General features: G+C 55.0%; 1 protein-coding gene across 1 annotated transcript; it reads right to left on the reverse strand.

Moving 5' to 3' along the window:
• Nucleotides 1-2,019: 2,019 nt before the first annotated feature.
• B4GALT5 (beta-1,4-galactosyltransferase 5) lies at nt 2,020-36,011 on the reverse strand. Its single transcript, XM_063404145.1, has 9 exons — nt 35,764-36,011; nt 12,491-12,625; nt 9,873-9,986; nt 9,002-9,126; nt 8,438-8,554; nt 7,537-7,724; nt 7,198-7,320; nt 6,698-6,799; nt 2,020-4,927 (listed from the first exon to the last, which is right to left on the reverse strand). The coding sequence occupies exons 1-9, from the start codon at nt 35,888-35,890 to the stop codon at nt 4,780-4,782; spliced, it is 1,179 nt and encodes a 392-aa protein (XP_063260215.1). The 5' UTR covers nt 35,891-36,011; the 3' UTR covers nt 2,020-4,779.
• Between the last annotated feature and the right edge of the window lie 18,676 nt (nt 36,012-54,687).

The raw sequence follows: 54,687 nt of genomic DNA on the forward strand, positions 1-54,687 counted from the left end.
AGGGCCCCCGCGGCGAGACGGGCAGAGCCGGGCAGGGGCTCCCCGAGCCGGGGCTGAGCTGTGCTCCCGCAGCTGCCCCCTGTGCCCAGGCACAGCCCCGAGCTCTCTCCCTGCCCACTGCCGGACCGTCCCCGCCCGTTGTGTTACCGTAAGTCCCGACCGTGGCTCGTTTTCCACCCCGACACAGGCTCCAAACCCCAGGGGGAGCGAGCTGTGCCCAGCACGGCAGCCCCGCACCCCTCCGTGCCCGGGCACTGCCCGGCCTCCTCCGGGCTGCCCAGCTCAGTCACCTGTGAGGCGCTCCCAGCTGCAGCAGTGGCTCTGAATTATGAATGACCGCGCTTTATCGAGCTCGGGCTGTGCTGGGGCCCGGGGATGCGCTCCGAGCCCTGTGCCGGAGGCAGCTGCTGCCAACAAAGGCCCTGCCACACACGGGCAAGGGTCCGGGGCCATCACCGCAGGGATGCCCTCGGCGGCTCTAATGCCCTCGCAGGGAAGCCGGGGTGAGGGTGGGGAGGGGAGGCCTGGACCCCCGGGAGGGATTTCCTGAGCAGCACCAGCAGCACCCGTCCGTGCCGGGGCTGCGGCCCTTCCCGCGGGAAATGCGGCTGCGGAGAGGCCGAGGGGCGGCTGCAGGGGCTGCGCCGGGGCCACCGGCTCCGCTGCCGCCCCGCCCGACACCTCCGGGACAGAGCACGGGAGGGAGGGAGGGTTTGCCGGTGCCGCAGGGAGCGTGGCACTGCCTCGGCTCGCACCGGCCCCGGAGCAGGGCACTGTCACAAAGTGACTCGGGGGCTGTGGCCGCCAGGAAGCCGCCGTGCAGGTGAGCAGGTGGCTCCAGCCGTGCGGGTGGTTGTGCAAGAGAGTCCCGGGCGTGCCACCGCCCCCGTGGCCTTCAGACGGTCCCAGTGGCTCGAGGCCGCGCCGATGGAGGTGATGTCCGTGTGTCCAGGCGCCCTGTGGCGCAGCAGCAGGGAAGAGGGAGAGCCCCCTGCTCCGGTGGTTGGGTTTTTGTTGGGCTGGGGTTTTTTACAGGCTGCAGAGAGGCGCTGCAGCGCAGAAGGCTGAGCTGCTGTCAGCAGGGAATGCTGTCCCCCGCGGCGGGGGCTGCTCCCGGGGCAGCCGGGCCGGGCCGGGCCGGGCCGGGCTCCTCTCCTCGGCACTGCCCCCACAACACGGGCTCTGCTCCCAGCTTGGTGCTTGTTGCTGGCCCCAGCAAGGGGGTCCCATGCACTCAGCCGGGACACGGGCTGAGGTTTCCCTGCCCCTGAGCAATCCCAGCCTTCCCCCTCCAGCCCCTGCGCGGCCGCCGAGGGGCACACGGGCAGTGAAACCCCCCCGGCCGGGCACCCCTGCAGCACCATGGGGACCCCCGAACAGGCCAGGGACCCCCAGCACGGCGTGCCCGGGAGCCCCTGGGGCTGCCACCCTCCCTGTGCCAGCGCCGGGGAGCGAGGCGGCCTCGGCAGGGGCTGCGAGGAGCCCGCACCCCGCAGGATCCGGCCCAGCGCCGCGGGTGGGAGGAAGCTTCCCAGAAGAGGGAGAGCTAAAAAAAGGCAAGGCTTGGAGCAACCCAGGACTGCCAGCTATTTATTCTAGCATGCCTGTATGCTGCAGAGCTGGATAGATATTTTAAAGCTGCTGCAAGGAAGCTTGTCTGTCTGCCCGGGTTTGTTTTTCAAAAATTCAATTACCAGCAGTCCCCAGCATCAGTCCCGAGCCCTGCACCTTCAGCCAAGGGTCTTCCTAACGCCCTAAGGCAGCCAACCCCTCCATCAGAACTACACTGAAGCAGATGCTTGGAAAAAAGGCTCAGGCACCAACACACCAGGAAGAGTTTGGGGAGCATCCACATCTCAGACTCAGTTGTTTCTGGCCAGACCTAATGACCCTTAATGGCTCAAATTCTCATAGGCACTTACCCCTCTGGGCTTACAAATCTCACCTTCTACTAAAACAGCACACCCCAGGCTCCTGTAAAACAAGCAAACAAACAAACAAACCCAAAGCACTGCAATCTGTTCTTGGATATGTATTTTTTACTGAAAAAATCATTCATAAATTAACAAATACAAAAATGTACAAACACATGGGTAAATAAATGTAATGACACAAAGGATTGCTTTGCTGAGAAGTGTGTGTGTGTTGTAAAACACTAATCTTCAGTGCAAAAACGTCCCCCTGGTACCTCTTAAAAACATAACAGTAAGCTCAAAAGCCATGATGATGGAAAGCTGCTTGAGAGTTTAAAGCCACTTCTGATGGTGAGGGGCCTGAAGTGCACGGCCGTTGCTCAGACAGTACCTCCCTCAGAGAAGCAGAGCTTTACGGAGAATCGACTGTCAATAAATAGTTTTGCAAATAAAACCCACATGGCTCATTTAAAAAAAACAAATCAGCATCGCCCAGGACCTGCCCTCCAGCAGGGCTGACTGGCGGCGCTGACGTGGAAGGGGCAAACGAGTGGCCTTGTCGAACTTCAGCTGCCAGAATATGTACAAGTTCTCCTTAATACAAGAATTTTTACACCATAACAGCACATGCGCTTGACAGTATGTTTTTAACAGTTACATTTACTATACAGTATTTGACATAGCTGATAAGATTAACAGTGCACATTTTCAGATAATCCACATTTTAAAAAGGGAAAATAAATTCGACATGGTTAGAAGGAAGGATGGGATGCTGCTGGGGATGGACCCTTCTGTGCAGAGTGCAGTTCTGAGCAGAGGTAACGGCGTTTGTTCCACACCAGGTGCGACGCGTGTCAGGGACATGGAGGGCCGAGGATCCCAACTAAGGTAGTCCAACACCTACTCACACACACATGCATGATTCCGGGGAAGTGAACTTGGACTGGTTGAAATACATTCCTTGTTTGAAGCACCATTAAACAAAGACAGGTTCCTAGCAAGGTCTCAAGATGAAAGAAAAGAGGGGCAGGGCAACGCGGGTTCAGCACCCGGAAAGGGTCCACGTGAATTACAGATCAAGACTCCGAAGCAAAAATCTTTATTGCTGTATGCGCCAGAAAAAGCAAATCCTCACCTCTGCCTATAAATAACCAGGCTGAATCCCCTCGGGAAGCGAGTTTAAAGCACATGTAAGTTCAGAGACTTTAAAACTTAGTTACAAACTCATCAGCACCTTTCAAGGGCAGGCTCGCTGTCCTCTCATGCCGGCCGATAAGATCTACACAAAACCTGTGTTTTCTAAACTAACGTTTTCTGGATACAGGTTAGGAATGCCCTGGGCAGTCACACCCACCACAGATGCGTATGGGGATCATACGTCCACGGAACTGAGAGAACAATGTAAACCATGAGAAGTTAAGGAAACCGAAGGCAAACAATGCAATGAAAAGAGTTAAAGTCCTTCGGAGGTCAAGTACCCGCCCTTGTTGTGTGGAAATACAAACTGAAACCAACACCCAATGTATTTACTTTTAAGTCAGAGAGGTCGAGTGAAAGTGGTGGTGCCAGTGCTGTGTAAGGGCTGGACTGTGTCCGTGGGGACAGGGCCCAAAGTCCAGCCTGCCCACGGTGGCTGTGAAGAAAAGAGAGATGACACTGGATGGCTGGATGGGCTGTCAGACCAAGCTCTGGCTCCCAGTCCTCATATTTTCGTGTGTCCTTCATGTCTCTGGCTGAGCTGTGACCCCCGTCCCACCGCTGTGCCCATGCCAGTGCTGCCAGCCAGGGCACTGCCTGGGGCTCTGATATCACTGGCATGATAAATGCCAACTAAACCAACCTCCCACACCGTTCCAGCCCGTTCCAGACGAGGGCAAGCGCTGCTGTGCGGGCAGGGCTCACGGGGAGCAGCGGCTCCATCCCGGCCGGGCCGCGCTCCCCGAGCGCCCGCCGGGCTCAGCCCGCCCTCCTGGGACACAGGCAGCAGCCACGGGACCGTGCTCCGTATGGCTTTTGGATTCCTTTGCTCATCGTGTGCAAAAGTGACAGAAAAGGGAGGTTTTTTAATAAACACTCCCATTTCCTCACCCTCCCTGGAACGAGCCAGCCCTGCGGTTTCTGGGACGAGCGATGACCCGGAGTATTTCTTACCCACTGTGCTGGAAGGTTCTGGGCCCTGGCCCACAAACATTTCTGCACAGGCCCAGCTGGAATCATGCGAGCATCTCACTGGCTTAAAAGGGAACACCTTGCACAAGTACAGTGATGCTCACACAAGTGTTTACAGAACTCAGGACTAAAATGAGTGACCGTATGTAAACCTCTCGCTTGGACTTGAGCCACAGGAGGAAAAGAAAAAGGGGCAATTTACACAGCATATTTACACTTACACTTCTTTAAGAAGCGATTCTGTTGTATATACTTCAAGCAGGTCATTTAAAAAACCGCACAGACATAGAAGAACGGCATCAGAAGTCGTTTGATCTCCCACCAGGGCAGTTGCCAAGCAAATTGCTCCCGACGTTCGCCGCCAAGAAGCCAGAGTCCCTCAGTGCATCCGAGGAGAGTCCCAGTGCCAGAGATTGCGGGAGGAGGAATGTGGAGACGACAGCAGCAGGTCCAACTGTTGTCCTGAAACCCAGAAAGCAAGTGGCAGAAAAAGTAAAGAGACTGCTGAGCTCGCTGCCCGGGAATCGGGCTGGATTGGTACAGCTAGGGCAATTTGTGCGTGCACTTTCAGCCTCATTCTCCAAAATACTGTGATCCTTCATTAGACAAAGTGTTGCTTGTCCTCAATAACCCTTGGAAAAGAAAGTCTAGCGTGGTGCTTTCTTGGTGAAGGGCAGAGCAAAGTTATTTTCTCCTCTTAATATTCGGTCACCAGAGCCAGCTCCGGTGTCAGGTTAACAGTGATGTTCTTATACAAGGCGTCATATGTGACGTTTGGAAAGTAGTTCAAGTTATTGAGGCCGTCCAGGGCTTGCCTTTCTTTTGACTTCCTCAGCAAGGCGTACCTGTGCAACGAGAACCAGAGGCCAGAGTCAGCTCCACGCATCCCACAGCACCTGCAAACTCCTCCCAAGGCTACTACAGCACCTTCCAAAGAGCCAGGCACAGCAGCAGCTACAAAACAGCGAACTTCTGAGTCCTTCATAAAGGCAACCACCACATTTAAATACTCCGTGTTAGTAAATATCAGAAAAGTCCATCACTTGATAAAGGGAAAATGCTCACTGTGCCACCAGCACACATTCAGCTGCCAAAACAACCTGTGGCACCTGCCCAAAGCCTGCAGGTCCCATTCCCGGGGGGCTGATTTGGGATCCTGCCAAGCCCACCCTCCACACCATCCTAGAGAGACACAGCTGAGGGGTGACGTGGCCCTTGCCACTTTCATGAAACCAGACAGGAACAAGAACAGAACTAAATGGCTTTAGACTGAGGGATGGAGCGAGGAAGTAAAACTAGCAGAATGGTGTATGGGGAAGGAAACTGCAGCTGGTGCACAAAAAGAGCCTCAAGCACATTCAGAGGCAGCGTGAGGAGATAGGAGGAGGAGGGTTGGGAGGGGGAAATAGGCAGAAACATCTCCACAGGACAGTGACTCCCTTCAGCACAGTGCTGAGGGCCTGGAGGCACCAGGGCAAGCGGGAGCTGGGCTTAAGACCTGGGGACAGAGAAGGGACCAGGGAAGAGTTGTGCCATGAGGCAGGGGAAGGTGCTGGGTGAGAACAAAGAGGGAAGCAGAGCTCAGTCCCATGCCTTTATCAGCCTGCCATGCTTCGAGGGTTTTTAATATCCTTTTTTAAACCAAAAGCAACTTCTCTTTTTCAAGAGTGAAGAGAAGCGTCTCTGGCTGGCTGCATTCTGTCCCACAGAGAAATGAAAAGTAGGGCTAAAGATGGAAATTCAAATAGAGACACCCCCGAAAATGAGTCTTCTGCAAAAAAAGACCAGCAGAGAGCTCAAATCTCTGCAGCAGCCTAAAGCCCCTCTGCAGAACAGAGCTTGCACTGCTTGTCCAGCAGCTGCTCAGCTGCAAGTGTTAATTCCTGAAGCTTTTGTGAAAGATGTATTTCTTTAGTTTTCTGCTGCACAGTTTTCAGAAGACTCAAATTCCTCTGTGGTCTTCAGGCAAAAGCAATCAGTCAACCCTTGTGCTCTATGAAACAACCCTGGCTCTGGGACAAAGGGGTTGGAGCCCTCCTGGAGAGCTCCAGGGAGAATTTATCTTGAGAAAAATGCTCTCACAGTTCTTGTCCTCCTCTGGTCCAGGGCAGTTACCTCTCCTGATGGAGATCTGCAGCCTCACAAGAGAGCAAACCCTGCGTCCAGGGGTTCTGTACACCCCCCCAGTCTGGGGCCAAGAAGCAGAAACAAGAATGAAAGGGTGCTGCAGCTGAGTTTGTGAGTGCTGCCAGGGACACCTGATGCTTTAGCAGCCACGCTGCAGGTCAGCCTCTCCTAGAAGCACTGAAGCTCCTCTGGCAGCTGCCATTAGCCACCCTGTACACTCTGGAGACACAGGCCAGGCCCTCGGCCTGCCAGGCTGACAATCCCTCCTTTGGATGGCAGCCAAGCAGCCACAACGCAAGGAGCCCCTGCTGCAGGGATGTGGGGTGCAAAATGCAGGAGGGATCCTGGCAAAGCTCTGCCTCATCCCCCTGCAGTTAGTTCCCTTCAAGAGCTCAGGCTGTCACTGCCCTCAAACAGCTGCAGGAAACCTCCTACATGCTACAGACTCTTTGTGAAAGGCTTTGGGAGTCTTAAAAAAAATTACTTGCCTTCCTAGGAACTGCACTTCTCCCCGATGATGGTGGGGAATTGATTTGTATTTCCCTGTGTCTCCCTCTGGTCGAGTCACTGAGTAGCCTGCATACTGTACTCTGCGTTAGAAAGGGGAGAAATGAAATAAAATAAACAACAAATAATCACCCGTTGTGTTTGCAGTGCTGGCAGTGCCTGCAGGCTGCAGCCAGAGCTCCCGGGGCTCTGGCCGTGGCTCGGCCTTCCCACCCACAGAGGAGCCACAGGAACTCCTGCTGCAGCTCGGGGCAGGGCACTGGGAGCCCTGCTCAGCCCTGCGGGACGCTGAGCACAGAGCCAGCAGCTCCAGCAGCTCCCCAGGCCGCTCCTCTCTGCCTCCCACCACAGCCAGGGCGGGCTGCAGCAGCCCCTGCCCCGGGGCCAGCCTCGTCCCCAGCCCGGGCACAGCCAGCCCAGCTGCCCAAGGGGACAACTGTCCCCCAGGCTCAGTGACAGAGCCACCGCCAGGGAGCCGTACCTGTTCCAGAGGTCGTCATCCTCGCCTCCCCAGCCCCAGAAGGCGTTGGGGAACCCGTTGATCTTCTGGAACTGCTCGACGGTCAGGCCACTCACCCCCCCGAAGAACTCGTTGTACGGGAGCCTGGGCAGGAGAGAGGGGTCAGGGCAGAGCCCACGGCCTCCCCGCCCGCCGTGGGAAAGCCCAGGCCCTGAGGATGCTCTCTGCCATTCCCTCGCATGCTCCCTTTGCACACAGCTTGAGAAAAAACCCAGATTCATTCCCTGCCTTAAAAATAAACAAATTAAACCTAACACTGGCCCCTTGGCAGTAATGGAAGCAGGGAGGAGCAGTGCTTACAGGTACATGTACTTATCCAGCTTGGCTGCAAAGTGCCTGGGCATCTGTCCACACCCGTAGTAGTTGCGGTCGTTCTCTGGTATGTGGTCCACGTCGTGGAAGATGAGGCAGTCCCAGTCCAAGTCCTTCATTGCTTCCCGAAAGCCAACGTTGAAGAGCATGGCACGGTTGAAGGGTTGGTTTCCAGCCTGGCAGGGAGAAAGTTCCTTCTCAAGAGGGGTCCCTGCAGCTCTTGCTCTGTGTGTGTGTTCTCAGCCCTGCCCACAAAACTGCAGAGGGCAAGCAGCTCCCACACTGGCACCATGAAAGAAGTGATGTGTTGGAGCAAACTAGTGAGATCAACCAACACTGAAATATTCAATTCACAGTACAGGAGCAGAAATAAAGACACCAAATACTCAGACTTGGAAAAAAAAAACCAATTTTGATCAATCTTTTTAAGCTAGAGCCAAATATGGAGGCACATTTCCTGGGCGGATGAAGTCAAACAGCTTGAGTGAGAGGTCCAAATACACATCAAATGACAGTCATGTTCTATGTGAGATGTCTAACTCTGGTCAGGCCACTCTGTGCCTGGGGGATGCTGCCTGGAACTACTGCAGGGATATACATACAACCCGTGGCATTATCTGAACTGCAAATACCTGGTCCAAAGCTTTTTTTAAAAAAATAACTCCTCCAAAACAGAATTAAAAAGATAAAACAAAAAAATAAACAAACCACAGATTCCTGAATTTCTATTTTTCATATAAAACCAGTAATTCCTGGGCACATCTCTTAGCTGTGCCACCTGCAGACAGAACGGGACAACTTCCACGTTGCAACGTGACCCGTGGCACGTCAGAGGTGTGACCTGGCAGGGGCAGTGCCCGGGCAGGGCAGGGCTGCAGCGCTCACTCACCTGCTCCACCACGTAGAAGGCGAACTGTAAACGTTGTCGCTGCAGCATGGGAATGAGGTGTCTGAAGAGGACGGGGAGGTGCTCGTATCGATTCCGGAATGGGATCAGGATGGCCACCTGAGGACACAGGGCACGGCTCAGCACACCACAGTGCTGCCGGCCCGGCAGCAGGGCTGCCTGTGCGGGGCTATAGCACCGGGAGCAGCACTAAAGAAGGGGTCTGAGCTCTCCCATGCAGAGCAGCCTGAAACCCTTCCCACTCCCAAAGCATGGATTTCCCATTCACTTTTTGAGGAATTGTTGCTTTGGAAAAATTCAATGTCACCTCGAGTGGAAGGGGGAGTTGTAGTGTCCCCTCGTCCTCCCTGCCCAGCACTGGGGACCCTTAAGCAGCTCCTGAGTTCACGATTTCTTCCCTGGGCACTGCATTCCCACACTTCAGAGCTCCTCACATCCTGAAGATGCAGCACACCAGGGGTGCTCCCGTTCCCACCTCCCTGCTGCCCTCCCGGGACTCCCACGCCCTGTGCTGAGCAGGACGTGGGGCTGCCCAGCTCCCGGTACCTTCCAGCGAGGCAGGCAGTCACTCGGCTTCCAGTGCCCTCCCAGCTTGATGGAAGGGTCTTTGGAGAAGAACTGGTGGATATCCTCCATGGTGATCTCGCTCATATTTACATCAATGGGGCCCTCTGCAGAGTGGGAGAAGCACAGGGGTGAGGAACTGCTGCGGCCCTGGGGCAGCACTTTGCTGTATCCCTGTCCTCCAGCCCCAGCACTCAAATTCTTTTCTCCAGCACCAGCAAAAACAATTAGGAAATGCTGCAACACTTCAGTCTCCTCAGCCTCTGTGGCTGCTGCTGGATGCAGAGCCCCACGCCAGCCAGGGTACCCCTCCAGTCCTCCCTGCGTGTTTCCAGCAGAATAAACCCCCCACCTCAGCAGAGATCATTCCCTCTTTTTGGAAACCTTTGCCCTCAAAAGCCCAATTTTCCACCTGAGAGCAGCTTTGGTGAAGCTGCTGCTCCCCTGGGGGGTCCAGCCCATCTCCCACAGCAGCCCTGACACAGCTCGGGGCTGGGCCTGGCAGCACTGCCCCGGCACAAGGGAGCCACCCCGCCGTCCCTGCCCCTGGAAAAGGCCTGGCAGAGCCTTTTCACCGGCTCCCAGCACACAATCCCTCTTTTGTTCGTGTTTGCCAAGCGATGGGCTCCTGCTTCAGCAGGGAGACATGCCTCCGACACAGCAGGGATTAATTCCTGAGGGTGGGTAAACAATGATTTCCCAGGAGGGAGCTGGGCTCTAAACAGCGCTCCCATTCATCCCGAGGTGCCTGGCAGGGAAAGGTGCAGTGGTGGTGAGCCTGGGAGTGCCACGGTGTGCCCTGCAAAGCCCTGGGCAGCAGGAGAGGGGCACAGGATGGCAGGATGCTACTCACTCATAGAAGGGAGCCTCTCAGGACAGGTATTGTTGGGGAAGTAGGTAAAGTCTTCAGGAAGAAACGTTGTGGCTTGCAGAAAGGTGTCGTTGTGGCTCAGATCAAGAGGATAATCTGAGGGATTAAAAAAAAAAAAAGAGAGAGAGAGAAGTTTTCACCTGAGCTATAGGTCTGTTGTTTCCAGCCACCTCCCCATGCCACTGTGAGCAGACTCCAAAGTCAGCCAGAGCTGTGCTGTCCCCAGCAGCACAGCTGTGCCCCAGTGGAACGTGCTTTAGCCTTGCAACCCAGCTGGGGACAGGCGGCTGCAGAAGCCCCAGCAGCCTTCACACCATATTAAAGAAACCTTTGCATTTCCTGGCCAAAGGAAGAACTTTGAAAATCGCCTTTAGGTTTCACAAAGGAGCACGTGGATCTTGAAAGGAAAAGCCACCAGTGCCTTGTCCCTGAGGGACCCTGGCACAGCAAGAGGGGATGTGCTCCTCCAGCAGGTCCTTTCCCAACAGGAGAGAGAGAAATCCCCAGGCAGGTCTCAATGCCAGCTAGGACTGCCAGTGCTGTATCCTACACTGGGCAATCCTGCCTGGAATCCTCGCCATAGGATCAATAAAAATGATCACATTACACACAGGCTTCCCTCTGCTTTGCGTGGTGCAAGAGCAGAGGAGCCCCTGTGCTGCAGCAGGGCCCAGCACGGCTCTGCAGCCTCCCCATTCCCACACCTGGAACCTCCTGGGCACCACCCCCAGCCTGTTACACCTGGAGGGGCTTTAGGGAGGTGTTCCACTGGAACAGGTAATCTGCTGTGTTGTGCTGGTGGTCATGTCAGTAACATTGTTATTTGTTATAGCAGACAGTACCCAAACTATCTCAAAACTCGAGGGGGGCTGTACACAGAACCTACGGGCTTTTCAAGCAGGATCACTGTTATTTGGGATGCTTGATACTGTCCCAAATTTCCATAAGTAATTTTCCCTGTAAACTCCCACTACCAGAGCACACCTGCCGTTCCCAGCCCAGGTCACAGCCCACAGTGAAGCTCACCTGCTCTGTTTTGTACCAAGGGCTGCCTTTCTGCTGGGTTTCCTCTCACAGCTGTCACAGCCTGACTGCCCACAGCAGTGGGGACAGTGCACGATGCCCCAGGCAGTGACACCCGCCCAGCTCCCAAATTCAGCCAGGGAGGGAAGGTTCTGAGCCCTGTGTTAATGCAGTCCTGGTGGCCACAGCACCAAGAGCCTTCCAGACATCACCACCACCCATCCTGGGTCTGCTCTGACCTGCCTGCCAGGGGATGGTGCACAGTGCTTGTATGTGCTAAAAGTGTCCCCATGGCTGGAGCCGTGGGGAGGGACGGGTGTCCTCCTGTGCCTGCACAGCTGGGACTGGTACGAGGTCCAAGCAAAGCCCAGTACTGCAGCAGCAGTGCTGGCATCACTGCTGCTGTGCTCACCAGTTCCCTGCCTGCTGCAGGACACAGGTTTTTGGATCACTTGAAGTTCCCCAGGCAGAGCCTCAGCAGGATGAAGGCTCTCATCTCTGCAAGCAGCAGCAATGGAGTATCTAACCCTCCTCCCCCAGGGGATCAGCCACTTCCTCACCCTGGCTCTGCTTTACTTGATGTTTCCAGTCTTAAAAATAGCCCAGGGTGGCTGCCCTGGCTGACTTGGTGCAGCACAGGAGGTGACCCGGGGCGTTCATCTCCTGCCTAAGTTGACAATTCCCCCCGTGCCCATCCCCAGGCAGGCACAGCTGAACTGGTGGCTGCACCTCAGCAGCCTGGGCAGCAAGGACACGGCTCGTACCTCTGCTAAGGGGGAAATGATCTTGCCTTGTAAAACTCTGTCAGCCCCTGCTGCTGAGCCCTGGCAGGCGAGGAGCCGAGCTCCCCACAGCCCACACCAGCCTGATGCCAACAGCACGGGCGGGAGGCTGCGGGGACATGCCAGCAGGGAAGGGACAGGCCGGTGTCACCAGCCCGGCAGCAACGCCTCGCACACAGCCAGGGGCAGCTCTGCCCCTGCACCACGCTGGCACCACAGCAGTCACCCCACAGGCTCACACGCGTGTGCACAAAGAGGGCTGGGAGGGAGTTCAGAGTATCACTCGTGGCAGATCTGCAGCCAGGCCACCTCGGCTCCTACGTGCATGGCAGGAGCGACGCTGACAGCACAGGCTCCTCCACGTGCCCAGAGCCAGGGCCCTGTGCAGGCACACGCCGGGGAAGGGATTTCTTAAATATGAAACCCGACCCTTGCACTGAATTTGAAAGTGTTTGTCCTCAGAGTGGTTGAAGCTACAAGTTGGATTCCTGGAAAGCAAAGAGCTTTTCAGCTCAAATCCCATCATTTCAGACCTTTCAAGATTTTCACCCCTTATACAAGTTAGAAGCATTTGAACTTTTCACATATATAAATAAATAAATATCATTTTTATATTTTGACAGTATTTCTATACATAGGGTATTTTTCTGTTATGTGTATATTTTTACACATAAAAATAAAAGAGCCAAACAATTAATCAAAGCTTCCACCCTGCATTTACCAGCATAATTCCTTCAACTTAATTTTCAATGAAAATGGAACCTCTAGTCAAAATTACAGTCATCCAAGAAATACCTGAGTCATTCACACTGCTGTTCCTCTTGGCATAGGCACTGCGGACCACCTGCTCGTACACCTGAGCTCCTATCGTGCGCATGTTCTCACGGATCATGATGCCCTGGGCTTGCATCATGAAGAGGTAGGTGTTCACTGCAAGGGAGGAAGAAAAAGGAGTATTTCCATGAGCATCAGCTTTGATAGAGAAAAGAAATCAGGGTCTTTTGGAAGTATTCCCAGCCTCCTGCTTGACTTCAGCGCCCTCACGGCAGAAGGAGCCCGAGCCTGCCGTGGGAAGGGCAGGGAATGGGGCAGTGGAGGCGTGGGGCACCTTTGGAAACCCGGCTGGTTGACAAGGGGGAGGTACCCAGCCAAACCTGACTACCAGGCTGTCAGACAGCACTGCAGCTTAACCAACAGCACGTTCTGCTGCTTAATTAGGGAAGTTCAATTAGGAAATATCATTATAACAGGAAACCCAGCTGTGTGCCTGGAGAAGGGCAGCTGTTCCAGACTGAGCACCGAGGGCTGGCTCTTGTCTGGCAGAGGCACCACAGAAAGCACCCCCACACCAGGCTCCGAGCCCCCGGCATGTCACACCCCGGGGCAGGCAGCAGCACAGGCCCTGGGTCCCCGGGGCAGCCCCCCAGCCACATTTCCTCCCCTCTCGTCTGCTGCTGACCCTGTGCCCTGGCACAGCTCAGCCTGAGCCTGATTAGGTTTCAGTTTAAGCTGACACCCAGCTGGCAGGACCAGGCCCCAAAGCAAACAGCAGCAAGCACAGCCCTGTGTCACCAGCAGCTCCCACGGGGCAGCAGGACAGCCCCCGGGCACAGCACAGCACCCCTGCCAACATCACTGTGCCAGCCACAGCCCTCTCGGTGTCGTTTTAGACTTAAAAATGAAGTGGAAAATAAATAAAGTCTTGACATGAAGCTACTAAGAAGGGGCAATCTAGAACCTATTCTGCACTAGTAATTAAAAAAAAAAACAGGTAAAAAGACACTCCAGGAGGGATGAAGAGGACACCGGGCCAAGGGAACAACAGGGACCCTGCTCAGAGGAGGGCAGAAGCTGATGCAATGACACCAGGAAACATCCACACCAGACAGGTCCTTTCTGCAGCAGGCATATCACAGCCTGGAGCCAGCAGCTACCAGTGCCAGGAAGGCACAGCCACGGCTGGAGCCAGCGGGAGCACAGGCTGGACACGGCACTGCCCGGGGAGAGCAGGGGTCCCCACCCTGGGGTACACACACCCTGCACCCCCACGGACTGCTGCCCGCCCCCCTTCTGCACCCACACACCGAGGCAGCTCCAAAAGGCTGCCCAGACACATTTCCCCATCCAGCCATATTTTTGTTTTCACACAGTAAGGTAAATATTTGAAAGGGGGTCGGAGCCTCACGTCATGCCCGGCTGCTGCCCAGCTCGTCTCTGAGCCATGGGGAATCACTGGATTTTCAGACAGAAGGAGGTCAATGACACTAAGGGCTTGGCAACTAAATGTCTTGAACTGCAATTTTAGATGTCCATTTCCAGCCCCTCCTTTCCCATACACGTACCCCTTGCAGTCAGGCCAGCAATGGCACCTTAAGCCAGTGGTTACAGCAGCAATGAGCAGGAGCTGGCTCAGACAAAGCTGCACCCAGCCCCTCTGGGCTCACCCCCTGTTCTGGGGCCAGCTCTGGAACCAGAGGGACCGCCAGGCCAGCTGGTGACAGCCAAAGCTCAAACGTGAGCTCTGCTGCAGCTTCTCGGCAAGGCAGCCCTGCTGCAAGGACAGCCAGAGGCATCAGGTGCTGCTCCTCCTCACAGAGACAGGGAATTTGCTCCAGCAGATGCCCGGGGAGAAGGCTCAGGGAAAAGCTGGCATTTTGATACAGCTCCACAGGCCAGAAACAGAAGTAGCTGAAATTCCCCATGCAAAGCCTTACACCCAAGCCCCAAAAGCTTCCTAAGTTTCCAGCTGTCAGCTCAGAGTTCAGCACCAAACAGCATCGCCTCCTAGCACCAGCAGCCCAGCCCCAGCACCTTCCCCAGCACAGCCCCAGCCTTGCCAGGCAGCTGCCAGCAGGGTTTATGGAAATGGGAGTTCCTGCGGGGGTTGTCAGAATGAGCAGTGAACAGTGAGCGAGGCAGTGGGGCTGTCAGAGCCTCGGGAAGGATGCAGAGGGCAGCCCCAGCCCCACCTGCCCGCGCTGATCTCCCCGATGACCACAAGGCTCTCCTTGGCTTATCAGCCCCGTCACAGCCCTGCCCCGGGCACGGGTTTAGGGTTGGTGCTGGGGGCACCCGGCCCCGAGGCCGTGTCCTGCCCCACCACAGCGCCCACCCTGCTGGCACAGGCTCTGCCGGCCGGCAGCACCCGGAGCGGGGTGTCCCAGAGCCAGGCGAGCACGGCAGGGCTGGGCTGGGGCACCACGGCCTCAGCACGGCCTCCAGCAACACGGACAGCCCAGCAGCCCTCCCGAAAACACAGAGCCTGCCCAAGAGCTCCTCTCCTCTCCCAAAAACACAAAACCTGCCCGAGAGCCAGCACAGCTCCTTTGCTCTACCAAAACACAAAACCTGCCCGAGAGCCAGCACAGCTCCTCTGCTCTGCCCAAAACACAAAACCTGCCCAAGAGCCAGCACAGCTCCTCTGCTCTCCCAAAAACACAAAACCTGCCCGAGAGCCAGCACAGCTCCTCTCCTCTGCCCAAAACACAAAACCTGCCCAAGAGCCAGCACAGCTCCTCTGCTTTCCCAAAAACACAGAGCCTGCCCAGGAGCTAGCACAGCTCCTCTGCTCTGCCCAGCCATGCGGGGCTGAAGCCTCTCAGCCCAGCTGGTTACGGGCCCGGGCTGCTGCCAGGGAAGGGCAGCGAGCTGCACCCTCCAGCCCACACGGAGCTGGGCCAGCGGTGGAAAACAACGCGCGGATGCTGATCGAGTAATTTCACTTTCTACTTCATTATGCTTTGACTTGCTGGGTAAAGCAGATCCAGGTTTGGTGAAGCATGAAAGAACAGGAGAGACAAATCAGCGCCCAGTCCCCGGTTAATCCGAGGAAGAGGGAGGTTTGCCGGGCGCGCTGAAAGCGCCGTTTGTTCCCGGCAGACGGAGCCGGGCCCCGCCGCAGCCACATGACCGGGCCGGGCTGCCCGGGGATCCTGAGCATCCCTCCATCCCAGGGGAGCGCGGGCAGCAACAACACCAGCTTTGTGCCGGGCTGCGGTTGCCTGTTCACATATTAACCCCTTAAAGCAGACGATTAAGGAGGTACCTAGCCAAGGATGATGTCCCATCAACACGCCAAACACCCAACAACAACAGCCCCCACGATCAGAGCCCCTTCTCCCACCCTCACAACAAACCGCCTGCATGAGATAAGCTTCACAAACACTGTGTTTATCCAGAACACGCAATTCATTCAGGTCAGAAAATCGGATTTCAAACGCTATTGCAAACATTCCATTCCCTGTGTGCACACGGTGCTAGATCAGCTCCAGGGGCTGCCGTGGCCAGGGCTGGGGCTGCACCAACATTTGGGAATCGCTATACCGATATAAATCTCACTCCTCCTCCATTCACTGCCCTTTTGATGAGCAAATTAGCCACGTTTTAAATTTATTAAGCCTGGCCTGGCTGACCCTCCAGGGCCCAGGGCTGCTGTACCCAGAGGCGTTTCCCAGAGGTGCCCATCACCCCGGAGCATTCACTGCTGCACACACAGGCTCTGCTGGGCTTGGCCTGAACCCTGGTTCAGCCCGAAAGCAATTCTCCCTGTTGTGATATATTGCTAATCTCATCACACAGGATGATCTCGAAAATTACATCGAGCCTTCTGCCTTCCTTCCCTTTGAGCATGCGGCACTTCAGAGCACAAGCACGGTGACAACAGCCCGGCTCCTGCCACAGGGCAGCTGGACAAGCAGTGATGGCACAGGGAGCTGTCCCTTCTGTTCATTTCCAGCAAACCCTCACTCCCCACCCAGAAAACAAGCAAAATTTAAGAATCCATTTGCCCATGTAACTGCCTGATTATTCTTGTTGGTTCATTAAAGAGCAAGTCAACCCTGCTGTGATTTAAACACATGGAAAACATGACAGCTTGTCACCAGCTGGAACAGAGGCACGAGGCTGCACCCCGGGGCACGGCACCCCTCGGGATGTTGCACCCTAACCTCTCTGCTCACGAGAAAACTGGGAGGGCAAGTGCTCACTCAAGCTGGGAGTGGGTGCAACAACTTCAGCCAGGGAAATAAAGTCCAATTACATAAATGAGCACTGAAGTCTTCCTGTAATAATTTCTCTGTTAGTATTTTTGGAGCACTTCTAATCAAGAAACAGCTGACTCTCTCATGGAAAATTAGTTTCATTGTGATGATACATACTAGAAGAGGCAAGAGGGTGATTTGCAGCCTGGGAGCTGATTCAGGAGAGGAGTGACTGTGCTCTGTGCCAGGCAGTGACACAGGGCAGGGACAGCCCTGACACGTCTCACTCCTGACCCTGACACGCTTCCACTGCCTGGGAAAGGCTTCCTGCAGCACCCCGCAGTGGGGGGACAGGGACCCGGGCTGGGACAGACAGACTGCTCTGGGGGCAGGAAGAGGGGCCCGGGGGCTCACGGCAGCCCTGCATGCCTGCAGCAGTATCAGGCAGCCAGGCTTTCCTGAGGAAGGAGCCGGTCTTCCTCTGCTTTGAGATTTAGGGCTTTCTGTCACCTTCTGCATTTTTCCCATTCATCAGTCCACTCGTGCTGCACAAGCACAGAGGGGCTGCGTGAGTTCATCGTGGTCTCAGTGCTACACACAGCCAACCCCCACAGCCCCCACTTCAGCCAGCACAGCCACGAACCCAGGCACTGCCAGAGAAACTCCTGCTGAGCACCCACCAGATGCTCTGAGTGGGCACAAGGTGCCCAGCAGAGCTTGTGGGACACCTCACACGGGAGATGCAGCAGCGACCTGGAAGGGGTGAGGGTCCTGCAGGGTGGGTGCCCAGGTCCCCCTGCCTGGGCTGGGAGGTCCTGCCTGCTGCACACACCTCCCGCAGGGCCCAAGACAGCGAAACCAGCAGTCGTGTCTACGCTAAGCCTTTTGCTAAGCTCTCCCCGAAGATCCCCAGCGTCAATCCAGCTCCATTAGCATTAGCAATATAAAGGGGTTTAATCAAACTAAGCCTCTAAGGCACTGATAGACAGCTACGATAGTCTTAACTCATAAATAACCCAACCAGGAAAAGTAGCAGCATCCCAGCGTTAATACACCATGAGACCTCTGTCTCTATTAGCTTTCCAGTGGCACTGCATTCCCCAGGCATGCTGAGTGCCAGAACAATTAAATAAGAGGTTCCTATTAGTTTTAGAGAATTTAATATTAATGCCATCACTGTTACTTAGCCCTTTGCCTCTAAATAGTACAGGAAGGAATAATTTGATACATTAAATGGTCTAAGAATTAACAGTGCAGCGGCAGCACTGAGCTGGTAATTACAAACCACTTGTCCCCAAAATTGGCAAGCTGGCAGCTTGCACGTGCACACAGCAAGCAGGAAGATGGGAGGCTGAAGTGACATTTGGTCAAAACCTGAATATAGGAAATTTGTATCTGAACTTACAGAAAAATGACTCTGGGGAAGCCTCAGCAAGCAGAGGAAAATCCACATCATTCTAAGAGACCCTCAATTTTTCATGTACACATTTAAGATGTCAACTTCCATTTGCACTCCTGCAGCTGCCTGCACTAAGGTGTTTGTGCCACTCGATCTGAAAAGTGCTGCCCTGGCTTTAGGATACCCAGCAAAAGGAGCACAGCGTGCTCTGTGCACATGGGAAAACCCATAAAACATCTGCAGCACCAGAGCACCTCTGGAAGGAGCTCTGCAGCCCAAGAGCAGGCAAGGCTGGCGGTGGGATGGAGCCCTGGGGTGCCCAGTGCAGCATCAGCACGTGCAGCACCCAGCTCCGTGCAGGTGGGCAAGCCAGCAGCACACAATTCACCTGTGCACCGGGCAGGCATGCCAAGGGTGGCTGTGAAATCACAGCGGGTGCTGCAAACCCCAAGAGCAATCCAGGGGCGATTCCTGCTGCAGCTCCTCTCTGTGAGGAAGGGCAGTGACAAGCGCCGGCTGGAGCACAGAGCACAACAAGTGCTTGCCCCAGTTAAACATTACCCTTCCTCCAGACCCGGACTCTCCTGCTTTAATTGCCATTCAGGAGATGCGATTGCACACGAGTGCACGTCCTGCTTGTTTCCCCCCTCCGTGCCCAGCTCCGTGCGGAGCAGCGCTGGCAGCGCCCTCCCGTGCGGGCAGAGCACCCGGCCCACACCCGAACCAGCAACCAAAGGCTCCTCAGCAGCCCGGCACCGACACCGAGCCCAGCTCCGGCCAGCACCAGCCCGGCACCGACACCGAGCCCAGCTCCGGCCAGCACCAGCCCGGCACCGACACCGAGCCCAGCTCCGGGCCAGCACCAGCCCGGCACCGAGCCCAGCTCCGGGCCAGAGCAGCCTGACACCGACACCGAGCCCAGCTCCGGGGCGGCACCAGCCCGGCACCGACACCGAGCCCAGCTCCGGCCAGCACCAGCCCGGCACCGACACCGAGCCCAGCTCCGGGCCAGCACCAGCCTGACACCGACACCGAGCCCAGCTCTGGGCCAGAGCAGCCTGACACCGACACCGAGCCCAGCTCCGGGCCAGCACCAGCCCGGCACCGACACCGAGCCCAGCTCCGGGCCAGCACCAGCCCGGCACCGACACCGAGCCCAGCTCCGCGACACCGAGCCCAGCTCCGCGACACCGAGCCCAGCTCCGGGCCAGCATCAGTCCGGCACCGACACCGAGCCCAGCTCCACGACACCGAGCCCAGCTCCGGGCCAGAGCACCAGCTGCTGCTGCAAACATCCACACTTCCAAACACAGCGCCTGCTCCTTCGGTACTTCAGCAGACAAAGGGGTGGGAATTCCTGCATCCCGGACACTCCGAAGGCATCAGGAATCCCAGCCCCTGAGCCCAGAGCTCAGGATGCACAGAGGGAGAGCTTTCGTTGAGAAAAATAATAAATAACAATTAAGTGAACGCTTGGACAAGCAAGGGAGAGGAAAACCAGGCAGATCCTTCCCAGTGCTGTCCTTGAAGCGGGAGGGCAGGGAAGGACATGGGCAGCTCAGGACAGCTCCTCATCCCCTGAGCCATGGGAACTGGAACAGCTGCAGGGGACACGGGAAATCCTCTACAGCAGGCAGCTCCTGCCACCAACCTGGGCATCCTGCTCAAGCAGGCAGTGACAGGACATCAGGAGAACGGGACATGTGCAGTGGTGCTGCCTAAAATGCAGTCAGTGAGGGGTTTCACCAGTGCTGTCCTTCAGCAGCTGGAAGCAATTCAGAATACAGGCAGACCACAGCAGAGAACAGGAGATGGGGGATTTGGATTTAAAATTTCCATATACATCAAACACCAGTTAAATAGATTTTGAAATCATTGATTTGTTAGTCTTCCAAATTAGGAGAGTATGCCCATTGGAGAGTACCCATTGGAAATTGTTAAAAAACAACTTAAGAGTAACGGATCTACTGACTCAGTTCACACACTACAAACTGCACTGTCTGGAGTTGTAACACCCTGAATTCAACGGAGAAAAAGAGAACAGGTTCTGTTGTTTTGGCTATTCCCCTCCCAAAAAACCAAAGACCTGATTTTTCAAGCATGTTTTACAAGTTCAGTGTGGCTGAACAAAAAGGGTTATCACATGTACAGCCTCATGCCTGCTGCAAGGGAGCTCTTCCAAGGGCGGGTCCGAGAGGCTGTTCCAGGTCAGTGCTTTGCCTGTCACACCAGGCAGGGCTGTCCCTGAGGAGCCATCCCACCACACTGGGCTCTGAGGAGCCATCCCATCACACCAGGCAGGGCTGTCCCTGAGGATCCATCCCATCACTCTGGGCTCTGAGGATCCATCCCATCGCTCCGGGCAGGGCTCGCAGCCTGCAGGACAGCAGCCGCTCCTCGCTCCATGCAGCCAGACCCATGGCACATCTCCCACTACCATTTACAGCCAGAGCATGGTCCAGCATCTCCTGTTGACGTTGTCTCAAAAAGAAAATAGCACGGGGAGAGCCCTGCTGCCAGCTGAGCTCGCCCACGATGCCAGCACGGGGATGAGCGGCAGCGGCCAGGCAGGGATCCTCACCCGGGGAGGGCTGGCTGTGCCCAGCCTGTCCCTGCTCCCACCTCTGCAGGGCAGGTGGGGACACCCAGCAGCCCCAGGGAGGGGCAGGGCAGGGGCAGAGCGCCACACCCAGCCCCGGCTCACCCTGGGCACACCCAGCACCACCAGGACTGCCCTGTGGCCTGAGCTGCTGCTCCCACTCCCACAGGGGCTGAGAGCCCCGAGCCAGCCCATCTCTGCAATGCCATGGCCAGCCCCTGCTCACGGGGATAGAGCGTCCTGAGCTGCCCCAGCCCCGGCAGGACACAGGCTGCTTAGCAGAGAGCACGATTTGCACCACGGAGACCAAGGAGAGCTCCCTCTGTAACAATACCCCAGGACTGTCCCTGTGGTGGTTTCTCCCCTGTACAGTGCCAGGTCCTGGGACAGCAGCCATCCCAGCAGCCAGGGAAGGAGCACAGCCACAGCCCCACCTCCACACTACGCATCTGCCTGGCTTGCCAGCCCTTTCAACTCCTAAAAAATCCTCCAAGCTGGAATTCCTCGATCACGTGGGATGATTGTTGTCCGAGATTTTCAAAGGCAGCAGCTCAGAGCTCCCTGCCAAGGGTACTCTCACCAAGCAGTGCCATTTCAGACCCACAGCAGCTTGGCCTCCACAGTCAGATTACAGAGTTCTTCTTGTCTGCAATAATTAAAGGCAACACTGTGAATGGCCTCTCCAGCTGCTGTGTTTTACTAGAAACTAAAAAGCTATCAGGGAGAGGGTGCAACTTTGAACTTCCAACGCACAGACCATTACCTACGGGATTTTGTAAGAACTCTGATGTCCTAAGACATTTATTAGCTTGTGAGCTACGCAACCTTGGAATACACAACATTTTTATATGATTTTCTTTTGCCTGACAAGCAAACTGGTAACACAGCTGCTGTAAATAAATTTACTGATTCCACTATCAGCGTAGGGAATGACTTCACTGGAAAAAAATCATCCCTCTATCTATGAACTCATTTAACACCTAAGAGACTGTCCATCAAACCCCCGCCCGGGTGACGCCTTCCTGCGTCAGCAGAAAAGCAATGGCCTGAGTCTGTTTGGGATGGGACAAACAGGGGAGAAGAAAAAGCCCTTCCTTCCTTCCTTCCTTCCATCACCCCCCAGAGCTGTGCTGTCCGTGCCCCTCAGGACCCCCGGGCTCGGCACTCCAGGCTCTGTGCAGGGACAGGCTCGTGGCTTGCCCCAGCCCTGCCCTTCTCTCCTGCTCTGCTGGCTCGTCCCTGCTTCCCAGACAGGGCCACATTTACCAACAGCACGGCCAGGCTGGCGCCAGGCACAGCAAAACCCTAAAGCTTATCACGGGAAGGGGGAAGAGAATGCCCTGGCGTCAGGGAGCAGCTCCGCACCGCCCTGCGCACAGCGCCGCGCTCGGAGCTGCGCCCCAGCACTGCCATTAGGTTACACATTAATCCCAGATAAGCAGCACAAGGCTATTGAGCCAGCCAGCTCAGCAAGGGATCAGCACTGCCACAGCCCCGAGCTGCAGCGGGGGTCACGGGACATCACCCACCGGGAGCCACGGGGAGCTCCCGGCCCTGCTCCCGCCCCACCGGGCTCAGCAGGGTTTGTACAAACAGGGAGGAACCCGGGGCAGGGGCTGGCTGTGGCCAGGCTGAGGAGATGGGGCACAGAACACCCTGCCTGTCCCTCTGCCCCGGGCCACCAGCAATGCCCTGGCTGTGGCCAGGCTGAGGAGATGGGGCACAGAACACCCTGCCTGTCCCTCTGCCCCGGGCCACCAGCAATGCCCTGGCTGTGGCCAGGCTGAGGAGATGGGGCACAGAACACCCTGCCTGTCCCTCTGCCCTGGGCCACCAGCAATGCCCTGGCTGTGGCCAGGCTGAGGAGATGGGGCACAGAACACCCTGCCTGTCCCTCTGCGGGCAGTGGCCATCACTGCCCCCCTGCCCCGGCCACCAGCACCCTCCTGGCTCTGCAGCTGCCCGGGCAGGGATGAGCACACACAGGGGCAGAGGGAACAGAACCAGCCTTCTCCTCCTCCCCTTTCCCACTGTAACACCTTTAAGCTCCTTGCACACAGCAGCAACTCAGGTTTCCTTAAGAGACTTGAGTGTCTGCCAGGGCTTCTGACCACTCTCTCATTGATATGTGCAACAGGGCAGAGGGGGAAAAATAATAAACGAATCAATTCCAGCCCGTCTGCAGCCAGAGGCCGAGCTCTGCAATCATGAGTCAGACACCTGGCTACTTGGGAAAACTGAACACATCGGGAATGGCAGGCCAGGGCTCCCAGGTGGAACAGCCAGAGGAGCTGAGCAGGCAGTGAGGGCAGGACTCCTCTGGGCCAGGGCAGCCCGAGGGGCCTCAGGAAGGAGCTGGCTGAGGCTGGCATCCCCCAAACCCTGCCCACGGGGCACCTCCAACTGACTGGGCACGGCATGAGCCCACAGCAGCGCAGCAGCCACCCTCCTCCTCCTCCTGCCAAGGCACCAGCCATCCCCTCCACACCGGATAACGAGATTTTAGATTTTAGATTAACCAAGTTATCCACTCAAGTCACCCGATTTGTGCAGGTCGTGTTTGCTCCCCCAAGGTATTTCATCTGAAGGCCATCCTCTCCCACTGGCCCCTTGCCCCACGTGGCTGAACCCTTGGCAGCCCCAGAAATGCCGTGGTGCTCCCCGCAGCACCCTGGGGTGTTCGGGGATTTGTGAGCCCTCCCCAGCAGGGGTGGGCACCCCCCGTGTGAGGGGAGGCAGCTGGGGGAGGGCAGGGTGGGAGAAGGGTCAGTGCCAGCACCGGGGTCCCTGCTCTGCCAGCAGCTTCCTGCAGTGCCGCAGCACACCCGACAATCACCGTGTTGACAGGCGTTTTCTCTTTTTTAATTAGGTGAAAGCAGCATCAACCTAGAGCACCCTGAAGCTGGAAAGCCCCCGCCCCCCTTCCTGCCACAGCTCCCTCCATCTGCTCCTGCCCTCCAGCCCTTCCCAGCCATGCACAGAACCAAGCCCGGAGCTGCCTGGCAGGGCCAGGTACCAGCACAGACCCTGCTGCTGCAGCCATCAGACCCTTGGGTGCAGCCCAAGCCAGCCCAGAGCCAGGCAGGTGGGTGATTGCACACCTACAGACCTGCCCAGCCCTTCCAAACACAAATGATGCTTGACCAATCCTTGCCTATAACTCCACATACGAGTCAGGGCAGGAAGATGCATAATGGGCCTGGGCAGGAGGAGAACTGAGGCAGCACCTTATTTGCAGGTTTGATTAGCAATAAATTAAACATGGAACATTTAACACCTGGCTGTCACACAAGATGCTCTGTCAGCCCCAAACCAGGGCTCAGCAGAGATGGGGCAGCCAGGACAGGGGCCCCACAGCACAGGCAGGATGTGACAGAGCATGTCCCTGCCTTTGCTCCAGGGTTATTCCCACTGCAGCAGGCAACGAGGCAGAAACAAGGAGGTCTGAGAGGCAGAGGGGAGAGATGTTTGCAAAGTCCCAGGGCTGCTTTATGCTAAGGAAGGAGCAGTGATGCTGTGGGGAGCACCTGCTGCTGCCTGAGAACAGGCTGATTCACCTCAAAGCAGAGGGTGAAGCTGCCCGTACCCACCTCCTCCAGCCAAGCCTTTTGGTTGGGCTATTTTCAGTTCTACAGGCAGTGCCCACAGTCACGTTCACAGAGCAGGAGAGCTGTGACCTCTGTTTGCTGTCCTTGCATCAAGTGGCACCAGGACAGAGGTGGGTTCCTAGAACAAACTTCTCCTTTTCAGAAAAGAAGGCGCTCTGAATAACCAGTGTATTTTCAACAGCTTGCTCAGCTGGAGCATCTCACTGCGTGCAGGTGAAGCAGTGCAGACCATGCTCACGGCTCACACACGTGGAGACAGGGCACCCCAGAGCACCAACACACCTCTCGGGGCAAAAACCCAACCCTGCAGGAAAGAGACACCACACACCTCAGGCAGTGTGCTCACCCTGCCACTCCAGGCAGACCCTGGCAAGCACAGCAGCTCTTAACTGGAAAGTAATGTTAAACTCACCTCAATACCTGCCTACAGGGACAGCTCTGAACCCTCTGCACAGCCAAGGCCACAGCAAGGAGCACCCTCTGCCTCACTCCTCTGCAGCCAGCACCAGCTCCTGTGCAGCCACAGCCCTGCAGGTCCTGGGGCAACGCTGCACTGGGGGCCAGGACAAGGGGGGAGCAGGCCCTCGAGCTCCAGCGCTGCTGACAGCCACTGCAGGGAGATGTGGGGCTCCCTGTGAGGGCAAGAGAGAGGCTGGGCTCTGCTGCAGAGCCACACAGGCTCACAGGAGTCACAGCTGCTTTTCTAGAAGGTGGAAGCCTGACTGCCAAACGCCAGAGCATCTCACTTAGCTGTCAGCACGAAGCTTTATGTATCTGGAAACACAGTTTCAAGCTGAAAACTAGAAAAGGAAGCCTTTCCCCAAAATCCTCCATGATGGTCAATGACTAACAACACTCTCACACTCCTACCTCCCCAGTCACCTCAGACTTCTCCAATCTGGTTTTGCATTTGGTCACTGCTGCCGTCAGCCCTGCCCGCTGAACCTCCGGCTTCTTCGAAAGCACGGCTTGCCACACACGGCTGGGGAATATTCCCACTCAATAGCTGGTCTCCAGGCTAGCATTTCCAAGGGCTTTGATCCATTCCAAATAAGGCAATCAGCTTAGCCCTTGATTAAATACATAGCATAATCCACCTAAATCTTGTTAGCCGAGAAGCAAGTTGCTCGTCTCACCAGTTGTGGGTGGCACTGTGTCACTGCGGGGCCAGCGGGGTGGTGGCAGAGCAGAGGGGCTCTCAGGGCATGTCCTGGGCAGGCAGCAGCACTGGGGCAGCTGGGGACCACAGCACGGCCACTCCAGCAAGCCCCTGGGGACTCAAGGTGCAGAAGTTCATGGGATCCTTCTGCAAAGCTTCCCCTGTAGTGTGCTAAAAGCACCCACAGAAGGCTCTTGCCCCCTCCCAGCTGGCAGGGACAGGGAGGGTGCCCCCGAGGCACTGGGCACCCAACAGCCAGCAAAACCCTTAAAAAAAAAAAAACAAACCAGGAAAAGAGCAATCACTGACCCTGAGCAGGGAGCCAGGCTGCAGCAAGGAAGGAGGATGTGCTGCAGCTTTGGGAGAATTTCACACCACAGCAGTTCTCCCCTCCTCGGGAGGAACGGATCTGCAGCCAGCACTGCAGGGCCTCAGCAGAACAGGACGGTGCTGAGGGGAAAGCACGCCACAAGGGCGGCTGGGCAGGGCAACTGCTGCCCTCCAGGCAGGAGCCTGGCCCAGGGGAGATGCAGGTGTGCAGCAGGACATGGGCCTCACACACCTCTTGGGCTGCCCTGGCCAGTTCTCCAGCTGAGAAAGCAGGGACAAGCAGTGCCACTCCCCTCGTGGTCCCAGAGCAGACACCACTGTGGGTGCACACTGCTTGTGCTGACCCCAGCAGTGGGACACGGCATTGAGGCAGTTTGGGAAGTCTGGCAAAAGGAAACCCTCCTTCCCCAGGAGAGCCCCGTTCCCTTCCCGCCCTGCTCTGGGATAACATTTACAGGTGAGTGCTCAAAGCCTGCCAAGGCAGAGCAGCGAGCAGGGGGACCATGGGGAGCCTTTCCCACACTGAGGCTGTGCCCTCATGCCCCAGCAGCCACTCCCACCCGAAGTTCTACTCTACAGGAGACAGGAGAGATCTTCTCATTACAGTGAGGTGTTATTTAAGGCTTTGGAAGACAAACTCCCTGACAAGTGCTATTGCTCCCTATTTCCCTCCAGGTCTGGCCCAGCAGGTGGGGACTGGCTCTGCATGCAGGTGACCCACTGGGGCTGCCAGCAGCCCTGCAGATCTCTGTTCCACGCTGCATTAGCAACTCCAGCGCTTCTTGCAGCAGCCAGGCACTGTTTCAACAGCTCCTGGAAGGGTTTTAAGTTAACTCAACCCCGTTAACACATTATATGGCTTCTGTCATCCCAATTACCCTAAAAAGCCCAGGTATAGATCTCGAGGGGAGTGCAGGGAGGAGGGAAAAAATGTTTTAAAAATTAGTGTGGAAGGGGAAAAAAAGGAAGTCTTGGGCACAATCCCAAAACACAGTTTCAGGCAGATCAGGAAAAAAAATTCATAGGATTTCAAACAACAAAAAAAGCAGCCAACAGAGGCAATATCTGCTTTCACCAAACACTAGCCAGGAAGGCTGGGCAGAGCTCAGCTCGCCAGTCACCAGCTGGTGTAACAGGAATCAGGTTTTTGGCATGGGGATCCTCCCCCCAAGCCGGGCAAGGGAACAGGCTGCCCGCAGAGGAGCTGGGATGATAAATGACAGCAGTTGAGCACTGCAGGGGCATTTCACCGCTTCAGAGGTTGCTGCTATAACAATCTTCTCTGACTCAGCAGCTGAAAGGGACGCTGGGAAGGAAGCACCATAAAAAAAAAGTCATGCATTATTAATATGGACTCTGGCAGCAAGACATGAGTTGGAAAAACACTGAGGGGGGGAAAAAAAATGACTGCAGAATAAGAGCAAGCTGCATGTGTGGAAGCATTTCACATTCATGTGGGAGTGGGGGCCAGCCTGTGCCCCTGCAGGGTCCCCAGCCCCAAGGGAGCCCCGTGTTTGGTGCTGTCCCTGGAGCTGGGCTGCTGCAGCCCTGTGCAGGAGCCACCATGAGCCCTGGGCACTGGCTGCAGCTGCAGCAGCCCTGGGCTGTCCTGCTCACGGCTGTTCCAGCAGGCTGTTTGTATTTACCTGTGCTCTGCCTCGCCTGCTGACTGCCCACAGCCTCCCCCCGTGCATCCAGCCCTGCCCAGCCGTGCCAGCAGCGCCCACGGCTCGCAGCCACAGCCCGCAGCCTCTGCCAGCCCCGCTGACGCAGAGGGCACCGAGGCAGGCACTGGAATGCCTTCCTTTTCCTGCCAGGTAGCGAGGGGAAAAATATCTGCTTGCACTTGACTACCTGGTGCACTGCAGTGTTTGCTTTCCTCTCCTATCCCAGCTGCTTTGTACGGGTTTTTTTGGAGGCAATTTATAAACATTTGTGCTCACGTAGCCGTCCTCTCCACTTCCCACCCAAAATCCTGGCTCCCAACCTGCTGCTGTGGGGACATGCCATCCCTCAAGAGTGTCACAGGCATCCCACGGCCTCGCCAGCCTGCCCTGGCAGTGCAGGGAACCCCCCCAGCCCCACTCAGGAGCCTCTTGGCAGGGTATGAGCACAGTGCAGGTCTCAGCCCAGCTTGGTCCCCGGTATCTCCAAAGCAAGGGAGGTGCCTAACACAGCCCCAGGTTTGCAGAGCCTCCTTCTATTTGTATGGCAATAGCATTCAATAAAACCAGTCAATTATTTTGCCATAAAATTCTCTGGACACACAAACAAGCACACACTGCCCCAGCTGCTCACACCACAGCCCAGCCCACAGCAGGGCAGGGTGTCCTGTATTTGCTTTCTGCCATTACGTGTGCACTGGCATCCTCCCTACAGAAACAGCTCCCAGCCTTTACCTTTCAGATTAGAAAGGCACAGGGAGGGAAGAGCTCCACGGCAGCTGTCACACACAGCCCAGCCATCACACGGGGACACGCCTGCTCATCGGGCAGGAAAGCGGCAGGGAAAGCAGCACAGGGGCAGAAGAGCAGCAGGGAAAGCAGCACAGGGGCAGAAAAGCAGCAGGGAAAGCAGCACAGGCTCCCACCAAGCACGGGAGACTGAGGCACAAACCAAAGGACAAAACCACGGTGCTATTTGAACTCACATCCCCTGGAAGCAGCCCCTTCCCTGCCACAAGGGCCAGGGGACAGACAGACACCCCAGCTTGGGTGCCGTGTGCTGCAAGGGGGGCTGCCCAGCACCCCAACAGCATCTCCAGAGGGGCCCAGGATGGAAGCTCTGCTCAGGGCACGGGCTCGAGAGAGGTTTGTGCCAGCCCACGGATGCCACACAGGACTGCAGGCTAGCAAAGGGCAGAACCCCTCGGTTTTGCACCTCAAACAAAAACCTGGGAAAATGACCTTTAGGAAGTCACACACAACGTCACACGCTGCCAGCTAAAGCCCCAGCAAGCCGGCACTGACCTGTCACCTCCCCCACACAGCCCGGAGGGAGGCAGGGGCTCAAACTGGGCTTCTTGCACCCCTGCAGAAACATCTGCGTGCCTTGAGAAAGAAAAGGGTCAAATGAAGCTTGTGGCTCTATCAAAAACACCCACAGCCACTACAAGGCACCATGGAACCCCCAAATACACCTCTCCAGGTCCCTCCTTCACTTTAGCAAGACCAGCAAGCCCCAGAAAATTCCTTTTATAATGAAAAAAGGACCCCATGGCCCTGCCCATCATACTCCACACCACAGCTGCACCCGCCAGGACGAGGGCCACGTGTGCCATAGGCTGCCACCTCTGGACCCTTCCACGCTGAGGACAGCCAGGGGCACTGGCATCACCCTCACTTTCCAATCCTTTCCTTTCAGAGTAAGAGCAGCTCCAGGGTAATGCTGAAAGCCCTGGTGGTTTTAATGTTATCTATGTCACATTCCCCAAAACACCACACCCACCAATATCTCTCAAAAAATTCTGATTTGGGCTTATCTTGTATTTTAACAGCACAGACCACTATACATTTTCCCCTCCATCTCTCCAAACAGGACTAATCCCCAAGGTATTCAGAGCTAGTGCTAGAAAAGCTTCAAACACACATTAACCACCCTAAAGCATCCCTGTTCAAAATGCTGCCAGCCAAAACCACAGCCAGAACAGTCTGAATGTAATGGAGAAGAAAAAGCCTGCATGGAAATAAACTTTACTAAAATAACCCAGAAAAGGTTTTGTCAAAGTAAGTTCACACATTGTGTTGTGACAATGATGTTTTAAAAATATAGCTGCTCAGGGAAGGCTTTTCTTGCTCTGTACAGCTGCAGATCAGCCTCTGTTCCAGCCCTCACCCCGCAGGGCGAGCAGAGCCAACAGCTCCTCAGACGTGCCACCACCACTGCTGCCACCCCTGTGAGGCTCCCAGAAATTTCAGTTAAGATTAAGTATTTAAAGACTCCATGTGCTCGGATATTTAAATCCACCAATTGTAACAGCATTAGAATGGGATCAAGTGCAAACATACAGCTCCCCACACTGCTCATCTCCATTCCCTGCACTGGTCCCCAGGGGGTTCACGGTACCCTGCAGAGCAGATGCTGCCTGGGTTAATGCAATTAATGAGTCCACCTGGAAGAGAGGCAGAGGATGAGCTCAGGAAATGAAGCAGCAGTGTCAGAGCCCTTATCTCCACCAGAGCCACCTGAAGCAGCTCAGTGCCTGCTGAAGCCCTGGCCCTCCATGGCCTCCCAAGGCCATGAAGACCATGTCTCCTGGGCTGACAGCATGGGTTCTTTCACTTTAAGGTCTACTCTGCTACAGATTATTGAAGTTTTGAAGCACTCAATTTGCAGGAATGAACCAGTACCTGGAAGCTTTTGTGTCTGCCAGTCAGCTTCCACAGGCCAGGCTTCCAGAGACACATGGATGAAATATGAACTCCTCACATACTCTTGCAACACCAGTGAGCCACCAGCAAAATAACCCAAACCAGATGTGCCTGACAAACAGCACAGGTGCTTACAGGCAAAGAAAACCCAGTCATTCATCTGCCCTCAAACAAACCTTGTAATCTGGTAGCCTTGAGCAAGAGGTGGTCACCAGCCCATGCTCTGCTCCACCAGCACCACGGATGCACTGGCACAGAGCAGCTGAGGGGACAGGGCTGTTCCCAGCCCAGAGCTGCCTTGTAGGAGCCTTTGCTGGAAGAACGTGGTGCTGCCAAGGGAATGATCTCCCACAGCTGCCACCAGTCTCCTTCCGCTCGTTGCACAGGAGATCCCAAGCTCAAATTCTTGTATCAAGGAGCACTTGAGGATTCCTTACAAGCCCCAATCACTGTCAGATCCAATGACTGCAACATCCTCTGTGGGATACACTGTGGAACCAGGCTGCTCCTTCCTTAGGTTGTGAAATGCTGCTTGGCAGATCTGAGGGTGAAGGAGGGCACCACACTCCTTGTGCTGCCCGGGGAGGTGAAAGCCAGGGCTATGACAGTACAAAGCTCATTTCATTCTTCCAAGCTGCACCTTCACCTTCTGTCCCTGCTCAGACAGCACCAGGCACTCAGCATGCTGCCAGCAAACCCCGAAGGACACCTGCACCCAGAGGGACACCTGCACCCCGAGGGACACCTGCACCCCGAGGGACACCTGCACCCAGCCCCTGTCCGGCCAAGCCGAGGCCATGGTGGCTCACCAGGGTCCTGCTGGGACGGGCTCCAGCATCCCAGGCACGGCCAGTGGGTGCTGCCCCTTGCTCAGACCCTGCCCTGCCACCCCCTTTGTGCCCACATTCCCACAGCAGTGCTCAGCAGGCAGAGCAGCAGCAATCCACTGCCCCACACAGCTCATGGCCCAGCTCCATGCCCCCACAGTGCCACCCCCTGCCCGGGACCTCGGCCACCACAGCCCCTTCAGCTGGGACAAGCTGGCAGTAGCAAAATCTTTTGTCCTTTCCTCCCCTGGAACTCCTCCGTGCTAAGATCTGCCAGGCTGATGCATTAAATGACCAAACTGGATCAGCCACCTTGGGTGATAGAATATCGTTCCAAAAGTGACAAAGGAGCTGCAGGGAGGCAGCTGTTGGTCCCCACAGCCCCGGTCTGCTGGCCACCAACACACAGCCCGACAGAACAGTGTTTCAAAGCGCTCCTGCTGACCAAAATCAAGTTCTTGCGCCATAAATTCAGGGCTATGGCGCTACCTCATGCCCTGTAAGACTGGTTGGGAGCAATTGCTGATAAGTTTGGAGGAAGTAAAGCCAGACTGAATTACAGCTCTCTCTCAAAGGTAACAATCTTTCACCCAATAATTTAAATTCTCTACATTATTTTCCTGCGTCAGATCCAGCCAAGTACGAGTCCTGGGGAAATTTAAATTTCAAAAAAATAAAATCAAATAAAGAGGCTCCAACATCCATTGATATAACAGAGGAAAGGCCAAGAGCTGCTACCAGGGAAGGCACCTCCAGCCCTCCCAGCCACGCAGCAGCCACCCTCTACACCAGGGCCAAGTCCAAGGTCTGGGAAGTTCCAAGGGTTGCAGTTACAGGTATCAAGATGAAATAATTTGCAGCTTGAAAAAGCATTACTGCTTTCAGCTGCAGGAGGAAGTTCCCTTAATTTCCTAGGCCCTGTTCAAAGAGAATAAAACCAGACACTTGTAGGAAAGCTGTATGAGCCATGTGGAAACAGAACATGCAGGGATGACCCCATATCCCATGGATGAATTCAGAAGCGGAGGACAAGATGAAATAGAAACAGCTCCTCGAGGTGTTCCACCTCCAAGCCAGCACACTCTGTGCCCACATCATCCCTGCTCCAACACAGGGGTCTGGGCATGGACAGAGTGACTCTGGCAAGCACATTTCTCCCCATCCCATCTAGGGAAGGCAAGAGGCGCAGAGAGCAGCTGTCCCAGGAGGGCAAGAGCCTCAGTGCCAAGAACAAGCCCTGCAAAATAACCTGTCCAGGTGGCCCCTGACCTCCATAGCAGGACAAAACTGTTTGCCCAGTGCCAAGCTCTGGTTTTTTCCAGGATGAGGCCAGTGTGACTTCTTGCAGCGAAGGCCCAGCCTGCCCTACAGCCCTGCTGGTGCCAGCTCTGAGCACAGCAGCGAGCACAGGTGCCCTCCCCATCCACCCGAGCATCCCCAGGTACCTGCTGCCTGCAGGGTCTGTGTGCACACAGGGCAGCTCCTGCAGCCTCCAGCCCCAGCAGCCCCGGCCTCTGCCCGTGGCTGCAGAACAATTGGCCACCTCATCCTGCACACAATGGGCACGATGAGACAGCCCCACACAGCCAGCGCCGGGAGCAGCGAGCCCGGGAGCAGCGCAGGGCACAGGAGAGAGGCTGTGCCTGTGCCATGGGAGCAGCCTGGGGCACAGGAGAGAGGCTGTGGCTGTGCCATGGGAGCAGCGCAGGGCAGAGGAGAGCGGCTGTGGCTGTGCCATGGGAGCAGCGCAGGGCACAGGAGAGAGGCTGTGCCTGTGCCATGGGAGCAGCGTGGGGCACAGGAGAGCGGCTGTGCCTGTGCCACGGGAGCAGCGTGGGGCACAGGAGAGCTGCCTGTGCCATGGGATCAGTGTGGGGCACAGGAGAGCGGCTGTGCCCGTGCCATGGGCTGCCCCCCTGGCAGCTCACCTGCCAAGGCGGCCCTGGGAGCCCAGGGGTGTAATCAGGGTGCTGTGTGGGGAGGACAGACGGGTGCTGGATGCTAGAGCTGGGAAGGAGTCAGCACTGGCTGTTTACATTGGATCGCTCTGCACAAATGTGAGGCCACAAGAACATTTCAGTTCCGTAGGAGGAAACCTTGGTGAAGAATAGAAACAAGGAGGTACCTTGGGCATCACATAAGTCCAGGCACAACACAAATGTAAGGCTCAAAAGCCCTGGACTCCCTGCAGGAGCCAAGCATGGCTATTTGCTGACAGTAAACATGAATTTTTTCCTGCATTTCCGTCTGGAGCAGATGCTGGGTTACCTGGGCTGTGAGGAGCCAAACGCCACGATCAATCAGGTAGCAGGCCAGCCCTGGGCAGGCAACTCAGAACCCAGACTGGGCTCCCCTTCCCCATCTCCAAAGGGCACCAGGAGCAGTTATCCAGCTTTTCCAGCTGACAAGCACGCCAGCTCCACACCGATGCGCTGAGACAGCACCCAGAAGTGCAACTGTCCCAGTTTTCTCCTGGCACTGGAGCACAACTGCTTGAACACGGCACGCCTGGCAGTGCCGATGAAATTTTCCCCCACAGACCTGGGGCCAGGCTCCCACCCATGGTGCAGCACACCTGCCTGGGGATGCCATCGTGCCACAGCCCAGTCCCAGCCCTGAGGGCTGGCGCTGCCCTGGCAGGGCAGGCTGGCTCCAGCCCTGCTGACCCCACCAGCAGAGCTGGCCGTAGCAGACCCCTCCCAGCAGCCTGTGGCACACAGAAGCCCTTCCAGGCTCCAGCTGGTTCAAGCTCACTTGCAGCTTCAGGTCCCATTTATTTGGATGCTTTTCTTTTCAATTGGGGTACAATGGAGGAATGCATTAATCACTTCCCTGCCCGTGGTTTAGCCAATGGACTGCAAGTCCTTCCTCAGCCACTTCCCCAGCATGCCCTCCAAGGGATGGGCTCAGGACAGAGGTGTCCCCAGGCCCTTCAGTGGCCACGGAAGAGCAGCCCAGCCTCACCCCGTGCACTGAGGCAGCAGCAGGCAGGACAAATGCCCCAGAACTCTCTGCTGACAGCATCTCTCCATCACCCGCACGTGGTCGATTTATTCAAATCCTCGGCTCTGCTTATGTCCTATCTCACTTGCTCTTCTCCCAAGCTTCTGCTCACCACTGCAGCCTGGAAACCAACTCCCTCCAAGTGCTGAGAGGATTAGCACAGCCATCCCAGGAATACTGGGCTGGGTTTTCATGATGAAACATTTTTGGCTGAAAGAGGAAGGAAATAAAAAAAAAAAGAAAAGGAAGCAGATCTTCTGTCACCTGATGAGAAGATGACTCAGAACATCACTGACATCCATGGGCGGGTGGGGACAGGGACCACTCACACCTCCCTGCCTCCTCTTTGGGCACCACAGATAGCAAGAACATTGGGTGGGACGTGACCATGCCATCCAAGGTCCACACAGGGAAAGGCCTCTTGGCACAGAACGAGTCTTCAACATATTTATACCCTACACCATCTCTAAGACTGGTGACCCTGCAGAAGTAACGCGAAATTAATCAAAATACTCTAAAAAAGGAATAAAGCCATCCTTACATGAGAAATTTCCTTCTTAAAGTGCACTTCCACCTGGGCCCCGGGAAGCCCATCCACAGCCTCGCCATTCCCTGTGCCTGCCCCACTGGGCTGCAGGATGCACTGGATAAGGAGCCACCGGCCCCCAGCAGCACCAGAGCAGGAGGAGCCAGGCTGTGCTCACAGAGGGAGCAGACGGCTCCGTTACCACCCGTGTGGAACCATCCTCCAACCATCGTCGGCAGCCCCGGCCAGCCTGCGGGATGGTGGCAGGGGCTTGGGGGCCTGCCCATCAGGACAGCAGAGCTCTGGGCCACCACCGAGGCTCAGCACACACAGCCTCACTTGGGATGTGAGCAGAGCACGAGCAGAGCTTCGTACACCGGCCAACCCTACTCAGCCCAGGGAACGGCTCCCAAAGCCCAGAGGCAGCCACGGGACATCATTTGTAAATAAAAACCCACAGAAGTCACCTTGAAAGTGCACAGAGATCTCCTTGGGATGTCCAAGATAGGAACGGCACGAGCAATACCAATGACATTTCAAGGAGAAACTCCCTACTTCTTTGGAAAGGGCTGTTTCTATAGAAATAAATTGTTGCCAAAGTTTGGTTGAAGGCCAAACCACGAGCCTTGGCTCCTCGCAGAAACGAGATACACCGTATGAAGAGAACAGATGCTTTCCGGGCACAAGGCTTCCCGTATCTCCAAGATGGACAGGCAGCCCCACCAGCACCGGGTGCTGGCCATATTGACACACAGCTCCTCCAGCTCCCCGCGAAGCTGTGACAAGGAACACTGGAACGAGTACACTCTCCGTCTAAAATATACACTTCGCATCTTCCCACTTGACAATCTGAGTAGGATTTCCGCCAGGGAGCACGTTCGGATCACAAGCACTTGGACAACACTCCACGACTTCCAAACAAACTCCGGGCGAGCAGCGGGCAGGAGCGGGCTGGCTGCCCCGGTTCGGCCCCGCGGGGAGCGCGGCCGGCACCTCCCGCGCCCCGGGACCCGCACCCGCCCCGAGGGGCGCCGGGCGCTCCGCGGGCAGCGCCTCCTCCTCCGGCCGCGGCGGGAGATGGGGACGCGCTGCCAGCCCCGGGCACCGCGGAGCCGCGGCCGGGGGCGCCGGGCCCGGGCCGCCCCTCGCCGGGGATGCCGCGGCCCCCGGGCCGGCCGGGCGCGGATTACTCAGCGTTTCCAGCGGCGCACGGCGCGCCCGCGCCCCTGCCCGCGCCCCCCCGCCCCGGGCCCCGGCCCGCCGCTTACCGATGCCCGGCGCCACATACACGAAGTAGAGGAAGGAGGAGGAGAGCGAGAAGAGGAAGAGCGCGGCCAGCAGCGAGCGCCGGGGCAGCAGCCGCCAGGCGCCGCGGGGGCCGCGGGGCCACCGCATGGCCGATGCGGCGCCGCCGCCGCCCTGCTGCCGCTCCGCCGCCGCTCACATGCGCCGAGGCCCGGCGGGAGGCGCCGCGCCGGGGCCGCTCCGAGCCGCCGCCCGCGCCCAGCGCCGCCGCATGAATGTGCCGCGGCGGGGCGGGCCGGGGCGGGGCGGCGAGCGGGGCGGGCCCGGCCCCGGCCCCCGCCGCACCGACCGCGCTCGGCAGACGCCGCCCCGCCACCGCCGGGGGTCCCCGGAGTACCGGGCCGTGACCTCGGCACACCCGGCCGTGGTGCCGGTGTGCCACGGATGCTGCTGGCATGGCCGGCGTTAGCCCCGGGGCGTGCGGCGGGGGCTCCGGGCAGGGCCCTGAGACACACGGCAATGGCCCCGGGGAAGCCACCCGTGACCCCAGGACACCCAGCCATGGCCCCGGCACGTTTATCAATGGCTCAGGGCATCCAGCCAGGGTTTGGGGACACCCAGCCAGAGTCGGGGGACACCCAGCCATGGTTTGGGGACACCCAGCCGGGTCCAGGGACACCCAGCCATGGTTTGGGGACACCCAGCCCTGCACCTGGGTCACGCAGCCGCAGGAGAGCAGGGACTCACCCCCTACCCCGGCCCACCAAGCAGCAGGGCTCTGGGTGCCCCCGACATTGTGCAGGGAGAGACGGAGCCAGAGGGGAGGTGATGGACAGAGATGGGTGCAAGGGCAGAGGGGCAAAGTCATCACTTTGTCAGTGCAACAATCAGCACGACCAGCAGTCCAGAGTAATTGGTTACAGAGTAATTGGTTACAGCGTAATTAAGTAGTTTTGCACACATTTGTGAGCAGCTCCCCTGATGTGTGTAGGAGGAGTTGGAAGGAGATACGGAGATGCCTGAAAACGAAAATATGGGAGACCAGAAACACAGTCTTTATTGAGGGAGCCGGAAGTAGCTGCAGAGCAGATGGGGCCCAGCCCAGCCCAGAGGACTGGGGTTTGCCTCATTTATGATTGCAGACTTTGCTCGGAGGAGGCTGGAAGGAGAGAGAATTCTTATTTCACCAACAGATAGTGTTGAGAAAACCAAGCCCAGGCTCCAGGCAGGAAATGAGGCTGTGGGCCAGACATGGCCAGCTGCCACTGCCCAGGGTGGGCAGCAAAGGCAGCAGCACTCCAGGATTGACGGGCTGTGGGATAGGAGATGGGGATGGGCCATCGGCCAGGACATGCCCTGCATGTCCCTCCAGACACGAGTCCTGGGATGAGTCTCTCCCAGGCAGGGAGTGGGAAACTGCTCAGCCCAAACTTGTGACCCCCAACACGGTGGCAGCGGGGCCCCCTGCCAGCCCGGCCCCACACACTGGGATAAAGGATTCTCCAGGGCTGGCTGTGTGTCACAGTGACCCCTGGGAGGACTAGACCCCTTCCAGCCTGGATGCAGCAAGGGCAAATAAAGAAAACAGTTCCTACGTCCAACAAACGGGACACAAGCAAGCTTCTCTTAGATACAGAGTCCCAGTGGAGCGAGGAAATAAAAATAAAGTTAAAAGAGGGGAATTTAGCAGAAAAGTAGAAATCTCTTATTAAAAGGTAAGGCATTCATTTTCTTCATGTGCCAAGGCACGGAAGGATGCTGAGGAGGAAAACAGGGATTTCCCTGGAGAGGCTGCATGAGCTGCATTAACTTCAGGAATGAAGAAACTGGTACTTGTTCTTGTTTTCCAGGAGTGCCACTCCATCACCACCTTCATTGAAATAAATTAAATCCTGAGCCCTGTTAACTTGTGACAGTCCACAGTGCTGCAGCAGAACTGCTTGGCCAAGTGGCGGCTGGATTTGCTGTTCACAAAATAGCGTTTAGCCAACTCCTAAAAGGATGCCTTGGGCAAGGAAATGCATGAAGATTTCTTGCTTGGTTTATGATTTGTTTGATGCAGACATGGTCAAAGGTGAGACATCGTCGCAACCAATAATCTAACCTTTAGAACATATTTAATTAGCAATGACATTGCTGGAGGAGCCACCCAGAAACTCGCTCGCAGGCCTGGGCTGCCACAATGGGACTGTCACAGACAAGTGAAGCCAGGGGAGCCTTGGAGCCACACTGGGACATGCCTGCCCTGCTCTGACTCACCTCCCATCTCCCTCGCTACCCACAGCGCCAGTCAACCACTTCACTTTGACCCTTTAATTTTGCTTAGCCTCTTCCCCTCTTGTCTCTCCCTGCCTCTCCTCTGCATCCCAGCTAACACTGGAACATCAGTCAAAGCCATGCTCCCACTCTTCACCCTCTTCCAATAAAAAAAAATGGCATTGAACAGGATGAGAGGTTTCAAAGTCTCGGATCATTCCACAGGCAGGGTTAGGACTCGGGGCGGGAGCAGTGCCAAGTGGGGCTGTGGCAGGGAGTGCCCGGGGAGCCCTGGCTCTGCCCCACCTCCAGCCTGCCCCGGCTGCTCAGCCCTCCCAGCTGTGGGGAGCAGCAAACTCCCACTTTGTGCAGACTTTAACGAGCCCACGGTGCCTGAGACACCTCAGGAGGGTTTGTGCGAGCAGCTTTGCCGACAGGGGAAGGCAAGCTCTGTTAGTGCGTGGCCATGAGCAGGAACGGAGGGACAGGTCCTGCCAGTGCACCCACACTCCCGGGAAGATGTAGCTGCACCCTTGGAGCACGTCTCCACAAAAGACATTTTGTATCTGGAGGGAGAGCACTTTTGGTGGCTCGGGGGGCTCAGAGGGAGGGTATGGACACTGTTACACCACGTGTGGTGGGGGGACATTGGAGCTCCACATTCCCAGCAGCAGGGACATGGCTGCTCCAGTGCTGCACAGCTGCTCCAGTGCTGCACAGCTGCTCCAGTGCTGCGTGTGAGAGGCAGCTCACTGCTCACCCCAGCGAACACTGGCCATGGCATGGCTGGGCAGAGGTCTGGCAGGTCACATCCTGCACCCAGCCACCCAACAGCCATGGAGAGGGAGGCTGGGGCTGCCTGGGGCCCTGCACGGAGCAAACCCCCCTGCCCAGGGGGTGTCCCGAGGTCCTGGCCCTCAGATGGGCAATGCCACACGCTCCAAGGGCCCCAGGGGGCACAGAGCTGGGGAGCACTGCCGGGCACGGCCAGCAGCAAAGCCTTACTGGAGCTGACCCCAGGGGCGGTAGAGGACTGCTGGGGAGCACTCAACACTCAGGCTTGGAGTTTGAAACCATCATGCAAAGGATGCTCCACTTTAGCTGCACTTCTCTTCTCTTGTAACTTTCCACAGATACTTGATGTGGACTAATCTGGGCGGATAATCTTTGTTCTGCCACTACAGGGAAGGACAGGTCATAGCCAGGACGTCACTGCCCTGGCCAGCATTTTGCAGTCTTTTCCACGAATTCTGGGGCCTCTGGCACTTCAGCCCCAGTGGCAGAGTCTTTCCAGAATAGACTTCATGCTGTGATTAGGAAAATGCCTCCATTTATAAAGGCAGGACAGTCAGCATCACACCGTGTCAGCCCTCCAGCTGCTCAGCAATGCGCTTGCTTTAGCTCTTCCCTGGAGTTTCTGCTGCCAGATGGTTTGTGAGGGAAGTGGGAACCTGAGCTGTGTCTCTGAGACAGACAGAAACTTGGGGTGGACTGGATGCTGACCAGCTCTCGGCTTGCAGGAGCGATGTGCTCCCTCTCTGTCTTCCTCAATGTCTCCTGGCAGCACGGGGCTTGCTCCAGCTCCATTAAAGACAACACAGTCTCATCCTGGGCTCGGAGCAGGAGCAGAGGACACGTGCACAGGAGGAATGTAAATATTTTTTACATGCACACCCACAGCCCCAGCATATGCAATAAATACTCAGCATATGCTATGTGCCAGATCAGAGACATAATTATTGATGCAGCAGGTTTTCAGAAAGACACAACAGGGTGTGTCCTTAATTTGGCAATCAGAGCACACCTAAGTGGCCCTGGCATTTTCACCTGGGTATCAGACCACTGCCACCCACGGATGCAGCTATTTAATCTCACACTGGTGTGCCAGCAGTAACAGAGAGGAAACCAAACGCAGGTATTTATTTGTTTGTTAAGATGGAAAATCTCCACTGAAGGCTGCAAGGTGCTCCTTGCACACAAGCTGTAGACCAGTTCTCAGATTATGCCACCCACTTCACTTTCTAACAAGGCTCTTAGGCTCTGATCTCAGTGGCACCTGTACACGTGCCCAACCATGGGGATGACTCACTCTGCCACAGTCAACAGATGCGTCATAGCTCCCAAAGAGGCAATATCCACAGGAACACTCCACGTTCACTGGGAAGGGAGCTCTCATCACAGAAATGGGCTAAAATGTTTATCTGCTCATGGCACACTGAAGAGATCCAAATGATTTTGTTGCACAAGCCCACTTCTGAAAGTCGATCATCTGACCCAGTCAAAGTGGACTTGTGCAAAGACTCATAAAACGCCTTTGGGATCCAAGTATTCAGTCAAGGGAATACAGCAGCCTGTACTTCCCAAAACTTCCCAGGGAGGGAAATTGCAGCTGATGAGATAAAATTATTGTGTAATTCAGTGCAAGTAATTTATCCATATTTTAAAATACTCTTTTAAAAAGTCCCTCTCAAAAGTCTATGACAATGGCTGGGGTAAACTGCTGCCAAACAGCCCAAACTGTCTAAGAGTCAGAAAATAAACAGGCTATTTCCAGTACTCCTGGAGGTCAAGAGGAGAGTGCCAGAAAGCTCTCCACTGGGGCCAGCCTTGTTTGTGGATCAGATGGAAGAATGCTGCTCTTCCCTGGCCTGTGAAGGATTGCAAGGACATCAGGCAAAACCAGATGAAAAGGCAATTCAAGCAGAGGTGAAATCATTTAATTCCTGCTAAGTGACAGGGATGGAAAAACATCTGCATTATTCAGGCACAGAGCTGGATTTCGAAACTAGCAGCAGAGGCAAGAAATTAGGGTGGAATTCTGTCTCTCTCGAAGCCACCTGACTTCACGACTTCACACCATGTAGAAATGCAACTGCCTGCCAGAAATCTGGGGACAAGGACAACCAGGAACAAAATAATATTTCAGAGGAAATTGCTTTCTATTAACTCATAATTACATAATGCAAAATTAACTCACAAAGGCCAGTAGCTTAATTGGATTCCCAAGAGAGGAAAACAGTTGTATGGTGAATAAGAACCTTCCACGATCACATTAAGTATGATGGTTCAAATGCAGAATATAAATCCTTCTGCTATGAAGGAAAAAATGCCCATTTCCTCCCATGGCTGTTAGAGAGGGTGTTTTAAGGATTTCCACTCAATTGCTGACCAGTGCAAGCTGCTCAGGTGACCATTTGAAATGGTTCCCTTCTGGATGCCTCCTTCCACTTTCAGCCACACACAAAATCATAATTAATCCTGTGAATATATTTGGATATGCTGCTGGAATAAAGTATAAAGCCTTCTAGCCACCTTAATCTTCCTCGCAACTTGGATTTTGATTAACTGGAACAAATATTTAATTAGAAAGGCGAAGAGATGAACCTCTTGACCACCCAGGCGCTGCCTCTGTAGTCACTGCCCTTTGATGTACAAGGAAAGGGCTTGTCGGACTTCCTTAAAACATGTGCAGCCTTTCTTTTCTCTTAAAATTGTAGCAAGGTCGGGCTCTGGTTTTGGAGGTGCCACTCAGAAGCGGTGCAGCGACAGAGTGACTTCTGCTCCTCTTGTTCAGATGAGTGAGGGGAGGTTTGCCTCGCCCCCCGCCGCCAGCAGGGGCTTGGGCGTTGTTTGCCAGGTCCCCCCGTGTCCCCGTGGAGAGCAGGGCTGGGAAGCTGTCGCTGCTGTCCCCAACAGCCCCAGAGCAGCGCTGCTGCCGCCCCCGGCAGGGCCCCGAGGGCTCGGGGCGCTCCTCCCGCCGGAGCAGCGATGTGGAGCTGACACGGGCCGGGAACAGCGCACACGCCGGGCTGGGCTGTAGCCAGGCATCCCTTTCCCTTTCCCCTCCCTTTCCCGTCCCCTGCGATCTGACAGAGCGCTCGGGTACCTGCTGAAAAGTCACCGAGCTCAGCCTGTGGGAGACCTGCTGGAACCAGCCCCGCCGCCCTTTCGGATTCCCTCTCCTCTGGGCTTAATTAGCGCCTGCTTTTGGCACAGCACCGTGTGTGCCATGTGCTCTTACTTTCCCCCGAAGGAGAGTTTGCACCTTTACTACATTTATTTTATTCTGAGGAAATCCTAATGATTTCCTGTCATGCTTGATTCTGATCCTGTTTGCTGTGGGACTCCTGCTGTCCTCTATAAATATCTGACTCTCAAATCTTTGCAGAAGCGAACGTGACTGTGAGCAGGGAAGGTGAAGTCAAGCTAAAGAGACCTTCACCAGCTCTAAAAACAGCTCTTCTCCTGCTGGTGCCGCTGATTTATTCCTCATCTGGAGAAAAACAGTTCAGAGCTCAGAATCGTTGTCTTCAATTATTTATTTGTCTATGCTGGAGACTGGTGAGGTGCTGTAGAATGTTTATTGCATGGAAGTGTCGCTCTGAGGGAGGTTTAATTGCTTTAAACGTGGATGGTGATGAGAACGCCTTGGAAAAGCCATTTGCATACATTTTCTCAAATGCCAAATGTGTAACTTCCTCCACGCTCAGGCAGTCTGAGGCTGCTTCCCTGCATTACTCAGCTTTGCTGGGTGCCTCTGCAAAACTGACAACCAGAAATTCCCCAGCATGGAGCAGGAAGGGAAACTCGGGGTTTGAATGTGGGATTGTCTGTAACAGCCAAACCAGCAGGACTCTGAATCCAGGGCTGCAATTCTGCACACAGACCTCCCCTGCCCTCGGGGCTCCGTGCCGACAGCACCGAGCACCGCCTGCTCCCGGCAGTGCCTTGACCTGCTGACCAAAGGAAAGCAAATCGGTGATTTCAACAACACAAGGCCGGCGAGCTGCCACCAAGGGCAGGGCACACACCTGTGCCACGCTGCACCCACAGCGCTGCTCACAGCCCTGATTGCGGAAAAGGCTCACCAGAAACATCGCTCCAGGGATCTTCACGCAAGGCCGTGCACAGACCTCTCGTCCTTCCTCCTCCAGAATTCAAGGGCAAAGTGTTTCTCGAGTGGCCTCGCAGGTTATCCAGCTTCAGTCACAACAATCTAGTCTAAACAGAGCTTTACTCCATGGAATATCTCACTCTGCAGGGCAGTTCCTCTTTGTAATTACTTAATGCTGTCAAATATCAGCTGTTGACACAGGCAGGACCCTGCCTATAGGAGTGAAATGGGTGTTGATTTAATGCCCTCACTGCAAGGGATTCGTAAGGCGTCTTGAAACAACTTATTTCACAACTGCAGCTATCCCTGAAGAGGAGCTTGCTGCCTGCCTGCCTTTCCCCAGATACCTGCTCTTTTTCAGCTGAGATGTTGTACTTGGAGAGAAGAGAGGTTTACAGCAGCCGGGGGGGTGCAGGCTGGCCAGCAGGGCTGCACAGCAGCCCCAGCGGCGTTGCACACAGCAGAGTCAGGGACAACAGTGTTTTCTGTCTGCCACACAGTCCCCGTGCTGCAAGACCAACACCTCCTGGAAGCATTGGGTTTATGGTGGAGGTGCTGTGCAGCTGCATGTCTGTGATGGGTCAGCACCTTTCGAGTGCCGTGGATTTGCTGAGCCTGTACAAATCATCCGCCCAGGAAAGCCATAAAGAAAGGCACCAGCCCCAGTCCCCACAAAGGACAGCAGCTGTGCCAAGGGGGCTCTGAAAGAGGCAGAACATTTCCCAGGGGACAGCGTGGATCCAGTGTGACAGGGTTGTTTGTGCCATCAGAACAGGAACAGGGGCTGCAGTCCACAATCAGGCTGACCCTGCTCTGGTATTTCCTCCAGGAACCTCCGAATCCCCACCCAGGCCCACACCAGGGTCTGCAGCTGACAGTGCAGAATAACCCTGAGATGTGGGGCAGGGCAGAAAAGGCAGAGCATCACCAGCTGGTACAGCAATGGCGGGGAGCTGTGGCAAAGCAGAATAGGATCACCTAAACTGGAATTTGTCCAGGACACCAGGGTTCATGCTTCTTATGAACAACCTGAGTGGCCACACAGCATAACTGAAATATTCCAATTGAAAGTCAGGCTGAATTTTGTCAGAGCAAAAGTGGAAGTGATAGTTTGTTTAATGTCTTGCTGTCACCCAGTTAAAGCTGCGTACTTCCATGGAATCGAAGTGTCAGCCACACATCCTGAAATACAAGCTATGGGGCTCATGACAGGGTTTCACAGAGGGTGGCCAGCAAAGGTCACCTCATGGGTGTGCTGGCCCCAGCTGCTGTGTCCCAAACAATCACCACCCCATGATTCAGCAGGGTGAGAGGTGCTCCCTGTGTGACCAGCTGGTTTCAGCCAGGTTCGCAGAGTTTCTCTTCTTATGCAACCTCCACTGGTTATTCACAATGGTTGACTGAGGCTGGCAGCTGAATTTGCTAAGAACCGTGCCTAGTTACAACAACAAACCAGGCTTGGCCTTGCCATCAGCATATTTTTCTCAGGCAAACCAAGAAAAAGATTTTTTTTACAGTGTGCAGTTCATTGTACACAACCTGGATTTAAGCTGTTTAGTTTGTAAGGGTATTTTAAACTAAACAAACAGCTTTTTGTTAACGTTTTTCCCTGGTGCTGCAGATTTCTGGGTTTAGAATAGCGTGGATCACTTTGAGCCATCCCTGCTTTGCTGGGACAGAGGGATGTCATGTTATATGTCCCAGCTGAAACTCTGAGACTTTGCAACCCTTTTTCAGTCCTGAAATTAATTGGAGTATCAGAGGAGGACCTGGCCCTTGGAGAGCAGGGGGAGCTGCTGGTTACAGCTTTATCTTAGCCCCCAGCCAGGGACAGCCACGGGCAGCAGCACCACAGGAACGGGCAGTGCACCCGCTTCAGTCTGTGCACCATGGCTGGATGGATGTGGCAGCGAGGAGCAGCTGGGTCCATCAAAAGAGTCATTGCTGTGGTGAAAGGAGGCTGGTAGAGCTCATTTCTTCTTGGAGAGTGGAGTGTCCAAGGAAAATGGCCTTGCCAAGGAAATAAATAATTCCCTTGCCCTTGGCTTTTGCTCTTCTCTCACCAGGCGCTCCTCCAGCACTTCCAGACTGGGTCTGGCCAGGGAGGGGTGGAGTTTTTCAGTGGCGCTGGTCGGGTGCTGTGGTTTGTAGCTGTGACTAAATCAACACTGGTGACAGCCCAGTGCTCTGCCCACTGTCCAGCAGGGCTGGCACAGCTTCAGGGCCTTTCCTTTTCCACACTCTGCCCCCACAGCGAGCAGGCTGGGGAGCTGAGAGACTGCGGGGGGACACAGTGACCCTGAGTGCCCAAAGGGACATTCCACACCACAGGACATTGTGCTCAGCAATAACAGCTCAGGGACAGGATGAGGAAAGAGAGATGTTCAAGGTTAAGGTGTTTGTCTTCCCAAGTAACATTTATGAGCTTCCCTAGGAATGGCCCAACACCCACCTGCTGATGCAAAGTGGTGACTGAACTCCTTATCTTGCTTGTACAGCTTTGCTTCACTTACTAAACTGCCTCTGTCCCAACACACTCCTTTTTTCTCACTTTAGTCCTTCTGATCTTCTCCCCCGTCTGACTGGACAGGAACAAGCACCTGGCTGGGTATTTACCAGCCCACCACAGCTAGATAGCTTTCCTTCCATTGTCTTTTCTCTTTTTTTGATAATATATCCCCTTTTTCCTGTGAGATAGTTATTGCTTGTGTGGCATTAAATCTTTGTTATTGTTGCTTTTCCACTTTACCTCTCTAAAATCTGCATTTGTCCCCTTATCTATGCTTCAGGATGCAGGAGCCATGTTCTCTGTCCAGGGCAAGACAGGCCACAGGGCCCTGGGGAGGGATGTGGCTCTGTGTCCTGTGGGTGCTGCATGCTGTGTGTCACAAGTGATTTGTGAAGTAGGTGTGAACAGGAGCTGTGTTTTATCAACAAAGCAACTGCTGTCCTGATGAGGGATTGCAGAGATAACAGAAGCAGGGGAACATTCTTTTACTTCTTACACTTCCGAGAATGCCCATAAAAACCAGCAGCAGCAGATTCTGAGAGGAAGGAGACATGGGAGAGTGCAGTGTACCAGGCTGAGCAGAACATTCTCTCTGCTCTGACTTTGCTGTGTACTGAATAGAATACTTGTAGCATTTCAGCTGTGAAACTTCTCTCTCCCAGCAGAGGCACCATGGACAAGGTAATAGAGCCTTCCAAAAATCCTGGGTCCTCCTGCTTGTATTCCCAACAATCTGCTAAAAGGCTCTGGGCAGAGGTGTCTGGCTAGCTGCAGCAGGGCTACAGGCACTCCGTGTGCCCCCCTGTGTGCCAGCTGCCCTTGCCAGGCTGTCCCATTACTGGCAAAGGGCAGACAAGGCAGGCATCCTTCCTGGAAGGGTCCTGCATTTCCTCCTGAGAGGGCTGGCAATTCTGGAGGCAGCTTGAGAGTAAAAAATGCTTGTGTGAGCGAGAGGTGACAAGTCCTGGGAGTGCCCAGCAGCTCCAGGCTACTGCTGTGAGCGAGAAATGCAGTTGTTTGTACAGTTGCTCTCTTTTCCAATTGCCATTTGTTTGTAGACATGTCACAGCAGATGCACCTCACCACTACAACAGATACTTGGACTCATTTACAGCTGGCACCAGTAAACGTAATCCAGCTAACCAAACACTCTGTTTATCAGAGCTGTCACAAAGATTGTTAATTCCCGTTGACAGAAGGGCTTTCAGGAAAGTCCGTAATAAGGAAAGAGGAAGAACTTTTAATTTATAGACCAACAAGAATGTAATCCAGAGAATAGTGAGCCCTGCCCTTAACGAACAGGTATTGAGCATTTAAAGGAACCCTGGGCGGAGGGCAGGCAGTGAGGAGGGGAGCAGTGCAGGAAGGAGGGCAGGGCTCAGGCAAGGCCCAGCTCTCTGCAGATGGTTTTGAGGTTTCACCTCCCTGGTGACAAATGGCCCCTGTCGGGGCAGCAGCTGCCACTGCCACCGAGGGCAAACGTAGACACAGCACTCACAGCTCCCCGCAGCACACGGGCCCCTGTCCAAGGAATCTGGTGGCAACCAGGTCCAGAACAGAAAAGGAGGTGGCTGAGCTCACAGTCCAGTGGGGACGGGCTGCCAGAGGAAGCTGCAGATACTGGAAGTTTCCATGATTTTTATATACTAAGGAATCACTGGAGAGGCTTTTGGGAGCCAGGCTTACCCTGCTCTTTGCCTCCTGAGTTGCCTCCTTACAGCCTCTGCTGGGTTTGGGCATGGGAAAGGGGGGCAGTTGGTTGTTTAAATTCTAATTCTGGCCTGGCCATAATTGATTGTTCCATTCTTCATATTTTATTATTTTTTTCTTAATTTACAAATGTTGCTTTCTACTGCTGTTGTCTTCTTTCCCTGTCATTCCCTTACACAAACACACATGCAATGTGCCAAATTCTGGGGTAGATACACATGCACCAAATACATAAATACACTCCAGAAACCACGCCTGGGGCCAGATGCAGGAGGCTCAGTCTTGCAATGCTGGTTTGAAATGAAGGATTGAACAGCCCTTTGAAAAAGAAAGTAGATTGACTTGAGGAAGACATTCAGGAAGAAATGGAAAAGCATGTGACTTAGTCATCACTGCCTTCCCACATCTCATGTCGTGAGTGTGCAGAAGCCTTTGGTCACTGCTGGGAAGAAGGCGTGGGGCCTGCAGGACCCCCTGGGCTGTGCAGTGTGGCCATGTCCCTGGGACTGGCAGGGGACACGAGCTGCCCATGCTGGTGCAGAATGGGCAGATCAGCAAATGGGGTTAGTGAGACCCATCTGTGCCTGTAAACAGCCCAAACCCTCTTTACTACGAGATTGGGGTAAAAAAGTGGAAGCAGGTTTCCCCAGTGTGTTTGGGTCTCGAGATAAAGTGTTGGTCAGAAGGCAGGTGGAAAGAACCCTGTGAGATTCTTCCCAGCTCACCCGCTGACTTGCTGTCTGTTCTGGGCCCGTTTCTCCAGCCTCTCTGTGCCTCAGTTTAGGCATTTGTAAAACAGCAACTGCCTCCTGCCGAAGCCTGTCACTAAACATAGCCCGTTTGTGCTGGGAGAGTCACGTCGTGAGACAGAAGGCCCATCACACACTGCTGGGAGAGGGGACTCGATGAGTCACGGCACAGCACCAGCTCTGAAATTCATGAAATGCCTGAGTTCACAGTCAAAAAAATTCAGTGTTTAAAACAAAAAACAAGAGAGGAAAATTCCTCCCTGTCCTGTCTCTGGGGTAGCACCTCCTGGCTGTACCTGCCAGTCTGAAGCACGCAGCCAGCAGAGCCTGTCTGCTGGTGCAGCAGGAGCTCTGTGCATGGGGACAGCGCTGTGCCTGCCTGCCTGGCAGGGCAGCTGTTGGCCTGTGGCAGGGCACAAGGCAGCATGAACGAACCAAAAATGAAGAAATGATGTTGGGGTCAGGAGAGCTGCGTTTCCCTGAACAGCAGTCAGGGCTGGAGAGGCATTGCTGGCATTGCTCCTCAGCAAGGTGCTCTTCATCCAAAGCGAGGGAGGAGCTCGGTCTCCCCAGCCTGTGTGTTCAGCCTCTCAGCGAGCAGTGCCAGCAGGTGAGGTGGCAGTGTCCTTGGGGACACTCCCTCAAATGCCCTTCGGGTCTCTGTTTCCCAGGGCTGATCTCCTTTGCATTCCAGGTGAATCACAGCCTTTGGTGCCAGCAGCACATCTCGCTGGGCACTGGCTGCAGCCACGCACTGGGATTCCCACTGTCAATGCTTCCTCCTGGATAAACTCCAGATTGAGCATGTCAAAACCAGACTAAACATGCAATGAAAAGCAAACAAACCAAGCATCCAATAGTTTCAAACAACAGATAACAAAGCAACAGGAGAGACATTATCTAGTGAGAACTAGTGCCTGGAATTTGCCTACCTATGTATTTATTTATGTTTATACGTGCAAGTCTGTGTACATATATGCACCCAGGCATATGCCTAGTGCATATAGCTGGAGAACAAGAGAATAAAATGTTATACATGCTAAGACACATTAAGAAATGGAAAAACAACTCCGTACAGTGAAGGGTCTAAAAGTATTTTCAGCATTTCTTCAGTCAGCCTAAGAGAATCTTTCACATCTATCCCAAAGCAAGAAAGCAAATCACACACTGATGCTTTCCCTGACCCCTTAGCGGCAGCTGAACCTTCACCTGTGTAATAAAGAAATGTCCTGGGTTTAATGACAAAGATCATTCATCTGCCCTGTGAAAGTACTGCCAGTTCTTTCTTTTTCAGTCTCAGACCGAGAGAAGGGAGTGAGAGAAGATGATCCATTTGTGCAGAGGTTGTTCTCAGGTCAGTGCAGCTCTCCAGCACCCACATCCCAGCCTGCCAAGATCTTCAGCAGCTGTAATGGGGCCAGTCCTGGGTGAGGCTGAAGCCCCCAAAAGGCAGATCTTTTGTATGCAATAACTTTGAAAACACTGGCTCGTTTTGGATTTTGGCCTATACTATATTCCACGCCAGAATCAGGATCTGGCTTCAGGTGCGTTTAGAGCTGAATCCCCCTCCATAACCCAGGAAATATTTTATCTTTACTATGAATCGAAGCTTGAAGGGAACTGATATATTTAAATACTTGTAGGTTAGTTCTACAGTAACTCCAGTTGAAGCACTTCCACCTTCCCTGCTGGCAGCCTCCTCCCACGGTTGCTGCCCCCCACTGCAGAAGGAAGTTCAGCACCCTGTTTCAGAGAGATTTGACTCAAGGGTACTTCAACATGCCTGAGATCACCATGTTTGTAGATAATCTAAAAGGCAAACCCACATGTCTTCAAGGCCAAAGACTGTCATAAGAGCTAAAACAACTCCCTAGAGTAAATCTGGCATGCCCTTGGTCTTTAGAGCCGATAGAGACCACTCCTGAGCAAGAACAAAGTCCTGGGCTGTGAATTAGCACCTTCCCCAACATTTCCAGCACAAGGTCACAGCTGGTCACTCACGCATCTGTGCCTGCCCTCAGTGTTCTGCATACCTATCTATTTAGGCTGCTCTGCATAATTTAAGAATTAAAACTAAACACTATGTTACTACAGTCACATCATCTTAGATGAGCTTAAACAACTGTGAAATTCCTGTGATCTATCAAAAGCAACGTTCAGTTCATGTATTAATCAACAGATGCTCAGTAGCTGTGCATCAGAAAACCACAAGTGAGAAGCAGCCTGAACAGCCTCCTACCAAAATTATTACTTTCCTTGTGACTAAGTCCTTGAAATACCAAGTGCACCACGATGCTGGAGAGGTGCTTGGCTTGGCTACCTCAGTGGTAGTGGCATGGACTGGCCTCTTCTCACTGGAAACAACAGGTCAAACAAGCCATTTGACAAGCAGCGATTTCCTGCTGATGAGTCAGAGATGAGACACGAAAATCACCCTCTCTTCCCACAGAACATTTGAGACATTATAATTGGGTATCACCTGTGGTTACTTCACCCAGAGTGTGCTGGGCCAAGCATGTGTGTGCAGTGGAAAGAAGACAGTTCACAGTATCTGACCAGCTGCTACGTGCTGCCTGCTGCAATTTCCTGTTCTCACACAGTAGCCTGACCCAGCAGCCTGTTGCCTCCAACTGCTCTGATGCTCCCTCTCCAACAGGGCTCCCTGTGACCCTTATTCTCTATCTACCTTTTGCCCTCTTCCTGTTTGATGTTTTTTTCCCTTCAGATCCTGGCCTTTGTGAGGTTCAGTGCTGGGTCTGTGTTTATGTCGCCAGGCCTCTACTTTCCTGGCTAAATCTTCCTCCCTTTCACATCCCTTCCTGAACCCTTCCCATCCTCCCAAGCCCATCTGTGGTTTTCCTTTGGCCAGGGCCAGCAGGCACAGTGAGGACAAGGTCAGTCACATCCTCAAGAGTTACATCTGCACTCATCCCTTTTCTGCACCAGTCCCTCATGATCAAAAGCACATGACAGCTAAAAGGCCAGGAAAAGAAAACAAGTCTGGAGCTTTCTGATCGCGCTAGTCGAAAGATTTAAGGAACAAAAACAACCCAAAAAATGAGGCTGAGGCCAAAGCCAAAACCAAAAAACCCCAAACAAAACAAAAGCAAAGAAGTAGCAAAGAAAAAGCAAATCAGTACAATTCCTGGCCTTCTTTCTTAGGCCAGATGACCTACTCCTTATGCCAAACACAACTCAAGTGACTAGGAAAGAGAGTTTCAAGATTTTGCTTGTTCTGCAGCAGCCTGGTACAGAACTGAACATTGCTCTGGTGGCAAGGGCAGGAGCCCTTTGCCACTGGTGAAGATCACACAGGACTCCAGCCGTGCCTTTTCCCTGACCAGCACAGCTGCCGTGGCTCTTCCACCACTGGCTGGCTGGATTTTAAACCACCAAGAATGGACACAGCTACTCCTGCCTCAGATCAGAGGGGCACAGCCGGGAGGGAGGAGAAGCAGACGCCTGCCATGGCACCAGCTGTGCCATGAGGGGTGACAAGGTGGCTTCCAGCTGTGTGACAGAAAGAGTCCTTCACCCTGAGAGCAGCGAGCACGAGGACAGGTCTCCCAGAGCAGCTCCCTCCATGCTCCATCCATGGACATTCCATCCTCAGAGATTTTCAAAATTTCTCTGGACAAGACCCTGAGCAGCCTCCTCCGACCATAAAGCTGGACCTGCTGTGAACAGAGGATGGACTGGAGCTCTCCAGAGGGGCTTCCAATGATATTTTTCTCTGATTCCCAAGAGGACAGGATAAGGACCTGCCAAAGAGGACTGGGCTGCACAGCTGGGGAGATTCTTCCTATCCTGTGACCCAGGGCATGAGCCATACTGCAGGGAGGAGAGAGGCACAAAGGTCCCCACTGTCCTTCTCTGCCACAATCCCGCTGACCCTCCCTCAATCCCTTTCAATATAACTTCTGCCTTTTTCACTGTGCTTCCCAGGCAAGCAGAGAAAAACTCCAGAAGTTATTATGAACTAAAAACATGCAAGTTTGCAGAAGACTAATTTCTTCTTAGAGGCATTCTCAAGGGAAACCCTGATGATTCACCTTTAACTGACCAGCTACTTCTGGCCATCCTTGGCAAACTCCGAATTTTAGTTTTCACAGGAAAAAGGAAGACAATATTAATAAGGAAATTTCCCGTTTCATCAGCTTAAGTGCATCTCATTCTGGATCAAGCTTCATTATTTATGGATGAAGTGTTCCAAATCGCTACTCCAGTACATCATGAAAACAGATCAAAAAGCAGAAGTGTCTGAGTTTCTGATGTGTTGGAGGCCTGCAGTCCGGCCGTTTCCAAGTGGAGGAAGATGTGCACATCACTCTGGAAATCAGCTTGCACCGCTTTGCAAAGTGCCAGTCTCATTTTTCACTGGCACCTGTGAGCTCTGAGTCACCCCAGGAGCTGTGCCCCGGCTGAAGCCATGCACTCCGTCCCAAATGCCACTGGGATACAGAGAATGGGTTAAAGCAGGTGGGGATTAGCAAACTGCCGATTGTCGGAAATTAGCCACTGTGGAAAAAAAGCCTTGGTCATAACTGTGGTAAGACTATCTAAGTAGGTCACCACAAACCACATCAGATGAGTGAAGATGAGTGTAGGTTCAGTCTGTCAACATGAAACCAGACATTCTCCAGCTCTGTCCTGCCAGTAACATTCAGAAAAACAGCTGCTGTCCTAGTTTTAAAAATTCAGACATGTTCATACCTATTCAGATGGCTTTCACTTTTATGTAAATGAGTGTCAGTGTCTCTGTCATAAATCTGCAATTTTATTTTAATAAGTTAATGGCTGATATTTCAGAGGGCCTTTAAAACAATCTGAGGTATTCAAATCAATAAGTGTGTTTGTACAACTGCCCTTTTATTTCCTGAGCTAGTCCAACCAGAAGTGAACAGAAATGCATGTGATGCTTTATACACTGTCTCATGTCCCTGTCAGGCCAGCATCTCAGCCTTGCACTGGACGGGTGGGTGGGTGGATGGGTGGAGGGAAGGATGGATGGATGGATGGATGGATGGAGGGAAGGATGGATGGATGGATGGAAGGATGGATGGATAGATGGATGGACGGATGGATGGATGGATGGACGGACGGATGGATGGACAGACGGATGGATGGATGGACAAATGGATGGATGGATGGATGGATGGACAGATGGACAGATGGATGGATGGACAGATGGACAGATGGATGGATGGGTGGGTGGATGGATGGATATCCTCAACTGGCTTTGTAAGCTGAAAGGTGCTAATTAGACTCATTTTCCAGGATGCCCAGGAGAGTTTAGAGATCCAATCCCACCAGCAGGGTGCCATGGCGGCTCTGAGGGACAGGGAGCAGAGGTGGCTCTGAGGGACAGGGAGCAGAGGTGGCTCTGAGGGACAGGGTGCCGTGGTGTCTCTGGGACAGGGTGCCGTGGTGTCTCTGGGACAGGGTGCCGTGGTGTCTCTGGGACAGGGTGCCGTGGTGTCTCTGGGACAGGGTGCCGTGGTGTCTCTAGGACAGGGTGCCGTGGTGTCTCTGGGACAGGGTGCCGTGGTGTCTCTGGGACAGGGAGCAGAGGTGTCTCTGGGACAGGGTGCCGTGGTGGCTCTGGGACAGGGTGCCGTGGTGGCTCTGGGACAGGGTGCCCTGGTGGCTCTGAGGGACAGGGAGCAGAGGTGGCTCTGTGGGACAGGGTGCCATGGTGGCTCTGAGGGACAGGGTGCCGTGGTGTCTCTGGGACAGGGAGTAGAGGTGGCTCTGGGACAGGGTGCCGTGGTGTCTCTGGGACAGGGTGCCGTGGTGTCTCTGGGACAGGGAGCAGAGGTGTCTCTGGGACAGGGTGCCGTGGTGGCTCTGAGGGACAGGGAGCAGAGGTGTCTCTGGGACAGGGAGCAGAGGTGGCTCTGGGACAGGGTGCCCTGGTGTCTCTGGGACAGGGTGCCGTGGTGTCTCTGGGACAGGGTGCCATGGTGGCTCTAGGACAGGGAGCAGAGGTGTCTCTGGGACAGGGTGCCGTGGTGTCTCTAGGACAGGGTGCCGTGGTGTCTCTGGGACAGGGTGCCATGGTGTCTCTGGGACAGGGTGCCGTGGTGTCTCTAGGACAGGGTGCCGTGGTGTCTCTGGGACAGGGTGCCGTGGTGGCTCTGGGACAGGGTGCCGTGGTGTCTCTGGGACAGGGTGCCGTGGTGTCTCTGGGACAGGGAGCAGAGGTGTCTCTGGGACAGGGTGCCGTGGTGTCTCTGGGACAGGGTGCCGTGGTGGCTCTGGGACAGGGTGCCGTGGTGTCTCTAGGACAGGGTGCCATGGTGTCTCTGGGACAGGGTGCCGTGGTGTCTCTGGGACAGGGTGCCATGGTGTCTCTGGGACAGGGTGCCATGGTGTCTCTGGGACAGGGAGCAGAGGTGTCTCTGGGACAGGGTGCCGTGGTGTCTCTGAGGGACAGGGTGCCATGGTGGCTCTGGGACAGGGTGCCATGGTGTCTCTGGGACAGGGTGCCATGGTGGCTCTGGGACAGGGTGCCATGGTGGCTCTGAGGGACAGGGTGCCGTGGTGTCTCTGAGGGACAGGGTGCCATGGTGTCTCTGGGACAGGGTGCCGTGGTGTCTCTGAGGGACAGGGTGCCATGGTGGCTCTGGGACAGGGTGCCGTGGTGTCTCTGGGACAGGGTGCCGTGGTGGCTCTGGGACAGGGTGCCGTGGTGGCTCTGGGACAGGGTGCCGTGGTGTCTCTGGGACAGGGTGCCATGGTGGCTCTGAGGGACAGGGTGCCATGGTGGCTCTGAGGGACAGGGTGCCGTGGTGGCTCTGGGACAGGGTGCCGTGGTGGCTCTGGGACA

Source organism: Prinia subflava, chromosome 8 (assembly GCF_021018805.1).
Source record: "Prinia subflava isolate CZ2003 ecotype Zambia chromosome 8, Cam_Psub_1.2, whole genome shotgun sequence".
Classification (NCBI taxonomy): domain Eukaryota; kingdom Metazoa; phylum Chordata; class Aves; order Passeriformes; family Cisticolidae; genus Prinia; species Prinia subflava.

What these genes read in the sequence shown, in the direction of transcription:
- B4GALT5 (XM_063404145.1), bottom strand. Translation starts at nt 35,890, where the DNA reads ATGCGGTGGCCCCGCGGCCCCCGCGGCGCCTGGCGGCTGCTGCCCCGG. An exon ending in CAGCAGTGTGAATGACTCAG is followed by an intron (nt 9,987 to 12,490) that starts GTATTTCTTGGA and finishes TTAATCCCTCAG; the next exon opens with ATTATCCTCTTGATCTGAGC. An exon ending in GAAGTGCAGTTCCTAGGAAG is followed by an intron (nt 4,928 to 6,697) that starts GCAAGTAATTTT and finishes CTCGTTGCACAG; the next exon opens with GTACGCCTTGCTGAGGAAGT.